Source organism: Diplotaxodon limnothrissa, linkage group LG4, assembly GCF_057381915.1.
Source record: "Diplotaxodon limnothrissa isolate DT_005_m linkage group LG4, D_limnothrissa_male_GT1.1, whole genome shotgun sequence".
Lineage (NCBI taxonomy): Eukaryota > Metazoa > Chordata > Actinopteri > Cichliformes > Cichlidae > Diplotaxodon > Diplotaxodon limnothrissa.
This window is the reverse complement of record NC_140599.1, coordinates 929278-1001366: the sequence shown is the minus strand read 5'-3', so window position 1 is coordinate 1001366 and position 72089 is coordinate 929278. Positions and strand designations below refer to the sequence as shown.

The window sequence follows — 72089 nt, the reverse complement described above, 5'->3', positions numbered from 1 at the left end:
TCTGACGCCTCAGGAAATCTAAATGTAGAACAGAATTAAACTCACGGCTTATTGCTGAGCTTGTGTGTAAACTAAGGAGGAACTAGAGCGTAAGGAACTGATCAAACACACAACACTGAGGGATCGCAACAAGTGATGGAATAAAACAGGCTTAAATACACACCAGGGTCCACAGGTGAGCAGAGCTAAGACGCAAATCTGAACATATCTCCAACTCACCATTAGAAACATTACTTCTGTTTAGAAGGGTGAGCAAACACACTCTTAAATGTATTTATGGACTTTATCAGGAGTATGAACTTCTCTGATGAGGACGTGGCCAAAAACGAGGCAGCTGATGAAGATGCTGCTGGAGAAATGAGGAAGAAAATATTAACCTGGATATGACGTGTAATTGATTTTGCTGTTTTTTGTGTGTGTTATGATCACAACTATCAGTTTCTGTTAATTGTTCTTTTTGATCAATGAAAAGATGATTAACATATAATTAATTAAAAAATGCAAACCCTACACACAGATGTTTCAGGCTTTATTTGGAAAATATATCATGAGAGCGATACAGCACTGAATAGGCAGGACCCTGCTTTGTACTCAGATTAAAAAAATGACCTAAACAGAAGAAAGGTAAAAAATAGATTCAATCAACATCCAAAACACTTTAAATAAAAAGGATACAGTGATTAAAGTATTCAAGTCAGGCTGCGATGGGTGTAGAGACAATGTGAGCCTGCACAACGAAGGGAGAGGCGCTTCAACGAACGTCTGTCTCCAATCAAATCTGTCAGTCACAGCTTTGCATACATACACTGTGCACTTTGCATTTCATCAACCGTGACACTGGCCAAAAACAAACAAAAAACACTGTAAACCTTCACTTCTGCTGTATCACCACTGGCCTCATGTGTAATTCTACAGTACATCAATAGGATCATAACATGATAATATAAGGACAACACGTTTACACAAAGCACAATTAGGGATGTGAAGTGGTGCTGATTCTCATCATAACTTAATCCCACAATCTGCAGCTTTTCCATCATTCAAGGCTCCAGATGCACAGACCAGCTGGTGCTTCAGTTCAGCCAACCTATCAGGGAACACTGCTGCTGTATTTGCAGTGTTGCTATGGATAACATCATGTGAGAAAGCAGTCGATTAAAAATAAGTTAAATGAATGTGCATAAAACCATCAGAGAGGAGCCGGGCGTTGTGTTGAGACTGCAGAACTGCATTTCTGGAAATCGTCCTTCATACAGACACATCAGTGATGTTTAAAGCCACGAGGAGCAAGTTCCAACTTTCTGAAGTGACCCTATCATGTGGGCATCAAGAATGAGTCCAAAAACCTGTGCTCAGCAGGAATGATCATGAGAACAGTTTGTGTGAACATGGGAAAGTTAACAACGCAGCTCCTTTCCCGAGACAGGCACATCGAGCCAACGTTAGCAGAAACGAATGCCCCCGTTATCCTCGCTGTGTCACGCACCAATTATGACATCACGTGTCACGTGACAGAATCTTTGCGGCACTTTGGCCAGCCGTGCACCTCTTGCTTTTTGTAACTTTGTGCACTGCGCCTGCTGCAGCTGGGATCGGGTCGCTTTGAACCGCCATTTGAATCATATTCCAGTACAGAAACTGAGATGTTGGATCAGGTAGAAAAAAAACAAGTGTGGAAAAAAACTTTGCAATAAAACACTCGATGAAGTCTTGGCTTCTGGTTTTGAAATACAACTGACTGTGAGACAAGGCTGTGGCGGCGAGTGAAGCGACCACTGCGGCGGATGTACTGGCCCTTAATACAGAGCTCAAGTAAGAAGGAGAACGTTTGGTCTGGTTCCAAACACTTCTAAGCTTTGGAACAACCACTGGTCATGTGGCTTGGAAAAAATTTTAAGTAGTAATTATTAAATGTAAGCTAATCTAGTGAGGTTTCGAAACACAGACAAAACCAATGATATGAGCTGTGTCCCAATTCCTAGGCTGCATCCTTCAAAGGACCCGTCCTTTGCAGTCTACGTGGGCCGGGTCCTCCAAAGACCGAGAAGGCCGTAAGTGCGAGGCTGTGAAATTGGACGGTCTAGCCTTTAGTTTTACGTCGCCGCGGTCTCGGTGGAGTTTAATAAACTCGGCCATCTGCTCCTTGCTATCTAAAATATGACAGGACACTGGAGTAAACTCTCGACTGTCTCACACTTTGACGTTTGACGTTTATTCAGCTGTGTGACAACTACAAATTTAATCTCAGCCAAACCGATTTACTCAGGAACAAATAAAACACAAAGCCAAACAATAACATTTTAAGTTATCTAAGCGACATATATATCATGTTTAACCTGAGTAGTCGGTTTTGAAAACAATGTGCCGGGAGTCCGGTGTTCTCACCGGCTCTAGTGACCCTTGACCTCCCGGTCAGCTATCGAGCTGGTGGGTAACAGACATCTCTGAAAACGTCGGAGCGCTTTTGCAAATATGTGGTGTCTTGATAAACCGAACTGATATTTGAAGTTTAAAAGGCTGCTTTCTCGCCTGAAAATATGCTAAAAGTTTATTTTGTGACCCAAAAAGAATAATAAGAGTAATATTAAAACTTAGTAGCGGCTGCCATTGTTGAAAACTGGAATTGGCTGGGCTATGAATTCTGGGATAGGTTGGGGCATGAAGGACACGCCCTTCAAATCCGGGGAAATGAAGGACCCATTTCCGGCTGCATTTGGACATATTCAGCCTTCAAATGCGGCCTCCGAAGGATGCGACATAGGTTTTGGGACACAGCTACAAAGATGTACCCAGGCTGGTTTTACCAAATGGAACCTGTAGTTTTTACTATATTCACAAAGTGATCAACATGAAGGTTTCTTGAAGTGTTAAGAATCGATGCGCTCTCTTTTCATGAAACGTTGCTGGATGGTTGCATTGCTAAAGCTCACAGAACAGAGGCTAAACCCGGAGTTACATCATGATAGCAGTTCTCTATACAAGTCACACATTGCAAAAGAAAGGTTTTACCCTAAACAGACAGAAAAGTGTGGACATGTGCTCACGGATGTTTCATTGGTCTCATGTAAGATTGTTTTCTTCACTGGAAGAAGTGAATTTCAAGTTTGCTGAAAAGTGGAAATGCGACACCTGAGATTTTCCAGCCGTCACTGGTGTTTGTGGCAATGACGCCTCCTGCAGTACATCTGCACTTGTTTGGTTGACACTTCTGTCCATTGTGATGCCACGCTGTGGTTGGGCTCAAATAACGCAGCTGTCCTGATCCTCACCCTGTCCAACTGGACTGTCTTCTGGGGCCAAGTCCACCTCCAAAAAGTCGGCTTGGTCACTATTCTGAGATATTTTCACCTCTTCTGCATTCTCTTGGACTCTGCTCCCTCTTTGGCACGTTCTAGACTTGGCAGGGCCAACCAGAGCCAGACAGATGGCACTAAGACCTGTGCCTGCTGCACAGGAGTAGAAAGCAGCACCATAGTTGTCAGTGATGTCCACCAGCATACCTGGGGAAAAATTAGACAGCTGTTAAGACTTTATACCCAGAGATGTGTTAAATCAAACCGAAGAAGTAGGCGCTCATACCTCCCAGCGGTGGTCCAGCAAGTGCAGCAAAGCTCTGAATGAAAACATACACGCCCACAGATGACGGCATCTTCTCGATGCCCACGACATCTTCTTCAGCCAGCATGGGAATGTGCGTGGAGCCCACAGTGCCCATGATGAAGCCAAAGAAGCCGGAGCAGATTGCCAAACCCCAGAACTCCCACACGATAGTGAAGGCCACCAGAACCAAGCTCATCAGAACCACACACCCCAACAACACCAAGGTCTTTCTGAATCGGACTTTGTTTAGCACCACTCCGATGAGCAAGCGGCCGAAGATGTCAGCCACAGCCATCACAGACAGCATATAGGAGGCCATGGTGGATTCCACACCCCTGCTTTTGCTCAGTTCAATGATGTAGAGCTGTGGCGCAAAGAAGCCAAGAGTGGCGAATAGACCGAAAAGGGAGTAACAGATGAAGCCAGGGTCTTTAAGGACTGAGAAGTCCAGAAGTTTGGAACCTGTGGAACTTACAGGGCCCCTATCTAGCTCTGCCAGTTCCCCCTTGTCCTCACTGACTTGAGCAGAAGGAATGGACAGTGATATGTCCTCACCGTCTTTGTCCGGCACTTTGTCCTTCCACTCCATCAGAGCTTTGGTTTCTCCTTCTGCATTTCTCAGGTCTACATTTGAGGCAGACAGGGAGGTGACACCAGAGTCCTGTGAACCTTGGGAGATGTCCGAACTGATGGAGGTTCTGGTTTGTTCATTTTCCAGCTCGTAAACAGCCTGCATCTCTTTCACGGAGAGCGTCTCGTCATCATGTTTCTTTAAAGGTTCTTCCTCGATGACGATTGGACGAAGGAGAACCCCACAGCCAATCACAGATGCTTGAATTATACCTAGAATCACTAGACAGAAGCGCCAGCCAATATGCTCCTTCAGTGTAGTGAAAGCTGTGGAAAAATGGGAGGTACGAGGAGAAGAACAATCAGAATATAGGTCACAAGCCATTTCTGATGTAAAGGCTCTTTTATCACTTACCTGGGGCAAATACAAACATAGCAACAGATTCTCCTGAAGAAGCCATCGAGGTGACGAGCGCTCGCCGTCCAGAAAAGTACTGGGCTAGGATGGTGATAGTGGGGAGGAAGCTGAGGCAGTAGCCAAGGCCTGTAAAGAAAGGAGAAGAGAAAAAGGGGACATGACAGCCACTGGTCCGCATGGTAGAACACTGCTAGGGGGGTGGGTCAAAGATTCAGGGTGTCAGGCCACTCCTTTGTCAAAGATGGTAGGCTGCTTGTGATGACTCGGGTTTGCTACAGCTGCTGCTGAAAGACAAAAGGCATGTAAAGACAAAAAAAGCTGGAGTCCACTTCACAGGCCGACATGGTCATTAGGGTGGGAGAGCTAGCAGTGCTTTCTGTCCAAGAAAAAAGCAAGTTAATGTGCCTTGATGACATTTCACTCCACCAACTGGTTCGTCATTCAATCTGTCACTTTGGTTAAGTCAATTTACTGCTCTGTCTTCAGCTGCTTCAGTTTTATTACACCTGATCCCAAAGTACAATTTGTGTTTTGGGAACTATTTTACTTTCCTGTTCTGCTCTGTTCTGTCAGTCCTGGACAGCTAAGACATCAGAGTAGACCTGACTGGATGGTGTTTGGGAGAGGCCGTTCACCTCTCACTCATTGCACAGTTGTGGAAGAAATACATTGTAGCAGATTTTGTTGCTCACACTGCTAGGAGTCCCTTTAGATCAAGTCAAAGAATTCACAGGGTGTTAAATAAGACAAACACATCTGCAAAAGTAAAGCTCAGTAAACGGCACACTGTGGTGACAAAAACAGACACAGAGGTGTGGAAAAGCTTGTGTCTTTTTAGTACCTGCTACAATCCCAGTGGTAATGTACATCTCAGTGACGGAGCTGGTAAAGGCAGAGGTGATAGTTCCCAGGCTAATAAGGAAGCCTCCCGTCATGACCACAGGTCGATAGCCAAAGCGGTTGCTCAGCATTGTCGACAGCGGAGCTGAGGATGAAAATCACAACAGCAATGTATTGTTATGTATTGTGATACGCATCATAGGCAAAGTCTAATACCAGGAGGGGGCCAAGAATTGATCCTTCCTGATATGGAGTCCATACAGGGCTGGACTGGGACAAAAAATCAGCCCGGGCATTTTGACTAATGACCGGCCCACCATGGTATTATAGGAAAAGCCATAAAGCCTTTATAATAAACTTAAACCTACACCATCCTCCTTATTCTGGTATTCTAAACAGTAGTTAGCAAAAATATAAAACAACCTAATTTATAATTACATATACCTGGATTGTGGTGAAATGGAAATGGAAAGAGTTTATATTAATCTTTGCTCGTAGTGCCCCATAGAAAGCTTTCCAAAGAGCTCTGGGCCTTTCTCAGAAATTATATCTACTGAAAGTCTGTTACTGAGAAAGACATGTTGGACCAATACATGAGCTCTGGCAACACTTTGCTAGACCCGCCCCTGCACAGTTACCAGCTGTCAGCTGCTTAGAAAAGGATCCTGGTGTTATTTGTCTCTCAGAAACTGTTCATAACTTTAACTCATCCATGTCACCTAAAAGGTAAACCTGTTTCTCCATCACAGCTCTGATGATTCAGTAAGGACATCTCCTGGTTTCATCTTCATGTTTCCCTCTCACCACATATCCAAACTGACATCATGACCAGCAGCTTTACAGCTGTGGCTCCAGCAAACATCAGCTGATACTAGAAATTAATATTAAATAAATTCTAACAACAGCTGATCAAACGTGCTGCTGTTGTTTAGCGCGACATCCGCTGGTTTCCTGTTTCTGGCGCAAAGTGAGCGATAAACAAACGAGAGAGACGATCAGCTGATCACTGATCAGCTTCATGATTGAATTAGCAACTTTCTAGCTGAAGTAGTACGGGACAAATCGCGTTCCTTTTCACCTCAACTTTAGTTCGACCTCCTCGGCTGTAATTGGTCCAGCCCAGAGTTGATCATGACCAACTGGCCAATCCACCACCGTTCATTTATACCGTAAAAAATGAGAAAAAGAAATAAAACCCCATCGGCCCATAAAAACGACAAATCAAGAGCGGCCCATCGGGCAAATGTATGCCCGATGGCCAGTCCAGCCCTGAGTCCATATCTCCATCATCTATAATCTGAACAACACAAGGGCCATTTTTCCAATCTATCTAGATATTATTTGTATAATAGTATTAAAGCATTCGTTAGTTCTGCAACTGGCTGGCCAGGGTGTGCCCTGCCTCTTGCCCTGTGTTTGCTGGGACACGCTTTGTAAAGGTTTAAGAAACAGGAAGGTTAGGAAATGGGCCCTGACACTACCTCCTGGCTTTGTCTTACATTCAATTTGTCTGCATGCACAAAGTCTCTTAAAAACTTAAAGAGTGCAGGAGAAGAGACTGACCAGAGAAGGCGAAAACGAAGACACAGATGGAAATGACCCACGACACACGGCTGTTGCTCTCCCCAAACTCTTCCATCAGATCCTGGAGGAAGACACCCAGGCTCTTGATGACCCCATAGGTGCAGACCTCCACTAGGAAAAAAGCCAGAGCCACAACCCAGCCCCAACCACCATCGGGGACCTCTGGGTAAATGTTTGGACCCAGACAACTTTGGACATTGGGTATCTTCATTGCTAAACCAAGTCACCTGCAGGAAGAGATGGAAAAAACAGTTATAATTGGAGGTCAAAGGTGAATTTGCTGATTTTGGGCCATTTGGCAGCAGCAGGACTTCAGCAGAAGCAGAGATGTTTTAAATAAAAACAGCCCTTTGCTGCTGCTGAGCACCAAGTCGGGCACATTTAACAGAAATAGCACTGGTTAATAAAGAAGAACCAATACTTTGACCGTAAAGTAACTAGTCCATTTAACATAAGCCCACTCCATATACCTCAGTGAAACCACTTCCTTTGTCAGATGTACTACACAAAGAGAATAAGAGATAACAAATTTAATTACTCACTACACACAAATCCAACCAATCTTACTGTACCCGCTTGATTTCACTGGAATAAAGAAATTTAAATATTAAACTACAATTTTGTAAAAATGCTGAATCTCTGCTTTTGCATTGTTTAGAAGACAAACTAAGGTGGTCACTTATTTTTAAATTGGCTCTTTACTGTAAAAGCCAGGGTAAGACTCGAGTGGGTTGAGTTTAGAACAGCCTGTGCGATGCATGTCTTTCATGTTGACACACTCTTATTCCATTCTTTGCACACTTAAAAATCAAACCAGGAGTGTTTTCAGGCAGCATTTTGTCTGCACAAGGTCTTTTACCCTGAAAGTTAACTCCCTCATCTGCTTTGTGCAACTCTGATGCACATCTAACAAACTCACACTGAAATCACAAGTTAAAAAGTTAAAATAAACATTTTTAACTAATAAAACTGATTTTTAATGTCACAAATTTAATACACCATTTTCTTATACAACTACAGATGTTTTGGTTCACGGGTATTAAAAATATAGTTATCTCTAATTAACTGCCAATTTAACAATGTTTGGTCTGTTTAACAGTGTGAATATATTAAGTCCTAGCATGAAAACTGCAACTCAAGTCTACACTACTCGATGCAGAAACTATCTGCATTTATTCTTTAACCTGAAAATCTTCAAGCAACAAACTTTGATTTAAAGTAAAGTCAACTTTTCCTTAAAAACACGAAGCTTTCCAGGTTTGAGAACAACTACACTTGTAATACCATTAACAATGTAACAAACAAACGAATGTGTCAGTCATGAAATTAACCCTTAGATGAGCCTGAAAATCCACCTTTCCCAAAACTGATGTAAAGATATTATTTATTAATATTCTTTCCCACAGCCTGAAATATACATAGCTAAAATGAATTATGATTCTTTATATTTGAACCCTTTCCAGTATATCTACGTAACACCACTGGTTTTTATGGAGAACAAAACTAAAAAGTTTTCTTCAATGATCGGTAGCAACATTGATTTTCAGGCATTATTATTTTTTCTGTAACGTCAGATTTAAAAAGAAAAAAGTCTCACTTGATGTCCTAAAAACAGAAATGGCAGCTTAGAAAATCATTCTGGTTCAACACTACTATGCTTAAGTACAACACTGAGGTGCATACACATCACAGATCTGCTGGAAACTGACAACAATGTAACATATTGTTTGTTTAAATAGTTTAACCTGTTACTGTGTTGGAGCAACTGTAACCCACATCATTTCCTTAGGGATTAATAAAGTATTGTGATGATATGGTAGTACTGTGGGAGCATGTGATCAGAATTTCTCACCATCTTTGAATCATTAATAAAATAATCAGAACACCGAGAATGACAGGATGGTTCCGACCTTAAACAAGTATTAGTGTACAGATTATTAGACACACACTAAATATGGACAGTAGAATAATGAAAGCTGCCTCTGCCAACTTTAAAAGTAAAATGCTACACAGTATGAAAAAGATACGGCCTAAATACTGACGCGGTATCCGTGAGGGCTGCCTGTGTTCGACATATCCGCAGTGCAGAGGAAGGATGATGTCAATATATCGCGTCCGTGGGCTTTCTTACCCACTAAAACACAGCGCAGAAGTTATTTCTTGACTCCTGCTGCTATTAACTGTGAAAGGTTTCTAATAATGTCGCTTCATTCGAGTCTTGAAGTGATTTCTGTGCGCCTTTGATAGAATAATAAATACGTCAGTAAAGTATAGTTCAGATAATAAACCTTAGAAAATGTTAACATTAGGCGCTACCGCTGTACCGCACCTCTCAGCACCCGAGGCTCGACAGCATCCTACCGCCGGACGGACCAACGTAGGTCGGACTTACCTCCAGAGCAGTGAGGGAGGACAGCCGTGTGATGGAGCAAAGTTCTCCTATCTCATGATCATTATAGTGGATCTGTGCGGTTCGGGGCTGTCTGGACGAACACTGGGCGGAACCTGTCTCAGACTGTAATATCTACGTATTGCAAACAATATGTGAAGAATGAAAGTGGTCCGGCTTAGACACAAAGGCGTCCAGGCTCAGGGAGCTGCACTTTTTGTCTTCAGCGGATGATTTCCTGCCTGCTTTGGCAGCTCTTTACCGGCTCAAGCCGGTATTCAAACGCGGGCGCGCAGGTCTGGACTTCGTGAACGCGCAAGGTTCCTCGTGCAACATAACTGACGACACAGAACGTCGCGTAGTGCCTGCAGACCGGCGCCGCGCCCGGTAGCGTGAAAAACAACGCTGCAGACTGAGCTAATTGTTCCTAGTGGATGAGGTGCGTTGGAGGGTACGTTTGAGATTCACAGCCATAAATAAATCACCACGAAACACGAGCCCACGGTCAGTGTTTATCGGTTTAACACTCCACATCTAGCAAGTCATCAACAGCGCTGCACATGAAGGGCTTTTAAATGGCGCGTACTCTCACATAAAGCTTCCCTCGTGTGACACACACGCTTTTTATCGCACATCCCTGCGAATCATGGCGCGCGCTACAAGCCCACGAAGCGCGCGGCTGCCACAAACAGGTTTATTCCAGTTGGGAGGAGGTTTGTACCAGTCGGGCTGGAGGTCCGTGTGTGTGTGTGTGTTGGTTTTCCGAATAAGACAGTCGTGTTATAATGTATATGGTCAACAAACTGAGGCAAATAGAAGAAATACGAGCATCAGAGGACCGAAAGGCTTCTTCCCACACGTGTTTGTTTCTTCACCATTAACTCAGCACCACGAGCTTAGAACATTTATAGATTACTACAATAACTACAAACCTGTTCGACTCTTAATCAGTAGAAGGGACGCAGCTTTCTAGTTCAGCAGATATTTGATAAATAGTCCTCATTTAGTTAGTAATGCATAAATGTTGCACGCCTCTGACCGACCCACAAACTGTGGTTGGTACTGGTGGAAGCATAAAAGACAAAGAGAACATCCTGATATTTTTAATCATTCGGTTTTTTCCACTACTCAAGTAAAACTTGAATAATGAAAAAGTAAAACTGCTGTGAAAAAACTGCCAAGCAGTTCCAAGATACACTAGATATTTTTAGTTATGATTTAACCACTCACATTTCAGGATGGTTGATGAGTATCAGCATTATTTTTGCCGGTTTTTTGTTATAAATAATGAACAACTCACCTTTCTTTTAGCTGTGACAAATCCTTTGACTTATTTGAAAGAGGTGCCCTGACCTGAAATACTTTTATGTGTGATACAGAGGTGTGGAAAGACAAGGTCCAGCCCTAAAATCTGATAGGACACCCCAGACAAAGCCAACCCTGCTCCAAGAAAAATAGATTCCCACAGAAGGATTTGAAGGAAACGTGTTGTCACCCAAAACTCTGTTACCACAAAGAGGACATTTGGAAAGAAGCAGATAATATTTGTCTTCACTGATAATGTATGTTACAGTGATAATGTTACAAATAATCATCTTTACTGGGGAAAAAACTGAAAAAAAAAATTAAAAAATGGGGAAATGACAGCTAAAGAAACCAGCAACATGCGCTTACAAAACTAAATAGAACAAATATCATTAGGAAATGTTTTTGTCTATGTCAGTTTGGTTGAATTTGTCAAAACAGCCTACCTGATGAGGCCTTGGTTGAGTATCTAGATGTCTACATGAGCAGGAGTTAACTGCCTTTTGTTTTACCTCATATTGTTGTGTTGTCCTTATTAAACATTTATCGAGGGCCACTACCGCTCACCATCAACAAAGCACCAAACAGAACGTTGGTGGCTTGATTGATCATTGATTTTCAGTAAATTCAGTTCTATTCCTAACACAGTTGCTTAAAGGCGCTTTATACTGTAAGGTAAAGCCCTGACAATAATACAGAAATGTCCTAGGACAATATACTGAAACCCAAAATGCACCTACTGTAGTGTGATAGTGACAGAAAGTGCTCAAAGGCACAGTGTATTTAGTCTGTTTTTCTCCAAAACACCGTCGTTGCCTTATTTCCTCTCTTGATTTCCACATCACTTACTGGCTCCTGAGTTTCTTTGTCCCTCCACTGTAAAATTTGTCCCTCATGAATACCCCGCCACAATAAAAGGATCTTCATGGAAGCAGTTCATTGCAAGATGACAATGTTCCATACATGAAGCACAAGCACTCAATGGATATTTTGATCAGGAGCCATGTGAATGAAATGATATGGACTTCAGTCACTTACAGGTTAGACAACTACTATCATTAAAACAGCAAACATGGGGATATCTTTTAGAAGAATGGTGGTCAAACTCAAGACCTGGGAAACTGATGCCAGGACATACTGAAGCTGCTCTTATGGCATTTTTTCCCCACACTCCTTACACTGAACATTGATTTTGCGGTCTATCACCTGTGGTGTGCAATGTGTAGTTTGTCACTACTGTAATTCTAATGTCACGTTGGAATTACTTTTCATGTCTATGCAGCAGTCCTGTGTGTGGTGTTCACTGTAGGTCTGTTAAAACGTCTAATTAGCTTAATAAACCAGTCAAATGTTAAATATCCTTCCAGGTATACAGAACTAGCTCTGCCTCCTTTGGTATTTTTCTACATTTATGTCTTTTTCTTTCTTCCACATGAACTGTCAAGACCAAACAGGGAATAATCTTTAATTCAAAACTGAGGATCATCTATACTGAAAACAACTGAAAGCTCTTAGTGCCCTCTGTATTTGTGACGTTATATTCAGAAAGGATTGTGCTGGTGTGCGTTTCACTTCCAAACGGGGCAATCACGTAACATAAGCCTGAAGTCCAACGTGATTATGTTTCTGATTAGAGAAGTTGCATAACTGTTCATGCGTCACTGATGTCAGTGATTAGAGATCATTTTATATTAGTATATTTCAAAGTGTGACTTTTTTAAAGATTCAAGTCAACTTGATTCATCCTGAGAAAATGTAAATTGGGTTGTACAGTTTCTACACACTGGGTCTAAAACATCAGCTAAAATCAAAATGAAGCAGCTTAGAAAGAAGGCAACTGGACTTTAAGTTCATGTCAACAAGCTTGAAGAAGTCCAGTCGCCTGGACATTACTTGGACTTGCCCACTGGTAACGGGTAGTTCGAATGGTTATCCTAAAGCTAGAGTTGCTTAAGGTTGAATAACTTCAAGGCTGTACTGAGAAAATATGTAGACTTGCTGTAGAACAATCCACACGGATGGACTGGTCTGGCACAGCTGGCGAGGGCCGATGGGGCAATACAACTCTTTTTTTTCAATATAATTGCACGGGCTGTGGGCCAGGTTGACTGGACGCTGCAGCACTGGCAGCAGTCCTTATTTTCATTACTGACACTCAAACACAACCAGCCCTTCCCCTACCTTCACTGTGTGCTCATGCAGTTTACTGTCGAAGAAGTGGTTGATAAAGATGGATAAACAACGAAAAGCTGACTAGACGCTAGAAAGACATGCAGCAAAATGTGTCAAATTAACCAACACGTTAGCCGTCGGCTGCTGCACCAGCACCAAGTAGTAAAATTAGGAGCATTATTCCTTCTAAAGCATCTTTTTTAAAGAGAAAATAATGTGATTATTTTACTTCCTGTTTTTTGAACTGGACCGTCTGCACTGTGTATGACTGATCACAGTGTGCTGTACAAAAAATGCAGAGGCTGATTTATTTTTTTGTCCCAGTCCAGACCTTTGCGTACAGAAATGTGAACAGGACAGTACACCTCTAATGTTATCAGGACATGATAAAAAAAATCCAGATATTAAAATTCAGACAAAACTAGAACATGGATAACCACCAAGTGCTAAGAAACAATACTATACTCAAAGGATGAAACACTAAATAAATCATGAACCCACAAAACTCAGAACACTCGGTAATCAATCCAGAAACTATAACATTGTCACGGCCTGGAGGTTCAGCTGGTCGCTGATCAGCTGTTTCTCTCTCTGGTTCGCTCGCTCTCTCTCTTGCCAGGGCAGAACTCATTACGGGTTCGCGCCCTCGGAGGAGGAAACACCTGTGCCTCATCAGTGTGGATGGCATTTAAGCCAGGAAGCAACGGCTGTTCTTCGCTGGATCGTTGCGAGAATCACGTCAGTGAAAGTCGAGCGTCCAGCAAGTGTTTTTCCATGTAGTTGTGTGTTTGGAATCGAACGAGCGTTTCTTGGTGTGCAGACCCTCTGGACTGTTTCCCCTGGTGTTCCCTGAGTGACGAGTGTTCGAGTGGATTCGTGTTTGGATTGTTTGAAGAGAGACGAGAGTGTTCACCTGGATTTCCCCCGGAGCCCTGCCCCTCTCACCTTTGTATATACACTCATGGGACATTGTTCATTAATAAATTCTCTTGTGTGCATCAATCCCCGGAGTCCAGCGTGAGTCCACCTTGAACACCGTGACAAACATGCTGCTATATGCTAAATAAATAAGCACAAATGTGTGTTAGGTTTTGTTTTATACATGCATGGATCTCCAAAAGGTAAACTGTCATGGATCACGGCATAGTTCATTTATCCATGCAGTGTGGCAAAGAACTCGTGGCACTGTGGGAGTGTTATTGATATTGATTACAGCCTTTGACTTGTCTGTATATCAAATTCAAATTTTATTTGTCACGTACACAGTCATACACAGTACGATATGTAATGAAATGCTTGGACAACTGCTCGTGACCTAAAGAAAACAAAAAAAGGAAAAGGCTATGAATAAGATAGGAAATAAATATGAAAAATTAAAAAGGGTAAATTTAACTAGGAAGGAATAAAATATAAATTAAGGTTAAAAATGAAATAACTGTACAACACAAATTAGAATGAAGGGTAAATTTAACTGGGAAGAATAAGATAAAATATATAAATTAAAGTTGAAAATAAAATAACTGTACAACAAAATACACAATACACAATATAGAACTATATAAGAATGTATGAAGAAATCTAAATATAAATAAATATATACACAATAACAGCAACTGTACAAGTATTAACTGGAAATGAAGAATATAGTGACCAGTGTTGTGCAAAAACAAAGTCCAGAAAGTCCAGTGTGTGTGTAAGAACCATATGTGTGGGTCAGTACTGTGTGGTGGTGTGATTGAGAGACCGTATCGCCTGCGGGAAGAAGCTCCTCCTCAGTCTCTCTGTGTTGGTCTTCAGGGAGCGGAATCGCTTTCCTGACCTCAGCAGAGAGAACAGTCTGTTGTTGGGATGGCTGAGGTCCTTCACGATCTTCCTGGCCTTGGTCCAGCACCGCCTGCTGTAGCTTGAGTGCAGGTCAGGGAGCTCGGAGCGGATGGTGCGCTCAGCTGACCGCACAACCCTCTGTAGAGCTCGTCTGTCCTGCATGGTGCTGTTCCCGAACCAGGTTAAGATGTTTCCCGCCAGGATGCTCTCTATGGTGCACGAGTAAAAGTTCCTGAGCACCTTGGAGGGCAGTTGGAAGTCTCTCAAGCGTCTGAGGTGGTAGAGACGCTGTCGGGCCTTTTTCACCACGGTGTTGATGTGACAGGACCATGACAGGTCCTGCGTGATGTGAACTCCGAGGTATTTGAAGCTGTCCACTCTCTCCACTGGGCACTCGTTGATGACGGGGGTCTGGTAGTTCCTCTCCTGCTTAGTGCTGAAGTCCACTATCAGCTCCTTTGTCTTACTGACGTTTAGAAGGAGGTTGTTCCTCTGGCACCAGTTCTCCAGATTCCTAATCTCCTTCAGGTAGGCCGTCTCGTTGTTATCAGAGATCAGGCCCACCACGACGGTGTCGTCAGCAAACTTGATGATGGTGGTGGAGCTGGTAGTGGCCACACAGTCATATGTGTACAAAGAGTACAGCAGGGGGCTCAGAACACACCCCTGGGGGGCTCCAGTGCTGAGAGTGGTGGAGGCTGAGACATGTCCGCCCATCCTTACTGCCTGTGGTCTGCCAGTTAGGAAGTTGGAGATCCACTGACACATAGATGAGCTGAGTCCCAGATGCTCCAGCTTGGTGGTGAGTGTGGAGGGAATTATGGTGTTAAATGCAGAGCTGTAGTCTATGAAGAGCATTTTAACATAATTCCCCCTTCTAGTGTCCAAGTGAGTGAGTGATGTGTGGAGGAGATGAGAGATGGCATCGTCTGTGGAACGATTTGGACGGTAAGCGAACTGTAGTGGGTCCAGTGTGTCTGGTAGTGAAGAAATGATGAAGTCTCTGACCAGGCGTTCAAAGCACTTCATCACTACTGAGGTGAGGGCTACAGGGCGATAGTCATTGAGAGAAGCAGGGTGGGGTTTCTTCGGGACAGGAACAATGATGGACTCTTTGAAGCATGTGGGGATCACCGACTGAGATAAAGAGATGTTGAATATCTCAGTGAACACAGGAGCTAGCTGGTATGCGCAGTCTCTTAGGATACGACCTGGGATGCCGTCTGGTCCTGCTGCTTTCCTGGTGTTCACTCTCTTGAAGGCTCTCCTTACTTCATGCTCGGAGATGACGAGCACGTTTCCGGTGCTGGCAGTATCTTCCTGTCTGCAGCCGTTAGCGCCGCTAACACTAGCATTGTTGGAGACCTTAGCTGCAGCCTCGAAGCGAGCATAGAAAGTGTTCAGCTCGTCTGCCAAAGTCACGGCCGCGTTCGTCATACCGGTTGTTGGTGTTTTATAGTCCGTTATTGTCCTTAGTCCCCGCCACAGGCTCCTAGAGTCACTCTGTTGGAGTTGTGACTCTAGTTTCCTCCCGTAGCGCTGCTTAGCCTCTTTCACCGCCCTCCGCACGTTATATGACGTTATATGACGCGGCTTTGTATATTGGCATTTGTGCTTCCCATCTTCCTCTTCACAATACCTCATAGGTCTTTGATGGCATTGAGGCCAGGTGAGTTGGCAGAACATTCATAAATACTTTTGGCACCATGGGCAGGTGCTAATCTTGCTGGCATCTCCATAAATCCTGTCAGCAGATGGAAGTGCTGACCAATCACTACTAACACAAGCAAATGACATAGGACTCCAAATCATCAGAAACGTCTCACTGGACTTCAAAGATCTTGGATTCCACTCTTTGTCCAGACTCTAAGGCATAGGTGTCAAACTCTGGCCCGCGGGCCAAATTTAGCCCGCGGCCTAATTACATTTGGCCCACGAAGCCATACCAAATTACTATTAGAGCTGGCCTACTGGTATTATACAGCTACTATTGTTTAGTATTAAGCTTTGCTTGTTCCATATTCAGTTTTTCAGCAAAACGTGTCCATAAGAAAAGATTCATTCTTATATCTGGAGGAATAAATATATTTAATAAATATTAATGTTAGCCCGCGACCTTGTTCCAGTTTTGAATTTTGGCCCACTGTGTATTTGAGTTTGACACCCCTGCTCTAAGGCCTTGATTTAAAAATGCACAGTAGTACAAAGTCTTGCTTATCTGTTTTTTCTGTTTGCTTTCATGTTCAGCTCTCTTCAAAACCATGAGTCCCATCGTGGCACCAATTAATCCACATAATACCATGTGAATACACATGGTAGTTTTCTAAACGAGACCTGTCCACCTTCACTAAAAATGTGCTCCCAAAAAGCAAACAGGCATTGGTTAATTCTCCACAGAGTAGCTCCACTGAGCTAATGAGTTTACCTTAGTGGGATAAGCCAGCTGTCAGATAAGCTTATCTGCTGATGCTTTAGGAGGTATGTTTTTAAATGTGTTTTTGATTTGACCCAGTCAGTTTTTGTGGTCTACTTTATACTCTATATTCTATATTTTCATTGTGTTCTTCATAAAAGGATAATTATTGCATGCTCTTTGGATTACACTGCTGCTGTTATCTAGAATAAAACTGACAAAGTGAATTTTATTGCTATCATTCATCATCCTCAGATGACAGTTAAGGCAAGTCTGAAGTCCGTGACTTGTCATCTAAAGAACATTTCAAGCTCAAGTGTCAGTCATTACATGATCACACAGCCATTTTCAGAGGAGGCAACAACTCACAGGAGAAAACTTTTTCTAGTCGTCCAAACTAACAACAGGCCCTGTGGCAAACTCATGGTCTGGAATAACTGTCTTTCCTCGTTTGTTGACTGTGACCATAAAGGTACCTGTTTCTTTATAATCTCTCTCTGTTTGCTGTCTTCATACAGCTCTCTCCATTTCTCTCACTCTCTATTGTCCCCTCTCAGTCTTTGTGCTGTCGAATTAAGTATGTCAAGACATAATTTCAGACACCATCCCAAATGTGTCCTCAATCTGCAAACATATTTTAAGATGAAATCTTTAGAGCACAGACTGTCTGCAGGCTGGATTTAAAACATTACTAACACATACATACATACATACATACATGCATACATACTGTTATGGCCCATCTAGGTGCGGCCAGACCACAACATAAAGGGTGATCCATCCCCGTCCAGCCCCAAGCAGCACGTCACACACTTAATATTTTGTGACAGTGATTTATTTACAATAAGTGCAGTTAAACAAAGGAAGGGAGCATCATAACTTCAGGGTGAACCCAAGGCCAAAACAACAAACAAAAGTAACCTATCTCAGGAATAAACACAACTTACCTTCTCAAAAGAACTAAACCAAACAACAATCACTTTCCTCCCTGCCTAACAAAAACAGGAGAAAACTGATCAAACAAAAAGGCGGCCCACCCCTACATGCTCTTACATTAACCAACATGGTAACATAGTGACACAGTGAAGGGTCTGCTGGTTGGGTTGGGCTGAGGATGAATGAAGTGGCAGTCCCCGGCGCTCTCTTCTTATCCGCTGCCTCCCGGTCCTCAGCCAATCGGTGCGAGCCATCCACCCTGGATGCACCAACCACGGAGGAGCACCTGCACACTCAAATTTACATATGATTATGATCACAGTCGTAACATGCCCTTTCCCAAGAATTAACATTACCCCCAAAATGTTTCATTCAAGGAGAAAGCCTCTAGACAGAGTATCAGCAACACATTCTCTTTCCCTTTCTTGTAATTGATCTCCAAGTTAAAATGTTGCAATAACAAGGACCAGCGCATAAGTCTTTGGTTGGAGTTGCACATTTGGGAAAGAAACACTAGTGGGTTGTGATCGATAAACACCTGCACAGGCAGCACACTTGACCCGACATAGACCTCAAAATGCAAGGAGTAAGGCAAGAGCCTCTTTTTCAATGGTGTTATAATGGGCCTGGTGTCTGTTAAATTTTTTTGAAAAGTAGCAGACGGGATGATCTACGCCGTGACCATCTTCCTGTAACAGAACAGCGCCTGCACCACACGAGCTGGCATCAACTTCTAGTTTAAAAGGGCGCTCAAAATTCGGCGCAGCTAGCACTGGTGCACTGCACAACAATGCTTTGGCAGATTCGAATGCCACCTGACACGCTGGAGACCAAATAAAAGGCTTTAAGGGGCTAACAAGATCAGTTAGGGGACTAACCACATCAGAAAAATTTCTGCAAAACCCTCAATAAAAACCGGCCATTCCTAAAAAACGACGCAGAGCTCTTTTTGTCTGCGGGACAGGAAAATCAACAATGGCCTGTACTTTCGCAGCAACAGGGCGCACTTGCCCCTGTCTGACCTGTTTCCCTAAATAAATAATGGTGGCTTTACCAAACTCACACTTAGAGAGGTTTAATATGAGAGAAGATTCACAAAAACATCTGAACACTTCAGAGAGCGTTTCCAGATGTTCTGACCATGTTGGAGAATAAATGACAATGTCATCCAAGTATGCCTCACAGTTCTTCACTCCAAACAATACCTTCTGCATCAGACGTTGAAATGTTGCAGGTGCGTTTCACAACCCGAAGGGCATTACAGTGTATTGGAGGAAATGATCTGGAGTTACAAACGCGGAGACTTCAGAAGCTCTGGGGGTTAACGGGACTTGCCAATACCCTTTTAACAGGTCTAATGTAGTGACGTATGTAGCTGAGCCGACACGATCAATGCAGTCCTCCATTCTGGGGAGAGGGAAAGAATCCGGTTTTGTGACTGCATTAACCTTTCTGAAATCGGTACAGAAACGTGGGGTGTCATCTGGTTTAGGCACCAAAATACAGGGTGAACTCCACACACTGTTACTGGGCTCAGCTAACCCATGTTTATCCAGGTATTCGACTTCCTGTTGCATTAAAATCTGCTTGGTTGGATTTACTCAATAAGCATGTTGCTTTATTGGCTTATCAACTTCCACAACGACATCATGAAAGAGCACAGATGATCTGCTGAGGATGGTCAGAGAAAAGCAGCAAATTAGCTTCAATCAGATCAAGGATATCTTTGCGGGCGGAATCTGACAGATGCGACAGAAACGATTCTAAGTTCTCTAACACTTCTGAGTTTCGCAAACGGGCCAACGGCATACAACTGCTCTTGTCAATCAAGTCATCATCTTGCAAAACATACAATGGTGGTGCCGAACACACAGAGACAGGCGCAATGGGAGAGGTTTTTTCAGCTGCCACATCCTCTCTGGAAACATAGCGTTTAAGCATGTTAACGTGGCAAACCCTCAGTTTTCTCTTTCATCAGGAGTTTTTATTGCATAGCTAGTGTCACTTGTCTTTTTGTCCACCTCATAAGGACCGGAAAACTGAGCATGGAGGTTAGACCCAACTAAAGGAAGAAACACCAGAACTTTTTCACCAGGAGCAAAATGTCGGACCACCATCTTTTTATCTTTTTGTCATACTGGGCTTTCATGTTGCCTTGAGTTTGTTCCAAATTGTCATGGGCCAACTGACATGCACGGAAAAGACGCTCTCTAAAACTGCAAACATAATCTAACACGTTATGTTCGGCTTGCTGCGACTCGGATAATCACTTTTCTTTAAGTAGTCGCAGGGGACCCCGCACAGTGTGTCCAAAAACTAAGTCAGCCGGACTAAATCCAAGGGATTCCTGAGTGGTTTCTCTAACAGCAAAAAGCAAAAGTGGAAGTCCCTCATCCCATTCTTTACCGGATTCAAGGCAGTATTTGCGCAACATGGTGTTTAGGGTTTGATGAAATCGTTCCAGTGCACCTTGACTCTCTGGGTGATAAAGGCTGGACGTTTGATGTTTAATTTTTAACTCCTTCAAAACCTGGGCAAACACCTTTGACATAAAGTTTGTTCCCTAATCAGTTTGAACAACTCTGGGTAACCAAAGGTTGAAAAGAATTTTGTGAGGGCTTTCACAACGTTCTTTGCCTTTAATGTACGTAATGGAATTGCCTCTGGAAAACGAGTGGAAGCGCACATTACCGTTAACATGTACTGGTGGCCTGATTTTGTTTTTGGCAACGGGCCCACACAGTCCAACAGAACTCTCTCAAACGGCTCACCCAGCGCTGGAATCGGGTGAAGAGGCGCATGCATGCATACATGCATACATGCATACATACATGCATACATACGTGCATACATGCATACATACATACATGCATACATACATACATGCATACATACATGCATACGTGCATACATGCATACATGCATACATGCATGCATGCATACATACATGTGTCAGGGTTCCTGGATCGGTGACCCAGTGTTTTCAGTTTTGTTCATGTTCAGTTTATTTTTCCACTTCCATGTTCTCACTTCCTGCTTTACCTGTGTCAGCTCGTCTTGTGTCATTAGCCAGATTATGTTCAGCTGTGTACTCACCGGTCTCTCCCACATCTCACGGTCAACAAATTTGGCGTTGTTAGCTAAACCTGCCTTCTGGGCCCTATTTCAGGAAGCCGGTTTAGAAAACTCAGAGTTAAAAACGATACTCAGGGTTGAGTAACCCCGAACTGTCCAACTCGGAATATTCGGTTTCAGAAAGGCTGATAACAATTAGTTCAGTCAACGCGGAGTTGCTTTAACCCCAAATTAAGCGCGCGCACGAGGATACATAAAGCCCTGATTAGTGGAGCACAGATTAAGCGAGTCACCATGGAGACGGAGGGAAAGAAGGCGCGGTCAATGTATCTTACAGCGCTTGAGGCCGAAATTCTGATGGCAGCATATGCTGATAACATGCAAATTTTGCAGAAAAAAAGTAACACAGCCTCAGCTGCAAAAGAAAGGGAGCATGCATGGCAAAACATAGCCGACAGAGTCAATGCGTGAGTGTTAATTTAAACATTGATCGAGGGATTTCCACCCATTTAACACGTTATTTTATCATATGTTATTTTATTTGTTATTTTATACATTTTATTTTGTGCTGTGATTTGAGCGCAGGTGCAACCCAACAGGCCCCAAACGTTCCTGGCAGCAAGTAAAAATGAAATATAAAAATATAGTCCAAACTAGAGATGGACCGATCCGATATTACGTATCGGTATCGGTCCGATACTGACCTAAATTACTGGATCGGATATCGGAGAAAAATAAAAAATGTAATCCGATCCATTAAATATCACGAAAGCACCTCACAAAACTTGCAACACGCCGTAACTCACCTCAGAACGTTAGCACGTCGGAGCAGTATGCGTCACGTGATAGAGCGGCTGTGGCATGCGGGACCTGTCGGTGGTCTGGATAGCATGTGGAGCTTCGCTAGCAACCTGGCATTTCATCTCCGACAAAGTTATCCCCGAGAGAAGTAAAGCAAGTGTGTAAGTCCATCTCTGAATGTTTGTAAAGCATTCCCACGTTAAGCTTAACGAGCGACTGCCTCTCGCTCTCCGGCTGCTACTTCAATCGTGAAACTGCTTAACGATCAGCTGATCGGCTTTTCCGTCTCTCGTTTGTTTTTGGTCCACTTTGCACCAGAAAGAGGAAACCAGCGGCTGAACAACAGCAGCACGTTTAAGCTTGATCAGCTGTTGTTAGAATGTATTTATTATTACTTTCTACTCGAGGATCTTTTTCTACGTAGCTGACGGCTGGTAACTGTGCAGGGGCGGATCTAGCAAAGTTTAGCCAGGGGGGCCGATAGGGCATTAACTGGGAAAAGGGGGCACAAAGACATACTTTTCTTTCTTATTCTCATTTAAAATGTCGAGCTTTTAATAAATAATTATCTGACACCCAAAGTTTTAATTTGATGTAAAATGAATAGAAGTCAATTACTGTATATAGTAACTGTTAAGTCTAATATATATACCCTAGTAAGCTATAGTACTTTTTCCTTTGGGAAGGTACCATCTGTGCAGTCTGCAATTTTGTTGAAGAAAGATGTTGAATCTATTTAATATTTCTTGAAAAATAATTGATTTCTGTGCATTTTTTTCACACTGCATCAAATTAAGGTTGATTACGTCGATTAAGCATCATGAGGTGGAGCGTGAGGGGTGGTTCCCTATTTTTTATTTATTTATTTTTGTTGTTGCTGGGAGTTGGAACCCTATTAGTTAGGTTGCTTAATATTTACGCTAAGTACTCTTTAAAATACCAGAATAGGGAGGATGGTGCAGGTTTAAGTTTATTAGATTGATCAGTATTGCTGAACTATGAAATATTTTTTTTGTATACAGGTATAACAGAATAGCTTTAGTGTAGTTGTTGTTTTAAACTTGAGTATGAACTTGCAGACTTGCAAAATGCAGCAAGATATTTAAAAAACAGTTTTGTTGATTAAAAAACACTATATCGGATTCATATCGGTATCGGCAGATATCCAAATTTATGATATCGGTATCGGTATCGGACATAAAAAAGTGGTATCGTGCCATCTCTAGTCCAAACAGGTAAGGTGTAATTGTATTATGAGCCATAGTGCTTGGTCTGTTTGTCCGATGTAAATCAATTGCAGTTAGAGGCTACATTAATTTTCTTTCTGTAAGCACTTATTGAAATTATCTGAGCACATTACAAGTACATATTTGCTTACTCTGTATGCTCAAATGTGACCCGTTATAGCCACTAGAAAAAAAGTGGAGGCCCGAAAAACAGGTGGGGGTCCTCCACCACCACCACTCACAGAGGCTGAGCAGTTGGCTTCCACATTTGTGATAATGTTGGCAGCATCACATATGATCTTCACAGTGCAGAGAACACAAATTAGCATCCATTACTATAATGAAATAATTTGTTAGTTTGAAATGCTACAGGGAGCTATGTACCTGTACATTAATGCTGTGGAAAGACTTCCTGTTCACATAGTCTCCTTCATTTACTGAAGGAGCAATGATTGGAATGTGAGTGCCATCTATACAGCCAATCACGCCTGGGAACCGTGAAAATAAATGTAAAATTTAAGTAGTAGTTCAAGTATCACCACATCATGAATTAAGTTCTGTTCATCCTGCTACCTGCAATTTTGTGGCATCCCTCTTTGATAAATCTTGTGGGTCTATGACCGGGGAACACCACAAACGAGTACAGGAGACGTTTCAGTGCAACTGTAACATTCCTGACTGCCCGACAGACGGTAGCCTTGGAAACGTGCTCAGCGTCACCAATATTATACAGAAAGCTCCCGTTTGCAAAAAACCGAAGTGCAATACAAATAATATGTAATGAACTGAGCGCATGTCCGCGATGTGTCACATGAGCAATATTAGGCCTGAGGATGTTATTCAAATAAATTATAGATTGTGCTGAAAAACGTTCCTCTAGCCCTCGTGTTATGTTATTAGGAGCTGGGGTGTGTATGTGTGGTGTTTTGTGTTTGCTTTCCTTTTTCGGCACAGTCCGGTGGGGTGATGATTCACAGGATCCCGGCACACCTGCGGTGAATCAGGTGTCATCATCAGGAGTGTTTAAGGAGCTGCGTGGCCGACGCCTGGCGTCAGAGTATTGTCACTTCCACGAGTGGTTAAGTGTTTGTAAACTCTCAAGCTTGGAGCCAACGACCTGCCCATTATTCATGATTCATTTCCTTGCCTGATTTCCTTTCCATCAACCTGCCATACTGCCCGCCCCCCTGTCTGAGCCCCTGGAGATTGTCCCCGTCCTCGGTCAGAACAGAGATCTGTCTCACCCACCTGTACCACACTCCGCCTTCGCGTTACGTGCCTCCACCTCCGATTACGGGAAACCTCCACCCGTATTTCAGTTTATGCCAAGTAAGCTTTCCAACTCTCATTTATGCAAATGTTTTCACTGTTCTGTCCTCCTCACTTAGATTGATCAAGTTCGCTGCCAGTCTTTCCAGCATGCCCCGGATCTATAAATACACTTCACTGCAACTCCCGTGCAGTGGTGCGTCTGTGTGTTCTGCTATCTGAGTCCACCTTTTTAGCTACCTAACATTTATTTGCTCAGTGTATTTCTTGAGGGGGGGTAGAGGCCCTGACATGCCGAGCCACAGTTTCCAAAACTGTCTGCCACCTTCTGGTGGTGACTTGGTTTAGATGGTAGGAGAAGATGTTGGGCAGAACGGGTGTACCCAAATGTATGTTTCCCTGTTGGTTTCAAGGGTGTGCTCCAACTATAGGCGGATCACACTTCCCAGCCTCCCCAGAAAAGTCTATGCCAGAATACTAGAGAGGAGAGAGAGTCCTTTAGTCGAACCTCAGATTTATGAGGAACATTGTGGTTTTCCAGCGTGGATTTGGAGAAGGCATGTAACTGTGTCCTGTGGGGAGGTGCTTAAGAAGTATGGGGTTCTTGCCCATTGTTATAGGCCATTCAGTCCCCACCCGTAGTACTGCCGGCAGTAACTCAGACTCATTTTATTTTTGGTTTGTAGTAAGTATGAAGTGTCAGGAAGTCTCCACGTCAGAGACCACAGTTCTCAGCCAGAAAAGGGAGGGGTGCCCATTCCAGGTCAGAGATAAGTAACCACTCCAAGCCTGGGACTTCAAGTGTCTCTGGGTCTTGTTCATGAGTGGGCGTAGAGTGAAATGTGAGATTGACTGATGGTGTGAAAAATGTAAGAAACTCCTAAATCCACAGTGATGTGGATCCTGCACCTAATTTTTGTGAGAGTGCTGAACATGGAAGTGGATTTACTCGTTCCTACCATCACCTACCATCACCTGTGGTTATGAGCTCTGGGTAGTGACTAGTAGAATAAGCTGCCTCCATTTCCTCCCAAAAGAGGAAGTGGAGATAGCAGGAAGTGCATTAGTGTTTCTAAGAAAATAAAAAGTAGAATAATTCAATATTCCTTTTATGAAGTGAGAAAATATTGTCATAACTGTCTTAAGTCAGATGTAGCAGTAATTTTAATCCAAAACACACCATGTTTCATATAACTGCAGAAAACAAATCCTGACATTTATTTCATTTATTTACATTCTGGATCTGACACGTACACACCGCCCTTCATACTTTTTACTATAAAGATCTGAGTACTTTCTCCAACATTGAAAAAGTCCCACTTTGCTGATCAAGTTGTTTTAGATGGAAAGAGAAAGGGAGATCAGCCCATTCTCCCCTGTTCTCCATGTCTCAGCTGCTGCTTGCTGTCTCTTTCTAGTCCTGTTCCTGTCCCAGCAGCCCTCCCACAGATGATTTACAGCAGGGGGTTTATCAGTCTGTCCTGGACACTTGCAGTTCTCAGACAAAGGAAATCAAATATGTGACGAGTTGCGGGCAAACACAATCAATGAACTTATAATTACATGTATGTACTTTGTATTAATTATTCATAAAATCGTAACAGGAAGGACTCATCCAGGCTGGAGAAACTAATCAGGAAGGCGGGCTCTGTGGTCGCCATGAAGCTGGACACTCTGGTGACAGTGGCAGAGAAAAGGACACTAAAGAAACTGCTGGACGTTATGGACGATGCTGGGAATCCTCTGCACACGGTCGTAAACAATCAGAGGAGCCTGTTCAGCTTCTACCAAAGTCAAGAACCAACAGACTTAAAAACTCCTTTGTCCCACACACCATCAGACTGTTTAACTCCTCACTGGAGGGGAGGGGGAGGGGAGACAGGAGGACAAGGGAGGGCGGGAACAACTGAGTTGTAGTGCTTTTTTACACTGTGCAAGATTAGTTTTTTCTTATATTCGACTGTGCAATAATCACTGTGCAATATACTCACTCGAATGTGCAATCCTATTTATCCATATTATATATTCTGTTTTTATATATGTGTATATGAATGAATGAATGCTTTATTGGCCATATGCAGGTTGTCCCACAGAGGAATAGGACCTCTGTGTGTATATATGGTGTATTTGTGCGCACATCCTTACTCTCATTCCCCTTATTGTATCTGTAACATGCAACTTCTGTCGGTGCTGTGCTACTGGGGGAAGCCACCCGAGGGATTAATAAAGTTTCATCCAATGCAACAATACTTGAAAACCTTCAGACCTCAGAATTAGGGAGACATTCAAAAGGACTGTTGGGGGGGGGGGGGGGGGGGGGGGGGGGGATATACATATACATACATATACAAAAAACTTGAGTTTTACAGTGTTTATTTATCGGATAAACACTTATCGGCCTCCACAATGTAGTGGGCCGGGTCCTCCGAAAGCCGGAAGTGAGCGACTGTAAAATTGGGCGGTCTAGCCTTAGGAATTACATCACGAGCTGTCTTTGGAGTGAAACTCTGCCGTCTGCTCCTGGCTATCTAAAATATGACCAGTTTATTCAGCTGTGTGAAAACCCCGGAGGAACCCTCCCGAGGGATTAATAAAGTTTTATTTAATCTAATCTAATAACTTTAACCTGCGCCAAACCGATTTATTCACAAACAAATAAAACACTGAAAAAAGCTAAAAAACAAAACAAACAAAACATTTTTATCTAAATGACTTATCATGTTTAACCTTGGGGGGTTTGAAAATGATGTGCCGGGAGTTCGCTGTTCTCACAGCTACATTCTCGCCTGAAAACATGTTAAAAGTTTATTTTGCGACCCAGAAAGAGAAATAAGACTAATGTTAAAACTAAGTAGCTGACGCCATTGTTGGAAACTGGAATTGGCTGAGCCGTGCTATGAATTCTGGGATATTGTGTTTCAATTTTGTTGTCCGGGTGGAAAATTGGGAGAAATTCAGGAGAATGGTGGCGCCGGGAGATTTTTGGGAGGGGCACTGAAATTGGGAGGGTTGGCATGTATGATCCTAACAGTCTCTGTTGGTGTACTCTTCCAGCCCTGTGCAGTCCCAGGTGTCAGAGCAGACCATACATGCCAACCCTCCCGAGAATTACGAATTTCAGTGCCCTGCCGAAAATCCCCTGTCTTGTTAATCCTGATTCGTCCCTGCTGTGTTCCCAGCTCTCTCATTATCTCAGTCTCTCTTTGTCACAGCGTTAAGTCACTTCTCCTGGTCCAGTGTTTCATACCCCTAGTTTATATACTATTGTTCTGGTTTTCAGTAAGTTGTGTTTTTCCTTTGCGTAAGCTTTTGTATTCTGCTCTTCAGCCTACATAAAAGACACCTTTCTTCCTGGTGTTTCCAAGCTTGGAATTATTTCTACAGAGACTGTTTATACCACGTTTAATGACATTATAGACTGTTTTCATCCTGCTCCTTCTTCTTTCTCTTTTCTTTTTCTTTTCCTGCCTGTCCCGTTTGGCTCTTTTGCATCAGAATTATTGTCTAAAGGCAAAGAAAGATGCCCAACGGATTTACTTTACCAAACGGACCATCCCAGCCTTGCCGCATTGGTCCATTTGATTGACCTTTGCTTTTATTGTTTATTTGATTTTATTTTCACTTGCTACACACGGGACAGACATGACAGGGGGAAAGAAAAACAGCGGGGAAGAGGAACGGTGATAAAGGGCAAAAAACAAAAACAGACAAAAAATACATCTATCAATCAGCTGGATCACCGGTTGAGAAAGAAAAAAGAGAAAACAAGCAGAAAATGAGAGCAATACAATAAACAACATAATCGCGATGATCTATGTGAATATAACAGTAAATACTAAATATTAAACATTATTGTGCAGCACGTAAGATCGACAGCGCACAGTGTGCTTTGAGGTAGGAGCCAAAAAGGGTGTGGGGGGGCCACAGCCCCGTCCTCCAGGGCATGAAGCTGGTATGGAGGAGAACAAGACTCCAGACATGCAGAGGCCCTCACAGCACAAGAGACCAAGGAAGACCAACAGAGGGGCAATCATCCTGCTCCTTCTGAGCGAGTTATCACTACAGGGACTGATTAGCAGCTCGGACGGTGTAAACAGTGTTTCGGAGAAGCAGCCTACCCAGAGGCTGAACCTGGGGCCTCTGGACCCCCGCAGGTTTTGCAGCCTGTCCAGTCATCATCTGCCACTGCTGAGAGCTCAGCAGAGCCGTCCCAGCCACCTGTCTCCACTGGGAGCTCAGGTGAGCCAACCTAGCCTCCTGCATCATCTGCTGGGAGCTCGGGCGAGCTTATCCAGCCAGCTACAGACTCCTCATTACTGTCAGTGCCTGAGAAGTATCCTGAGCCGGCTGTGCGTCCTGCACAGCTACAGCTAGCTCTGTCTGTGCCAGAGGTGTCCACATCGCGTGGTCCAGCTCCATCTCCACCAGAAGTCAGCGCACCCTGCTAGGTTCTTAGTTTGCCAGTTTCTAGCTGTTTAGGTTTTCTTTTCTTTTCCCCTGTTCGTATTATTTGAGTTTTGATATAGCATTAAAGCTGCCTCCCTGAGTTCATCCCTTTGTTGCTCGTGAGTCCTGTATTTGGGTCCTACTCCTGCCTGCCACAGCGTTATACAACAGCGAGAGCTGCCAGAGGACTGTCAGGAGCTGGGGTCACTGTCACAGTCATTTGAAATGACACAAGGAATATTCGATAAAAGTAGTGAATCTACATATTGACAATAGAAGATCATCCATGTTTCAAAGACCCCTTAAAAATATCTGCACTTTTTTTGTGCATTAAAATCTGAGTCATGAAATGCTGTTTAAATGAACTGGAACTGGCTGTACTGTAAGAAAATCCAGAGAAAGAGACCTTCTTTGTTTGAGTCCACATAATAGCGATCTCAGCTGACATACTATAGTTTCAACGAAGCCAGAGGCAGAGTTATAGCTACCAGAGGAAACCATAGAGTTCACTTCTGTGAGTGCACAGTGTACTCTGCAACAGTGGATTATTATCACAGTATCATGTGGCTTATCTTACAGTATCACAACTGCTTAGTCATACCTGTTAGAATACTATATACTACACTGTACCTAAGTTACAACACAATCTTTATTTTTATTAACAGTTCACCCTAGACCCATTAACAATGGCCTGTAATAGTATACTGTTATAATATATTTCAGGACACTCTGAGACCTCAGTCAGTATTATTTCTGAAAAGTGTCAGAAAAACAAACACAGAAAGAAGAAGGAGCAAATTCTCAGAACTTAGAGATTATTAGAGAAAACAATATTGATGCCTTTGCTCAGGTGGCCTTTGTTCTGGAAGCAAGTTCAGTTTAGGTGAATGTCCTACAAAATGCAGACAAGGACCACAGGATCACAGCATCCCCATATGACTCCTCTTACACTTAAGGACGTTGCATGAACGACATGTAATCTTTTTAAATTTAGAAATGTCAGGATTTTTTTTACAATGTATCCACATCAAAATAAAAACATATAATAGGACATTCTCTGTGAATTAAAAACAAACGTTCCACTTTATATTTATGGGGCAGTCTGGGTAATGAGCTACCAGAATTATCAGTGATTTTATATATTAATTTCTTATATTTTAAGTTCAAAGAGCAAACAGATTTCTTTCATTAACCACAGCAGCATTTCTTTATCATGCAGATAAACTGAGACATGGGGCGATCGTGGCTCAAGAGTTGGGAGTTCGCCTTGTAATCGGAAGGTTGCCGGTTTGAGCCCCGGCTCCGACAGTCTCGGTCGTTGTGTCCTTGGGCAAGATACTTCACCCGTTGCCTACTGGTGGTGGTCAGAGGGCCCGGTGGCGCCAGTGTCCGGCAGCCTCGCCTCTGTCAGTGCGCCCCAGGGTGGCTGTGGCTACAATGTAGCTGCCATCACCTGTGTGTGAATGGGTGGATGACTGGATATGTAAAGCGCTTTGGGGTCCTTAGGGACTAGTAAGGCGCTATACAAATACAGGCCATTTACATATAGTTTTGTCATTGCATTTCTTATTCTCATATTGAGCTATCTGGGGATTAAATGTGCAGTTAAGCTACTTTACTGGTGCTGGCTCATCAATAGAGGGCGCTACAGCACCACTCCCTTAAAAATGTTGTGAGAAAAAAATCTGTTGCAATCAATTAATTATGAAAATACAACATACATAACAAATAAGTACATTTTGCTTATACAGAATGTGTGGTTGCCTGATTTGTGTGGATTATTAATTTGCAAGAGTTTAAGACTTAAGCATTTAGATTAGATTAGATTAGATTAGATAGAACTTTATTAATCCCTCGGGTGGGTTCCTCTGGGAAATTTCGATTTCCAAAAAAGCACAGCACCGACAGAAGTTACAGAGTTATACACACACACATATATATAAATACAGAGACAAATATAAATAAAATATACAAAGGGGATAAATAGAATAAATAGGAATAAAAAATAAAAATACAAGTGAATTGCACATTTCAAGTATTGAGTCTGTTGACTATTTACAAAAAGTATTGCACAAAAGGTATTGCACAGTGAGGTGCAGAGGCACTACAGCTTAGTTGTTCCCCCCTCCTTTGTCCTCCTGTTTCCCCTCCCTCTCCCCTCCAGAGAGGAGTTAAACAGTTTGATGGCGTGTGGGACAAAGGAGTTTTTAAGTCTGTTAGTTCTTGTCTTGGGGAGAAGCAACCTGTCACTGAACAGACTCTTCTGATTGTTTATGGCCGTGTGCAGAGGATGCCCAGCATTGTCCATAATGTCCATCAGTTTCTTTAATGTCCTTTTCTCTGCCACTGTCACCAGAGTGTCCAGCTTCATGCCGACCACAGAGCTAGCCCTCCTTTGTTTCAATGTGTGTTTTTTTTCCTGACCTTTGAGATGCTTTACATTGTTTGACCTGTCAGCCTGAAGAGTAGACATGGTCCCGCCCTTCTGTAGGCCTACAGGTGCAGTAGGCCTACAGAAGGGCGGCCTACTGCTGTGTCTGGTGGCCGCCAAGGGTGGAGTCCCTGGCAGACCGATCCCCACACTTCTCTACATTTCCGGACATATCCCACTGAAAGGAGGCCCTGGGGCAGACCCAGGACATACTGGAGAGGTTATATCTCTCAGCTCATCTGTAAACGCCTTGTGTTCTCCCAGATAAGCTGGAGGAGATATCTAGGATAGAAGTTGGTTCATAGACCTAGGTTCTCTGGTTGGAGTGCAGGGTTGCAAAAATTCAGTAAAGTAAGGTGGAGCCTAAATTCAATTCAATTTAATTCAATTCAATTTTATGTAAACAACGCCAAATCACAACAACAGTCGCCTCAAGGCGCTTTATACTGTACAGTAGATCCTACAATAATAGATACAGAGCAAAACCCAACAATCATATGACCCCCTATGAGCAGCACTTTGGCGACAGTGGGAAGGAAAAACTCCCTTTTAACAGGAAGAAACCTCCAGCAGAACCAGGCTCAGGGAGGGGCGGGGCCATCTGCTGTGATTGGTTGGGGTGAGAGAAGGAAGACAGGATAAAGACATGCTGTGGAAGAGAGACAGAGATTAATAACAAGTGTGATTCAATGCAGAGAGGTCTGTTAAATCTCCTAAGCCTAAACCTCTCAGATTCTTAAAAACAAGGAATAAAATGTTAAACTGTGTGTTCACATACGTATAAATTTGACTTTTTACACTGGCTTCCAGTTCATTATAAGATACAGTTTAACATTTCCTTCCTGTGAAAAGTTGAGCTGCTTCTCTTTGTATGACCTGCATTCAACAAAGTAATGACTGAACAGAGCCAACATATAAAGAATTACAATAGTCTCTGCGAGCGGTAACAAAAGAATGAATTACCCCAATTACAACACATGATGTGATGTCAACATTGGTGTGAGACACCCACAACACAGCAAGCTTGATGGTCCCATGCAACGAGAGTCCAGCCAGTATTATGGGGCCTTAATAACCGTATTACCTATAACTCAACAGCTTATTCACTCTCCCTGTCTGGAAACCTGTGGGCTCTCCTCAGATCCCTCCGAAGTTTCTGTTCTGGAACTCCCTCGAGTGAGATAACCAGATGTACCCAAAACAGTTTAGCAAGTCTTCCACACTTTTCCCAGTCCCAGCTACCATTGTTTCTCCTCACTCAAATGAGCTTCTGCTTTAGTTCCCACAGTCAGTTTTGCCATACCAGTCTCCTGTTTGTTCTCAGTAAGTTACACTTAGTCTGTAAATAAAGCTTTTAAACTTCTGGTGTGCTGGGTCTGAATTTAAAGTCCAGTTTGCGCCAAATACATGACCGCAGGTCTAAAACCCTAAAGTCAAGGAAACCAGCCGTAACACAGGATTAGCTACACTGGCCTCCATATGTACTGGCAGAGTAAGTTATGTAAAGCACAGTGGATCCACAACAGGCAATACATTACCCATTTATTTTAGTAAACAATTAGTTTTTTGTCAAATATCACAAATCACATGTGCTAACAGCATTTCCCAGTTATTGGAAAACACAGATGAATGAATGAACCAAGGATGTGTTTGATCTCTGACTCAGCTCAAGGACAAATGTGGAGTCAGGGCTGCAAAGGAGAGCAAAAACAAAAGCATATTAGAACATATGAGCCTTTAAGATGTGAATGACACACAAGGATCATCAAATTATGTGTTTCTTGTTCCATTATAGCTGATGGCTAACACTGAGCACAGAGATCCAATACACCTGAGTGTATTATCAGTGTGGATCTCCATTAATACTCTCAGGCATGAAATTCATATTTCCCAGCCTTCTAAGGTTTATATAACTCTTAGTAACAAATTTAACAATTCAAATTTACATTCAAGTGCAGCGACAAATCACTTTGAGTGTTTTGGAGATCTGAAATCAGAAAACTGGTCTGAGCCTGTAATGTGAGATATTTAAGAAACATTGGTAAATTTGCACTAAATGTGTGCATCCTACTTTTACTTCATCGAGAAGCCCGACTTCAGTGAGCTGAGCTTGCTCAGTTTCTCATCATCAGAGCGATTCAAAAAAGATTGTTTCAAAAATAATTACTACATCCACTTCATCTTTTTGTATTTTTACTGAAGACAGTACCTTAAAATCCCAGATCACCATAGCTCCATCCAGACCCACACTGCTGTACTGCACAACTTTGGCTTTGTCCAGTGATACAATACGCAGCTGCCTGCAGAGCACAAAGTAACAGCTAAGAAAGGAAATGACAACATAGGTGAAAATATTTGGACAGACAAAATGTCTGACGCGTACTAACAGATGCTCTTCTGTGAGCAAAGTGAGATCAACGGGTATTAATGATGGTTTTAAAATCAGTTTCCATTTTAATTTGTCAGTTCACTTGAATTGTATTTACATAGCACCAAATCACAACAACAGTCACCTCAGCACACTTTACTTTGTAAATAATAGAGAGAAACCACAACAATCATATGACCCCCTATGAGCAGCACTTTGGCGACAGTGGGAAGGAAAAACTCCCTTTTAACAGGAAGAAACCTCCAGCAGAACCAGGCTCAGGGAGGGGCGGGGCCATCTGCTGTGATTGGTTGGGGTGAGAGAAGGAAGACAGGATAAAGACATGCTGTGGAAGAGAGACAGAGGTTAATAACAGATATGATTCAATGCAGAGAGGTCTGTTAAATCTCCTAAGCCTAAACCTCTCAGATTCTTAAAAACAAGGAATAAAATGTTAAACTGTGTGTTCACATACGTATAAATTTGACTTTTTACACTGGCTTCCAGTTCATTATAAGATACAGTTTAACATTTCCTTCCTGTGAAAAGTTGAGCTGCTTCTCTTTGTATGACCTGCATTCAACAAAGTAATGACTGAACAGAGCCAACATATAAAGAATTACAATAGTCTCTGCGAGCGGTAACAAAAGAATGAATTACCCCAATTACAACAAAGTTTCCTTGCAACCGGGTGACAGTAAGTAACTGAAGACCAATGGTCACTGAAGAAAGGAAGAAGGAAAATAAATGTTTAAATTCAGTTCAGTTTTATTTATATACCACCAAATCACATCAAGAGGCTGTAAGGGAAAGGTGTGGAGAGAAATAGGACCCAAGTGCAGACACTGACAACAAACTTAACTGTGAATAAGCTTTCATCTGCGGTGGGGACAGAAAACAAAAACAGAACATGGCAAAAACTAAACTAAACCTAAACTGGGAGCACCTACAAATAGACACAGAGGGATAATGGGGGAATGGGAAACAATAGGGGAACATAGCAGGGAGTAATCAAACATGACGAGACCAAGACTGAAACTCTTCAAATAAACCTCTGCAGATGATCTGTTAGCTGTTTGACAACTACTCTTTCAAGGATGTTTGATATAAAGGAAGGTTGGAGATTGGCCTATAATTAGCTAAGACTGCTGGGTCTAGAGATGCTTTTTGAGTAAAGGTTTAACTACAGCCAGCTTGAAGGCCTGTGGTACATAGCCGATCATTAGAGATAGGTTGATCATATTTAAGATCGAAGCATTAATTAATGGCAGGACTTCTTTGAGCAGTTTTGTAGGAATGGGGTCTAAAAGACACGTTGATGGTTTGGAGGAAGTAATTATTGAAGTTAACTCAGAAAGATCAATTGGAGATAAAGAGTCTAACTTAACATCAATGGTACTAAGAGTAGCTGTAGATAATATTACATCTGTGGGATGATTACTGGTAATTTTTTCTCTAATGATAAAAATTTTATTTGTGAAGAAGTTCATGAAGTCATTACTAGTTAACGTTAAAGGGATTGTTGGCTCAAAAGAGCAACCAGAGAAACCTGGGGTTGTTCTTATTTTCTTCAATCAGTGATGAATAGTAAGATGTTCTGGCTTTGTGGAGGGCTTTCTTAGAAAGCTCTCCTGAGCCCAGACTTCTTGTTGAGAAAAGGGTGTCAATAGCATTCAGAGACCAGCTGATCAAATCCATAATTCTCTTTTAGGTTTTAGAGACCGACTGTGAGAGATTGTTCCAGGGAAAGTAAAAACACAAGACAAGACAAGGACACAAGAGGCTAAGCAGGGAAGCTAAGGGGAAGGAGGAGAGGAGAAAAGTGCGACCGCCTTCGCCGAGAGCCAAACGTGTTTCAGGGCTATTGCTGTTGCATCATCCACTGATCGATGGGGACAGTATGCAAACTGGAGGGGGTGTATAGTGTCTGGGACCATGTGATTGATGTGACGACTGGTGTGAGTGCCACTGGCCTGAAGTCATTCAGAGTGGAGGTGTCTGGTCTTTTGGGAACTGGTATGATGATAGAGGATTTAAAAATACGTGGGAAAGTGACAGGTTGAAGATGTCAGAGTACACACCAGCTAGTTGTTCCCCACAGGCCTTCAGTACTCTGGGAGGAACTCCCAGGGTCCCACAGCCTTGCAGGGATTCCCCTTATTCAGAGCTTTCAGGACCTGTGTGTGTGTCACCTGAAAGACGCTATCTGTGGGGTCACAGGAGGTCTTTGATGGAGCGTCTGTGTTCACTCTGTCAAACCTGGCACAGAAGGTGTTGAGGCTGTCTGGAAGGGTGGTGTCTCGGGGGTCTGTGGTTGTTGTGGTTCCCCTGTAGGTTGTGACAGCTTGAATTCCCTGCCACATGCTGCGTATGTTGTTGTTGAGGTATTAGCCTTTAAGCTTTTCTGAGTGGGCCTCTTTGCTGCTCTGATGGTTTTTGCAGTTAGTAGCAGGCTCTCTTTTACTCCACCTGATTTCCTGCCTTGAAGCCCTCCCTCCTCTCCCTGATTTTCAGTTTAATGTCTCCATTAAACCAGGGTTTTGGTTGGGGACCCTACGCACAGTCCTGGGAGGGGCACAAACAGACGTACACCAGTTTGTGTAGTCGCTCACAGTCTCTGTGTACTCGTGGATGTCGTTAGCTGTTCCTTTGAAGATGCTCCAGCCTGTAGCCTCTAAGCAGCCCCGCAGGCTGGCTTTTGCACTGTCAGTCCAGTTGTTAATAGTCCTGACTGTGACGGGCTTCGTCTTGAGCTTTTCGTTGTAGATGTGATTTATTTCCCCTGGTGGAAAGGTTACAAACTGATGCAGTTCAGGCATATTTTTCTGGAAATGACAACGATAAAAGTCTCCCAGAACAATTCAGCCAGGGCCAAGTCAACATGTTAATTTTCATGCTCATTTATCATGTCGTGCAGCCCCCTCATCTCAGCCTCCTTATATCCAACACTCACAATGATGCACTCCAGTTCTCCAGGCAAGTAAAAAGGCCTTAACCTCACAGTCAGAAATTCCACATTTTCAGGGCAGGATTTTGAAGTTATCTTACAGTCAGTACACCATGATTGCTTGACGAGGGCGGCAATTCCTCCGCTGCGGCTCTTGCCGGTGCCCGTACAGCTTTGGTCCGCTCTGAACACCATATAGCCATCTGGTGATATTGCCGTATCAGGTGTCCTCTCCCCCGGCCAGGTTTCACAGAAACACAGTATGGAGCACTCCTGAATGTCTTTTAGCTTGGATATCCGAGCATGGAGTTTGTTCATTTTCAAGACTTAATTTTTGCAAGCAGCATGATTGATTGATTAAACCCTTTATTTGTCACTTGCAGTTGCCTGCCACAGTGAGATGATCATGGTGGTCATGTTGTTTAGGACGAACAGAATATCCATCACTGGTTCGCAGGTGTATCAATTTCCTGTTGAAGAGCCGTGAGCTACGCCAGGATCTTTCCCACATTGCGTTGCATAAGAACGGTGTTAGTACTCACAGCTCGTCCCAGCCCTTCGATCATTGCAGCTAGCCTTGTGGGGTTTTGAACAGCTGTAACTGCTTTCTTCAATTTCCGATTAGCCAGGGCCAAGCCAGTTCCAATCAGCACGAACCCAGTTATCATGGTTCAGAATAGGTAGATGTCTTTGATGTCCTCAATAGACAGTCCCGCTAGGGACACTTCTGCCACCATCCATCTGGTTAAGACATTTAATTTTTTGATCTACGCTTGTGCTTTTTGATTTCCTCACCATTTTCATAAATTCACACCTGTTGCATTTGATTTCAAGAACGGCTAACATGTATGATTCAATAGAAGAAAATGGATTCGGTATATTGTAAATGACAAAACACAGAGTGTTGAACAAAAATGTGAGATGAAGTATTTCACTGTTTTAAAAAGAGGTTATGCTGAAATGGTCATGTGAGCTAATAATAAATCTAATTGAAGTGAAATTGCATAAACTGAATGAAACACACGATATACTCATATGTACTGGAATTATTGACATGTCATTGTAACAAACCACGGCAGACCCGGTGACATTTTTATGCTTTTATGCATCGTTTATTAAATCTCACACAGTTGCTGTTCACACCACAGCTGCAGCCAACCCCCTGCCAGCTCAACATACCAACAACAACCACGACAGACAAAAAGCAAAACTTTTTATGCCGGTGAGGCGTGACTGTAGATGCCATGCAGTGGCGCCGCAGACCACGCCCTGCCAGTCATATTTAAGTACAGCATAGAAAAGACGGAAATGGAATGATATGTTAAAACTTTTCTTAAAGTGTTTATGTGAAAAAGTGGGAGAAGGAGAAGGTGATAAGGTGTGGCTGGACCAGTGGCGTGTCTAGAAAATTTTTGTTGGGGGGGCCAGGTAGGGGCACAGATTTGGAGAAGGGTGGCAGATTTAATTGGCAGATAATGTTTTAAAAAAAAATTCTACCAACCCTTAACCATAATTCAATAACCCTATAAACCTAATAACCAAATGCACTTTTAACTCTTATTAGAATGAGATTTTAACCACTACGGTGCAAAGTTTTTAGATACTGCGTTGATAAAGTACAAGAGATACAATCAGTGCTTTGTCAGTGTTTACTCAGCATTCAAGGACATCAATATTTGCATAGTATTTTTACTGACATATAGTGCACATATGTTTTGGGCAAAAACATTTTTGAAAATTAAAATACGAACATTTGTAACAAACAATTGACAAATTAGCCAATGCAAAACTTTCTCTGCCTGTTAAAAAAAGAAGATAATCTTCTCACAAACTGGTGTTTGATTTTGAAACAGGAAAAAAGTGGGGAAACAACTGAAAAGACTAACATTTGAATAAAACCTGAAAGCAAGTAAATACTTTCTATGCTGCCTTATGCATCCAGAAATGCATACACTATTATATATTGTACATATATTTATTAGTTTCAGGTTGGCCATTCTTGTATTTTGCTCGTTTGTGTTGTTGTGTTTGCACATCTCTGTTGCTTGTGGGGCTCGCACACAAGAATTTCACTCGCATGTGCTGTGCCAGTGTGCCTGCACATGTGATGTGACAATAAAAGTGATTTGATTTGATTTGATTTGATTTGATTTTGATATGGTAAACTTTGGTAATATTGATAAAGAACAACACTGGCTGATGATGAAATACAGTCAGCTGGCATGGTGACACTGCCAGTATTAACCTGCAGGACTGGACTGGGACAAAAAATTGGGCATTTTTACTACAGACCGGCCCACCAGGTATTAAAGCCATAAAGACTTTGAATGAAAACAAATGCTGTTGTGACAGTGATGTACAGTCTTGTTGGTATATGTATGATTTCTATACATTTTACGTCAGATAAAAACTTTGGTTGTAAGATTTAGATAATTATTTAATAAAAACTAGGTATTTTAAATGAGAATAAGAAAGAAAAGTATTTCTTTGTGCCCCCCTCTCCCTGTTAATGCCCTACCTGGCCCCCTGGCAACACTTTGCTAGACCCGCCCCTGCACAGTTACCAGCTGTCAGCTACTTAGAAAAAGATCCTGGTGTTATTTGTCTCTCAGAAACAGTTCATAACTTCAACTCATTCATGTCACCTAAAAGGTAAACCTGTTTCTCCATCACCTGTTCAGCTCTGATGGTTCAGTAAGGACATCTCCTGGTTTCATCTTCATGTTTCCCTCTCACCACATATCCAAACCGACATCATGACCAGCAGCTTTACAGCTGTGGCTCCAGCAAACATCAGCTGATACTAGAAATTAATATTAAATAAATTCTAACAACAGCTGATCAAGCTTAAACGTGCTGCTGTTGTTTAGCGCGACATCCGCTGGTTTCCTCTTTCTGGCGCAAAGTGGGCGATAAACAAACAAGAGAGAAAAGCCGATCAGCTGATCATTGATCAGTTTCATGATTGAAGTAGCAACAGGAGATGGAGGGGAGAGAATGAGAGGAGAAGAGGCAGCTGTGCAGCATAAAGACAGAATAAATCCAGCTTTGTGTCTTTTTCCATTATAGCGAAAGTTCGGGACAAACTGCGTCTCTTCTCAGCTCAATATGAAACGCGTAATATTTTCTCTGAATGACGGACCATTCCATTTTTTTAAGGAGCCGTTGGCAACTCTACTAACTAACCTTATGAATAAAATAAAGTTCACTATCAGTAACATCATAGCACCCACCCAGCTGTATAAAAACTCCGTCAAACTGGCTAGAACGCAGTATGAGTTATTGCAACTGACAGTAAAAAGTCAGCAACATGAAAATAAACTCCACCTAAACTTGGTTTATATCTGACCCAGACAGACTGCAGGTCATAACTTCTTACCTGAAGTTCAGTTCACCTGACACTCGGACTGGTGGCTGCCTCGGGTCTCTCCTCCTGCCTCCCCTTCCCTCATCCACCTGCTGGCCTCTGTGGAAGCCCCGCCATAGCCACCACCAAACAACGGAGTTATTTCTACACATCGACCTGCATCTGGCCGATCCACCACCTCTCATTGTTCATGCCGTTACAAAAAAAATAAAAAATAAGTCAAATAAGCCCGATGGCCAGTCCAGCTATGTTAACCTGCAACCAAATCTGCAGCTCCATACAGCAATGTTACGACTTAGATTATATCTTATAACTCATAACTCTTATGTTAGCTGCCCTCAGTAGCATACTGTCTGAAATATTCCACAGCTGCAATAATTCTTTAAGTGTTATTTTTTTCCTTGGGATTCTAATTTCACCGAAGTTTACTAAACTCAACAAACTTAATATTACTTACCGGGACATTTATTCTGTCCTCATTTTCTTTCACCGAAAAATTGTTTCCTGCAGTGCCATCTTTCGCGCTTGGCTCTCCTACCTTTGCTAACGTGATGCGCATAGCGCAGAAGCGATGCTGCATTCACTTACACTCGGATATCTGAGCGTCACCGTGAAAACATAATCGGACATTTGATATTTGATTGAATTTTATTGTTTTGCCTTTGGGGTGGCACCTGGGGTGGCCAGTCTGGTTTGGGGGGTGGCCTGTGCCCCCCCAGGCCACCCCGCTGGACACGCCATTGGGCTGGACATCAAGTGATTGTATGTCCAGAGAGGAGGGGGGGGGGGACATTCTTGTTTTTGCGATGAAGCAGAAGATTTGGCTCTGTGGTGACTGTAGCTCAGATGGTAGAGCAGGTGGTTCGATTTGCCTGCGTGCACCAGTCTCAGTGGGCAAGATACTAACCCCAACATGCTCTCTGATGCTTCTATCGGAGTATGCATGTGTGTGAATGGTACATAGAAGCACCTACATAGAAAGAGCATAGAAAAAAAAGTGCTTGAGGGAATAGGCGACTGAGGGATTGTGTAAAATGTAAAGCTCAGAGTAGAAAAGAGTTCTATAAGAACCAGTCCATTTAGCATGGACACACTTTCCTGTAGCGTCCTCTCTTGCTGCAGTTATATCTTGTCACCTCATTACTTGATTTCCAATAGTTGGGGAAGCTGGCACATCTGTAGCATGCCGTCATTCAGCAGGTGTTTGATGTAGGGTTTTGTGTGGTGATTGCTTTTACATCTTCTGCGTAATGGTCACTGGATCAGTGTCCCAGTTATTATCCACCGTCAGGTCAGTTTGCTGACTTTTAATGGCTTCAGACTGCCTTGCTGTGTTGACAGCTTTGGACTGCAGAGTTAAGTCTTTATCCAGCAGCTCAGATAGGCAGGTTTACTTCAGTCCTACCACTGTATGATGTCTGATAAATTTGTCATGCAAAGCACTATAGTTGCTGTTTTCAGCCAAGGCATACAGTCCAATAATAAAGGTGTCTAATGTCTCCATAGCTTGTTGAACTCTGTTGAATTTACAGTAGCTCTCTTATACATCACATTCTTTCAAGGTACAAATTACAACTCATATGTCTCTTTTACTGCGTTGTACTGTTGTTATTCTGCCTTTTAGAGAATTTGACCACCTAACATCATAAAATACAACAAGGTGACCTGTTTAACATTACATTACAATGACTCGTCAAGAATGTCTCATTTCTTTTAAATACCTGTTGCATTAACTCCTCTCACCTGGAGTGTCCTCATGCTTCTCCTCACACCACTGCAGGGAAGGACTAAGACTCTAAGACAGTGCATGGAAAAGACTTCTGTCTTTTTTCCATGCACTGTAAATGGTCCTCAAAGTGTGACTCAGGTAACACAGCCTTATGACATGTTAAGAAGTGTTGGAAAAGCTGGTTTGTCCTTTGGTTATAAGAATTTGAAGAACTCCAGGGGAACAGTGGTCTCCATCCTGATGTCCAGAGGCCTCCTTCTCTTCCTTGGACTTGGACTGGAGGCCTGGTCATTTGTCACCAGATGTTGGTAGGGTAGAAGAATGCTCCAATTTGGAAGAAATATGGAGCTGTTAATGTGTGGATGAGTACCCAAATCAAAGGCGATGGCTTTCTCCATTAGAAATAACTTTAATTTCAGTTTTATTGCAGGTATTTCAGAGGTCGGTCATCCAGACCATGGAGAAGAAAAACCCTCCCACAAAGACGTAAAATAAGAACAGTTCGGGGCTAAGGTCAAAGGTTTATCTGCCTCTTACTATTGGCTGATAGTGAGACTAAGATCATTGTTTGTTTTTTGACCAAGTGGACATCTAAACCAATGAAATCAACCATATATAGATAAGACACGGAAGGGGCCTGTTTGGAGGTGTGGTCCCACTCCTGAAATTCAGATAATTTATCTCCAATTAAACAGTTCTCAAATTTAACTTCATATCTGAGTGTCTCTTAGTTATAGACCTGGGCGATCGTGGCTCAAGAGTTGGGAGCTCGCCTTGTAATCGGAAGGTTGCTGGTTCGAGCCCCGGCTTGGACAGTCTCTGTCGTTGTGTCCTTGGGCAAGACACTTCACCCGTTGCCTACTGGTGGTGGTCAGAGGGCCCGGTGGCGCCAGTGTCCGGCAGCCTTGCCTCTGTCAGTGCGCCCCAGGGTGTCTGTGGCTACAGTGTAGCTGCCATCACCAGTGTGTGAATGGGAATGACTGGATATGTAAAGCGCTTTGGGGTCCTTAGGGACTAGTAAAGCGCTATATAAATACAGGCCGTTTACCAAAGACCTGTCATTTAGTCTCATTCTTTTCCATGGTTAGAAATTAGTCACCAGAACATCCCCACTTGAAGGTATCCAACTAGAGTGAAGGTAATTTTCTAATCACGCGACACATGATGTGATGTCAACATTGGTGTGAGACACCCACAACACAGCAAGCTTGATGGTCCCATGCAACGAGAGTCCAGCCAGTATTATGGGGCCTTAATAACCGTATTACCTATAACTCAACAGCTTATTCACTCTCCCTGTCTGGAAACCTGTGGGCTCTCCTCAGATCCCTCCGAAGTTTCTGTTCTGGAACTCCCTCGAGTGAGATAACCAGATGTACCCAAAACAGTTTAGCAAGTCTTCCACACTTTTCCCAGTCCCAGCTACCATTGTTTCTCCTCACTCAAATGAGCTTCTGCTTTAGTTCCCACAGTCAGTTTTGCCATACCAGTCTCCTGTTTGTTCTCAGTAAGTTACACTTAGTCTGTAAATAAAGCTTTTAAACTTCTGGTGTGCTGGGTCTGAATTTAAAGTCCAGTTTGCGCCAAATACATGACCGCAGGTCTAAAACCCTAAAGTCAAGGAAACCAGCCGTAACACAGGATTAGCTACACTGGCCTCCATATGTACTGGCAGAGTAAGTTATGTAAAGCACAGTGGATCCACAACAGGCAATACATTACCCATTTATTTTAGTAAACAATTAGTTTTTTGTCAAATATCACAAATCACATGTGCTAACAGCATTTCCCAGTTACTGGAAAACACAGATGAATGAATGAACCAAGGATGTGTTTGATCTCTGACTCAGCTCAAGGACAAATGTGGAGTCAGGGCTGCAAAGGAGAGCAAAAACAAAAGCATATTAGAACATATGAGCCTTTAAGATGTGAATGACACACAAGGATCATCAAATTATGTGTTTCTTGTTCCATTATAGCTGATGGCTAACACTGAGCACAGAGATCCAATACACCTGAGTGTATTATCAGTGTGGATCTCCATTAATACTCTCAGGCATGAAATTCATATTTCCCAGCCTTCTAAGGTTTATATAACTCTTAGTAACAAATTTAACAATTCAAATTTACATTCAAGTGCAGCGACAAATCACTTTGAGTGTTTTGGAGATCTGAAATCAGAAAACTGGTCTGAGCCTGTAATGTGAGATATTTAAGAAACATTGGTAAATTTGCACTAAATGTGTGCATCCTACTTTTACTTCATCGAGAAGCCCGACTTCAGTGAGCTGAGCTTGCTCAGTTTCTCATCATCAGAGCGATTCAAAAAAGATTGTTTCAAAAATAATTACTACATCCACTTCATCTTTTTGTATTTTTACTGAAGACAGTACCTTAAAATCCCAGATCACCATAGCTCCATCCAGACCCACACTGCTGTACTGCACAACTTTGGCTTTGTCCAGTGATACAATACGCAGCTGCCTGCAGAGCACAAAGTAACAGCTAAGAAAGGAAATGACAACATAGGTGAAAATATTTGGACAGACAAAATGTCTGACGCGTACTAACAGATGCTCTTCTGTGAGCAAAGTGAGATCAACGGGTATTAATGATGGTTTTAAAATCAGTTTCCATTTTAATTTGTCAGTTCACTTGAATTGTATTTACATAGCACCAAATCACAACAACAGTCACCTCAGCACACTTTACTTTGTAAATAATAGAGAGAAACCACAACAATCATATGACCCCCTATGAGCAAGCACTTTGGCGACAGTGGGAAGGAAAAACTCCCTTTTAACAGGAAGAAACCTCCAGCAGAACCAGGCTCAGGGAGGGCCTGTGATTGGTTTGGGAGCCAGAGATTAATAATAACTAATGATTAAACAGAGAGAGGTCTATCAACACATAGTGAGTGAAGAAGAAACACTCAGCTTTGGAAATGTTGGCAGAAAATAAAGTGGGTGAGAGCTGTAGGATGACAAATAGTATAAAATATTTAAAACATGCTTCCTTCACTCAGTTGTTTAAGAACAGAACCTCCTCAGCAAAGGTTATTGTGCCTTTTCAAATTAAAAAGCAGTATTCCTCACGTGATGCTGTTTTGATGAAGTGCGTCCAGGTCACCGGTTTCCTCGTCAGTGGCCTTTTTGTCCAGGTTGCGAAAGTGTTGCATTGCTGACATATTCCCTTTGGAGGTCTGCTTTGGGATATCAAGCTTCTTCACAAACTCCAGAGAGCGTGGGCCCTTATACGTGTACTGGTAGGGGCAACAGTCATGTCCCTGGGTGCAGAAAAAGCACAAAATAATATCTGATCATTTTAGATATTCGGTTTTTCAATGTGATATTGTGTGACCAATGGCCATGGAGCAGCAAAGCTCAGACACAATTTAGTATAATTTTTTTTGTTTTATTTGTCAAGGCTTCAGTTTTGTCTTTCTGTCTTGAACATGCCTTTCACATGACTCACAGTCATTTAATCTATTGATAATATGGAGATTTTACATCTTTACACAGTTGAATAATTTTGATTTACACAGACAAACACATGGAGCGGGGCATAGTTACCGCAGCAACAATCTCAGTAGGGCTGATATAGAGGACGCTCAGCAGTGGCAGGCTGTCACTGGTCAGCTGGATTACCCTAACAGGCGAACAGGTGAAATGATATAAGGTCATGCACCTGTGGCACTCCTATATACAAGGAAAGGTTTACAGTAATGGCTATATGTTTAAGTGAATAAAATAATACTCCTCATATTAATGAAGTAAGTGGTTCGGTAGCAATACTTACTCCTTCCCCTGTGTGGCATCAGCGACACTGATGCTGCTGTTGTGGGCCACCCAGGCCAACTGGTCTCCACTGGGAGAGAAAGAAACACTGTGTACCCACCCACCACAGTCTTTATGCTCCAGCATCATCTCCCCAAAAGGCATCTTGGCCCCCCAGGCAGTGGGCCCGGGCTTTTCCTCAATGTCCTTGATGTAGGTTGAGAAAATCCTGGGAAACACAAATATCTCTTTGTTAGTTCTTAAATAGTGAATCAGTGTGTTTTGTCTACTTTTTCATTACCCATAAAGCCTGTATGGCCCATAACCAAAATGAATAAGACATCTTTGGTTCAAGTGTACTGACATTATTTTATAACATAAAACCTTGTGGTTGCCTTTCATGCTTGACATATCTGACTTTTTACTTTTGTTATTTAAACATTTTTACACAAAACAATATTAGGTTAAAGCAAATATAGTATAAAATTAAACTTAGCACAAAAACCAGATTGATGCTTGATGGCAGTTATTTATTTCTCCTTAAATGGTGCTACATCTTTAAGGAGAATGTGTGACTTATGCAGCAGAGTTGAGTATTTGGGCTGTGCCATTGAAAACTTATTCTGCTACTGACTTTTGTTTTGAGCTTCTGGTGACAATAAGGTGATTAATCGACACCAGACTAGCAACACTGGCTACAACAGTCAGTTTGCTTCTCATCCAAGTATGCCATGTTTGACTGATCAGGCAAATTCAAGCTGGTGTTCTGCAAAACCGAGCTGCAACATTATTTCGCGTGATCCCTAGTACCATCTATAAACTGATGGTCAAGCTCCATGTAATGCAGGATGTCGAAGATAGGCTGTGAAGTGGGCATGCCAAGAAGATGACACGACAAGAAGACCATTTCCTCACCCTGTCAGCCAGGCGAGCCAGGAGGTCTGCTATGGCTGCCCTTCACTGTCAGGACCAGTTGCAGTGGTGCTGGCGACACATGCACTGGACTTGAACATGTGGAGGAACATTAGCGATGAGTCCAGATTCTGCCTACAGCAGTTGGATTGTATGGTAGTGTGAAGACGCAAAGAACACTGAGCTGATTTCTTCACCAGCCAGAGATTTTGGTTGAGGCAGTGCGATGGTGGTGGCGAGGCTTCTCCTCACTGGAGGCAGTTTCAATGCTGAGAGGTATCGAGATGAGGTTGTGCCACCAGGCAATCCCATATCTCCACAGTCCGGGACCAAACTCTATTCTCCAAGATGACAGTGCTCGTCCCCACAGAGCGCAGTTTACCAGAAACCTCCAGAACTCGGGAGGAGAGTGGGTCGATTGGCCTACCTGCAGTCCTGACCACAACCACATTGAACATTTGCGGGATCAGTTTGGATGCGATGTTTGCGCAAGAGAGACAAATGCTGGTTGAAGAATGGGACGCCGATCCACAGCAGTGTGTGACCAAGCCAGTGACCAGCATTAGGAGGAGGTAACAGGCTGTTGTGGCTATGTATGGTAATTCAGACTTCAATGATCCAGTTCAATGAATGACACCAAACAACAGTCAAACTGGCACTGCCAGAGATGATTTGGCACACTTTCTTATGAAAGTAATGTGTCTTCTTTATCCTGATCATGGCTTTAAACTGAAATTCCCAACACCTGCTAACTCTAGACTTAGTCAAACTTTGTGTAAATGGACTGATTCTTATATAGCGCTTTTCTACTGTCCTGGAGTACTCAAAGCGCTCTATACAACACGCCGCATTCACCCATACTCACCCATTCACACAAGCACTCTATGCCTCTCACACTCATGCACATTCATACTCCAATGGTTGCATGGGGGTTAGTATCTTGCCCAAGGATATTTGGCATGCAGACTGGGGGAGCCAGTAATTGACCCACCAACCTTCCGATTGGCAGATGACGTGCACTACCTCCTGAGCTACAGCCACCCCTTAAGATTTACACAAAGGAAATCCTAACCCTCACTGATGAGGGCAACAGAAGACTGTAAGTGTGATTAAGTCAAAATAAATTCCACTGTATTAGTATGTGTTAATCAAGGAGCAAGATCCAGTGCAACAGTGTGGCTTGAAGATTTGTCTAAAACAAATTTATACTGAAATAAGAAGTGCAAATATGTGAGAAAGATGCAGTCATTGTGTGTCTTCATCATGCAAAGATCGACCACAGGTTTCGTTGTAGTTTCACCTGCAGTGAAGGTCTGCAGACCCTGCTGCCAGGAGAATGTTGTTGGGATGCCAGTCCAGACTCAGCACTGTAGAGCAAATTGACTTCTTGATGTGCTTACTCAGCCACCTAAAGTGGAGGAGGAATGTTAGAACCATTCCTATCATACTAACAAAAATCAACATCATCACGTCTTATGTACCAAACACAAGTCTTTTAAATGAGATCTTATATTGCTCACCAGTCATTTTCCTGCTCGAAGTAGCAGATAGAGATAAGACGGGCTCCACTGCCCAGGGCAAACTTGTTCTCCAGTGGGGACCACTTCACACATGTGGCTGCACGGTTGATGCGTACCAAGACTAAGGTAGGTTTCCAGACACCATCCTTCAGGGTCCACACATAGGCATTGCGGTCGGAGGCACATGTCACTATGCGATTAGACTGCGGGGCCCAGTCTATGCCTATGGATGACAGATATGGACACTATATATCTGAGAAACAGCTGCAAGAAGGTATAACACAGAAATATGTGCATGGAATCTTATAGTTGATAGGTATCCTCACCCATCACACACAAAACAGATTTATTGAATTGATTTATAGATAATGGTAGAAATAATTTCCTGAAGCATTCTTTATGGCAGAGGAGTTCAGTAAGTCTGAGGAAGACGGCTCTCTACTATGTCAGTAGTGTGGAATGGATCAGGTGAGATGGGCTGTACATGATAGGAAGCAGTTTGTCCATCACTGACTAAAATGATTCTGGCCAGTGATGGTTCCAGCATTGTGAATTGATCAGAAAAGTAAATGGCATTTGCGACAGACTGCTAAAAGATCTCCAAGATGTTGCTGCAGGATCTGAGCTTCCTGAGAAAATAAAATGAGGTGTACCTCAGGTACCTGTAGCTGTCCACCTCCTCACCTATGATTCTAATGGGCCTAGTCACATTCTTTTCCCCTCTCTTTACCATCTCTTTTATGTTGCTGACATTCAGAAGGAGGTGATTTCTGACTTATTGCTTCACAGACCTCCTCACCAGCTCCCTGGACTCCATCTCCTTACTCCTCCCTTAATACTCCACCTTCATTTTTTGCAACTCCCCTTTGTTCCCTGACCTAATGACCCTCTTCTTATCATTCAGTACGCCTTCAGGTCATTGCTTGATATGATGGTATACTTGCAGATATTTATATAGTCGGTGACGCCGTCTGTAATGGTATTCATGTGTTGGAATTTATGGTCTAGCAGAGGTACCAGATACTTGAACTTAGCTACTCACTGACAGTCAGTTATACTTGGCCAAAATACAGACATTTAAACCTCCCAAAAGGTGCTACATCTGTTGCAAACACATGAAACTAACATACCATGACTGGATAAGAGCTTTAAAATGTGCATTAGAATTTATCCAATTACTTTCATAAGGATTTTTTGATTTATTTAAAAACACAAATTATACCTTTGCAGTCAACTCCATTTAAAGCTCTAATATAAAATAGAAATCATACATCTCATGAAGCACATACTTTTGGTGTAATTCATCTGCAGTCAATTAGATTTTGTTTCATTGGTCTATAAACCCTTCTTATGGACTTATTAGAGGTCTTATAGGTCTTATAGGTATTCTTTAGTCCACTGGCCTTGGTTCATGGCCCAAACAATCCCCCTTTCTGACATCTTAGCAATTCACCGTGTCAGACCTACATGTTGCAGTCTTCTCTGTATAACTGAAGCAAAGACTTGCACCCTTTAACTACTATTGAGCTGCAATCTCCAGCTATCACACCTGCTGTTGACTCTCACAAACCTGTATTCTGATTCTGTTGTTGCTTTGGGTCTGCCAGACCACTTCCTGTGTGAGTTTCCCCAGTTTCTGAGTGCGTATTGGTGGAGACTGTACTCACTGACACTTTGATTTTCAGTAAACACACTTAGAATTCTAACAAAATGTTTCAGCTTTAATTTGGTAAATAAATGTTGTCTTCAACGTTATGTCCTACACAAAGAAGTTCACTGCTGTTAAAGGGTCTATGTACTGAGAGAAGTATGTCATCTGGGGAAGAAGGATTTCTTTTCTAGTGTTGCATGCTTTGTTGTGTTTTAATGTTGAGTGTATTTTAGTGTTGCGTGCTTTTATTGTATTAATTGGATCTTCTTTCAGAGAGACTCCGCCCCCTGCTTTCCCTAATTAGACACACCTGGAGGGCACAGGGGACAGAAATCAATCAGGCCTCCCTTGTTGGCAGCAGCCAATAGGAGGGCCTGGCAGGTCAGAGAAGAGAGGTGTGGCCGGACGCAGAGGAGAAGGAGAGAGCCATGGAGGAGCGTGGCGGGAGGTGCAGCCACAGGAGGTGACTGTGCGAAAGGACGCAGCCGTAGGCAGCACGAGCCGTGGAACAGTAACTGGCGGCAGGGTGGGGCCGCAGTCGCAGGAGAAGGAGAGAGGGCCTTCGGTTCATCAATGGCAGACTTTGTCCAAGTGGCAGCAAGACGCCAGCTAAAACGCTTTAGGCACAGAGCAGCGGCAGGCGGGGTTTAGAGCTCTGCACTTGTGGGGTAAGTCCCATTGTAAAAATGTATAGAGACATCCCTGGTACATTAGGATGGGTGCTCCTGCTTCACTGTGTTTAGCGGAAGCAGAGCGGAGTGGCGGAGGACACTACTGGAGGACGCTGACGGCCTGGCCCCATTGGTGGAGTTCAGTGGACTGAGACTGATTGGGACCTGTAACAGCGGATATGTAAAGCTAATTCATATACACGTAATATAATGCTTGTTCTTTTATTTTGGTAACTTCCCGTGTAACCGGAAGTGAATGATGTAACGGTAACCAACTTGATGTACAAAAAATGGCCTGCATTTTTTGTATAGCGCTTTTCTAGTCCATAGGACCCCAAAGCGCTTTACACTACATTCAGTCATTCACCCATTCACACACACATTCACACACTGGCGATGGCAAGCTACATTGTAGCCACAGCTGCCCTGGGGCGCACTGACAGAGGCGAGGCTGCCGGACACTGGCGCCACCGGGCCCTCTGACCACCACCAGTAGGCAAACATGGGGTTAGTATCTTGCCCAAGGATATTTGACATGCAGCTAGGAGGCAGCCTGGGATCGAACCACCGACCTTCTGATTAGTGGCTGACCTGCTCTGCCACCTGAGCTACAGCCACCCCAAAAAAGACGGAAGAAAACGGAAAACTAATGCTAACGGAGAAAAGGGAGAGAAAAACATGGTTAAATTGTACAAAAACGAATGGTTCTAGCTACAGTCGACAGGGGAACAAGGTTTGTAATGTACATGATTTAATTTGAGCAATCTGAAATGCATAATATGTATTATATAGTTTAATAGAAAACGGTTAGACCAGCGTAATGGCGGTTAAAATGGTGTTACATAAATAACATGGTAATTGTTTTATTTGTTTGTCTAGCTCTTACGTTGGTTCGTTGTCTGATACACGGCAAGGAATAATAAAGGTCATTCAACAACCATCAGTTCTGGCCTTCTCAGTTCGACTGGATGCTACAGGACTCTTAGGGGGGCTTCAGCTCCCAGACTGCAGATCTTTATTGTCTTTAGTTTTATGTTCTTTTAATGATTCTTTCCAACTCCGCCATTGCCTGGTGTCAAGTCCAGGATGAGAAAGGAGGAGGGTTGGGCGTGGGTCTAGCAACCCCATCCTCTTAAAAAAAAAAGTCATGCTACAGAAACTGCAACAACAAATACATCCCTACAACTGCCTGGACAGGTAGACTCCTCTTCAGTGGGGCCCATGACGCGTGCCAGTGAAAGCCATTGGGAAGCCAGCTCGCTGGCAAGTCTGCAAGGGCAGTTGAACCCACTATCATCCAATGTTATGCATCCACTAATGCAGCGCGTTAGTGGGTGCATCGTCATGAGTGACTTGAACGCCAAGGTGGGAGGCGACAACACAGACAGAGAACTCATCATGGGTAGACACGGCATAGGCATCTGCAACAAGAATGGAGAGCTGTTCACTGACTTCTGTTCCTTTTATGACCTATCCATGGGTGGCACCATCTACCCACACAGGAAGATCCAAAAGACCACTCCGACTTCACCAAATGGGAAGACTGACAACCAGATCGACCACTTCACCATCGACCAGAAGTGGAGACGAAGTATGCTGGACGTCAGAGCAAGGCGCGGTGCTGATGCAGCCTCAGACCATCAGTTGCTAGTGGCAACACTGAAGACCAAATTGAGATCCTTATGCAACTCTTCAGGAAGACCACCCCACAAATTATATATATAATATAAATAAAATTGAATTGAATTGAACTGAAATTCAACATACAGTTTTTGAAAGAGGGCAAGCAAGAAAAAGAGTTCAACTGTGAAGTCAGGAACAGGTTTGAAGCCCTTGGGGATCTGGTCGAAGAGACAATAGAGAACTCCTGGACAGAAATACAGAAGACCTGGAAGGCCGTTTGCACCAAAGTCCGGGGGAAGAAGGAGAAGGGGCAGAAAGAGTGGATGGCAAAAGAGACATGGGAGAAGGTAGGGAAGAGGAAGGAGGTGAGGCAGAAAATTAACAGATGTCAGGGATCAACATGAGAAAACAGACCTCAGAGCACAATATTGGGAGGTGAACCGAGAAGTGAAGAAGAGTGCCAGACGGGACAAAGGACAATTTGTGCACAGTATGACAGAAGAGGCAGAAACAGCAGCCAAGCAGAACAACATGAAGAGAGTGTCCTTGTCAGGAAAGATAGGTGGAACATTTTGAAGAGATCCTGAATCCACCACCACCGCAAACAGTTCCCGACACAGGGCCTGATGGCATCCCTCCAGAAGCTTTCAAGCCAGACGCGGCAGCAGCAGGGGAGATGCTACATCCTCTCCTAGTGAAGATATGTGAACAGGAGCAAGTGCCTGCGAACTGGAAGCATGGGTACCTGATGAAGCTCCATAAGAAAGGCGACCTATCCCAGTGCAGCAACTGGTGAGGAATTATGCTGCTGTCATTCCCCAGCAAGGTGTTGACCAGAATGATCTTGCAGAGACTGACGAAGGCACTGGACAAGAGACTGAGATCAGAGCAGGCAGGATTTAGACAAGACAGATCATGTACAGACCACATCATCAAGCAGTCTATTGAATGGCAGTCTCCCTTGTACACAATCTTTGTTGACTTTGAAAAAGCCTTCGACAGCGTTGACAGGGAGACCATGTGGAAACTGACGCAGCACTATGGAATCCCGCAGAAGCTCATCAACATCATCCAACAGCTATACGAAGACTCATCCTGCCAGATCATCCTGACTCTTGGTGGCGCTGTCACTTGGTGTTCACTCGCTCTGTGGTAGAGTATCACTTCCTGTTCCTGCTCAAACACATTGTTGTTTCTGAGTAGCTTATCTGCTTAGCAATTTAATTAAAAACTTTAAATACATTCTTTTTTCATAGTATAATCTTCACATGCTTCATCCGAAGCACAATTTCTGTGTACTCACTACCTAATTTATAGCCAAAGTATTCACTCACTGTCTCTGTACTGTTTCTGTAGCTTAGCTTAGCTCGTAGCCGACTCGTTAGCACCATGGCTACTTCACCTGTCCCTCCTGCACTTTCTTGCTCATTGTGTCAGATGTTTAGTTACTCCTCGGCCTCCTTTAGCAGTAATGATATCTGTAACAAATGTAGCATATTTGCAGCTCTGGAGGCCAGGATTACTGAATTGGAGACTCTGCTTCGCACCCTTCATTCACCCATAGCTAGCCAGGCCCCTGTAGCTGGTGCAGCCGAAGATAGCGTAGGCCCCGTTAGCTGTTCCCTGGCAGACCCCAAGCAGCAGGGGAAAGAGGGCGGCTGGGTGACAGTGAGGAGGAAGCATAGTCCTAAACAGAAGCCCCAGGTACACCACCAACCCGTTCATGTGTCTAACCGTTTTTCCCCACTCGGCGACACACCCGCCGGGGGTCAAACTCTGGTAATTGGTGATTCTGTTCTCAGACATGTGAAGCTAGAGACACCGGCAACCATAGTCAATTGTCTTCCAGGGGCCAGAGCAGGCGACATTTAAGGAAATTTAAAACTGCTGGCTAAGGGTAAACGTAAATTCAGTAAAATCATAATTCACGTCGGCAGTAATGACACCCGGTTACGCCAATCGGAGGTCACTAAAATCAATATTGAATCGATGTGTAACTTTGCCAAAACAATGTCGGACTCTGTAGTTTTCTCTGGTCCCCTCCCCAATCAGACCAGGAGTAACATGTTTAGCCGCATGTTCTCCTTAAATTGCTGGCTGTCTGAGTGGTGTCCCAGAAACGATGTGGGCTTCATAGATAATTGGCAAACCTTCTGGAGGAAACCTGGTCTTGTTAGCAGAGACGGCATCCATCCCACTTTGGATGGAGCAGCTCTCATTTCTAGAAATATGGACAAATTTATTAAACCCCCCAAAATATGACTATCCAGAGTTGGGACCAGGAAGCAGAGTTGCAGTCTTACACGCCTCTCTGCAGCTTCTCTCCTCCTGCTACCGCCCCCCAAAAACCCATCTCCACAGAGACCGTGTCAGCTTCCAAAAAGACAAAAAACAAACTAAAAACCAGCAACAAACAACTTAAACATAAACAATCACAAAGAAAGAACAATACAGTATCGAGGATGCCAGTGTTCACATTTTGGACAGAGACGACAGATGGTTTGAAAGAGGAGTGAAAGAAGCATCTATGTCCACTGTGAGTGACCATCTTTGAACAGAGGCGGGGGTTTACGACACCAACTCTCTGCCATCTATAATCCAGTTTTGAGTTCCCTTCCCAGACGCCTTAACGCCCACTCACATCCTGGGCCATCTGACCTCAGGAATTCGCATGTTAGGGTGGGGCCAGGTTTCACAATGAACACACCCGAAACCCTGGCTGATTGGGACCCACACCCAGTTTCACACCTTGGCTCAGGCGATTAGAGGATCATCAGGGGGTCCTTTTGTCTCTCTGTGGGGGGTCACTCCCACTAGGTTTATATCTGGGACTCTCCACCATTTGACCTTAGAACTGAAGAAGCTTCTCGGATGAGAGGTGAAATGTCTTCAAGTAACTTAAAGAAGTCCAGATGCTTTTCTTTGCAAGCTCCTTTGACAACAATACAGTATCCACATCAGAACCAAAGAGTAAAACAGTGAAATGTGGATTATTAAATATTAGGTCTCTCTCCTCCAAGTCTCTGTTAGTACATGAATTGATCAACAAATCGATTTACTCTGCCTTACAGAAACCTGGTTGCAGCAGGATGATTATGTTAGTTTAAATGAATCAACACCCCCGAGTCATTCTAACTACCAGAAACCTCGAAGCACAGGCCGAGGGGGAGGTGTGGCAGCAATTTTTCACACCAGCCTATTAATCAACCAAAGACCCAGACAGACTTTTAATTCATTTGAAAGCCTGATGCTTAGCCTCATCCACCCCAGCTGTAAAACTCAGAAACCAGTCTTACTTGTTATCACCTATCGTCCACCTGGGCCTTACACAGAGTTTCTGTCTGATTTCTAAGACTCAGAAATGTAAAAGAACCCACCCACCACTTTAATCACACTCTAGATCTTGTTTTAACATATGGCATAGAAACTGAACATTTAACAGTGTTTCCTGAAAACCCTCTCCTGTCTGATCATTTCCTGATAACATTTACAATAATTGATTACACAGCGGTGGAGAGTAGACTTTATCACAGTAGATGTCTTTCTGAAAGCGCTGTAACTAAGTTTAAGAATATAATCCACCCACTGTTATCATCTTCAATGCCCTGTACCAACACAGAGCAAAGCAGCTATCTGAACGCTACCCCAACAGAGGTCGATTATCTTGTTAATAATTTCACCTCCTCACTACGTACGACTCTGGATAATGTAGCTCCTTGAAAACTAAGGTCTCAAATCAGAAGTACCTGACTCCGTGGTATAATTCTCAAACACGTACCCTAAAGCAGATGACTCGTAAGCTGGAGAGGAAATGGCGTGTCACAAATTTACAGGATCATCATTTAGCCTGGAGAAATAGTTTGCTGCTTTATAAGAAAGCCCTCCGCAAAGCCAGAACATCTTACTATTCATCACTGATTGAAGAAAATAAGAACAACCCCAGGTTTCTCTTCAGCTCTGTAGCCAGGCTGACAAACGGTCAGAGCTCTGTTGAGCCAACCATCCCTTTAACATTAACTAGTAATGACTTCATGAACTTCTTCACGAATAACATTAGAGAAAAAATTACCAATAATCATCCCACAGATGTACAATGGGGCAAAAAAGTATTTAGTCAGCCACCGATTGTGCAAGTTCCCCCACCTAAAATGATGACAGAGGTCAGTAATTTGCACCAGAGGTACACTTCAACTGTGAGAGACAGAATGTGAAAAAAAAATCCATGAATCCACATGGTAGGATTTGTAAAGAATTTATTGGTAAATCAGGGTGGAAAATAAGTATTTGGTCAATAACAAAAATACAACTCAATACTTTGTAACATAACCTCTGTTGGCAATAACAGAGGTCAAACGTTTACTATAGGTCTTTACCAGGTTTGCACACACAGTAGCTGGTATTTTGGCCCATTCCTCCATGCAGATCTTCTCGAGAGCAGTGATGTTTTGGGGCTGTCGCCGAGCAACACGGACTTTCAACTCCCGCCACAGATTTTCTATGGGGTTGAGGTCTGGAGACTGGCTAGGCCACTCCAGGACTTTCAAATGCTTCTTACGGAGCCACTCCTTTGTTGCCCGGGCGGTGTGTTTTGGATCATTGTCATGTTGGAAGACCCAGCCTCGTTTCATCTTCAAAGTTCTCACTGATGGAAGGAGGTTTTGGCTCAAAATCTCACGATACATGGCCCCATTCATTCTGTCCTTAACACGGATCAGTCGTCCTGTCCCCTTGGCAGAAAAACAGCCCCATAGCATGATGTTTCCACCCCCATGCTTCACAGTAGGTATGGTGTTCTTGGGATGCAACTCAGTATTCTTCTTCCTCCAAACACGACGAGTTGAGTTTATACCAAAAAGTTCTACTTTGGTTTCATCTGACCACATGACATTCTCCCAATCCTCTGCTGTATCATCCATGTGCTCTCTGGCAAACTTCAGACGGGCCTGGACATGCGCTGGCTTCAGCAGCGGAACACGTCTGGCACTGCGGGATTTGATTCCCTGCCGTTGTAGTGTGTTACTGATGGTGACCTTTGTTACTTTGGTCCCAGCTCTCTGCAGGTCATTCACCAGGTCCCCCCGTGTGGTTCTGGGATCTTTGCTCACCGTTCTCATGATCATTTTGACCCCACGGGATGAGATCTTGCGTGGAGCCCCAGATCGAGGGAGATTATCAGTGGTCTTGTATGTCTTCCATTTTCTGATGATTGCTCCCACAGTTGATTTTTTCACACCAAGCTGCTTGCCTATTGTAGATTCACTCTTCCCAGTCTGGTGCAGGTCTACAATACTTTTCCTGGTGTCCTTCGGAAGCTCTTTGGTCTTGGCCATGGCGGAGTTTGGAGTCTGACTGTTTGAGGCTGTGGACAGGTGTCTTTTATACATATGATGAGTTCAAACAGGTGCCATTCATACAGGTAACGAGTGGGGGACAGAAAAGCTTCTTACAGAAGACGTTACAGGTCTGTGAGAGCCAGAGATTTTCCTTGTTTGAGGTGACCAAATACTTATTTTCCACCCTAATTTACGAATAAATTCTTTACAAATCCTACCATGTGGATTCATGGATTTTTTTTTTCACATTCTGTCTCTCACAGTTGAAGTGTACCTCTGGTGCAAATTACTGACCTCTGTCATCATTTTAAGTGGGGGAACTTGCACAATCGGTGGCTGACTAAATACTTTTTTGCCCCACTGTAATATTATCTACAGCTACTTTCAGTACCATTGATGTTAAGTTAGACTCTTTTTCTCCAATTGATCTTTCTGAGTTAACTTCAATAATTACTTCCTCCAAACCATCAACGTGTCTTTTAGACCCCATTCCTACAAAACTGCTCAAAGAAGTCCTGCCATTAATTAATTCTTCGATCTTAAATATGATCAACCTATCTCTAATGATCGGCTATGTACCACAGGCCTTCAAGCTGGCTGTAGTTAAACCTTTACTCAAAAAGCATCTCTAGACCCAGCAGTCTTAGCTAATCATAGGCCAATCTCCAACCTTCCTTTCATATCAAACATCCTTGAAAGAGTAGCTGTCAAACAGCTAACAGATCATCTGCAGAGGAATGGCTTATTTGAAGAGTTTCAGTCAGGTTTCAGAGCTCATCACAGCACAGAAACAGCTTTAGTGAAGGTTACAAATGATCTTCTTATGGCCTCTGACAGTGGACTCATCTCTGTGCTTGTCCTGCTAGACCTCAGTGCAGCGTTCGATACTGTCGACCATAATATCCTATTAGAGCGATTAGAACATGCTGTAGGTATTACAGGTACTGCACTGCAGTGGTTTGTATCATATCTATCTAATAGACTCCAGTTTGCGCATGTAAATGGAGAGTCCTCTTCACACACTGAGGTTAATTATGGAGTTCCACAGGGTTCAGTGCTAGGACCAATTCTGTTTACATTATACATGCTTCCCTTAGGCAGCATCATTAGAAGACATAGCATACATTTACACTGCTATGCAGATGACACCCAGCTCTATCTGTCCATGAAGCCAGATAACACACACCAATGAGTTAAACTGCAGGAATGTCTTAAAGACATAAAGACCTGGATGGCCGCTAACTTTCTGCTTCTTCATTCAGATCAAAATGAGGTTATTGGACTCGGCCCTGAAAATCTTAGAAATATGGTATCTAAGCAGATCCTTACTCTGGATGGCATTACCTTGGCCTCCAGTAACGCTGTGAGGAACCTTGGAGTCATTTTTGACCAGGACATGTCCTTCAACGCACATATTAAACAAATATGTAAGACTGCTTTCTTCCATTTGTGCAACATCTCTAAAATTAGAAATATCCTGTCTCAGAGTGACGTTGAAAAACTAGTTCATGCATTTATTACTTCCAGGCTGGACTACTGTAATTCATTATTATCAGGATGTCCTAAAAACTTCCCGAAAAGCCTTCAGCTGATCCAAAATGCTGCAGCAAGAGTCCTGACAGGGACTAGAAAGAGAGAGCAGATTTCTCCTGTATTGGCTTCCTGTTAAATCCAGAATTCAAAATCCTGCTCCTCACATACAAGGTCTTAAATAATCAGGCCCCATCTTATCTTAATGTATAAAAAATAAATAAATAAATAAATAAATAAAAAAAATAAAATGACCTTGTAGTACCATATCACCCTATTAGAGCACTTCGCTCTCGCTCTGCAGGCCTACTTGTTGTTCCTAGAGTATTTAAAAGTAGAATGGGAGGCAGAGCCTTCAGTTTTCAGGCCCCTCTTCTGTGGAACCAGCTTCCAGTTTGGATTCAGGAGACAGACACTATCTCTACTTTCAAGATTAGGCTTCAAACTTTCCTTTTTGCTAAAGCATATAGTTAGGGCTGGACCAGGTGACCCTGAATCCTCCCTTAGTTATGCTGCAATAGACGTAGGCTGCCGGGGGATTCCCATGATGCATTGAGTTTTTCCTTTCCAGTCACCTTTCTCACTCACTATGTGTTAACAGACCTCTCTGCATTGAATCATATCTGTTATTAATCTCTGTCTCTCTTCCACAGCATGTCTTTATCCTGTCTTCCTTCTCTCACCCCAACCAATCACAGCAGATGGCCCCGCCCCTCCCTGAGCCTGGTTCTGCTGGAGGTTTCTTCCTGTTAAAAGGGAGTTTTTCCTTCCCATTGTCGCCAAAGTGCTTGCTCATAGGGGGTCATATGATTGTTGGGTTTTTCTCTGTATCTATGAAGCGCCGTGAGGTGACTTTTGTTGTGATTTGGCGCTATATAAATAAAATTGAATTGAATAAAATTGAATTTAATTGATTTGAACAATGGAAAACTGACCAACTCCTTCGCAGTGAAAACTGCAATGAGGCAAGGCTCATTGCTGTCAGCAATCTTCCTGATCATCATGGACTGGATCATGAGAAGAACCACAGAGCAACACCGGTATCCAGTGGACCTTCACCAAACAGCTGGAGGACCTGGATTTTGCAGAAGGCATCAGCCTTCTGTCCCACAAGCAGCAACATGCACAGTCCAAGCTCACCCGGCTCGCTGAGGAGGCAGAAAAGACCGGCCTGAAGATCAACGTCAGAAAAACAGAGGTGATGCAGCTGAACAACCGACAAGAACATCCACTGCAGCTACTTGGTGGAAACCGACCTCTTCGTCTACCTAGGAAGCATAGTCAACAGAGATGGCGGCGCAGATGAAGACATTAGGAGCCGGATCAACAAAGCAAGGCTTGCATTCAACTCCCTGCAACCAATCTGGAACTCCAAACCCCTATCCCAGCGCAGCAAGATCCGCATCTTCAACACCAATATGAAAGCAGTCCTCCTGTATGGGTCCGAGACGTGGCAGGTGACCAACACCATTACCAGCAAGATGCAGATTTTCATCAACAAGTGCTTGCGACACAGCCTTAACATCAAATGGCCTGAGAAGATCTCGAATACAGACCTGTGGAAGAGAACCAGCCAGAACCCGGTTGGTCAAAGCATCAAGAGGAGAAAATCAGGCTGGATAGGCCACACACTCCGAAAACCATCCAACAATGTCACAAGGCAAGCACTGAACTGGAACCCACAAGGAAAAAGGAAAGTGGGGAGACCCAAACAGACATGGAGAAGATCTGTCGAGAGCGAAGTGACGGCCGCCGGAATGACGTGGACCCAGCTGAAGAGAACAGCCCAGAACAGAGTCTGTTGGCGTGGTGATGTTGCGGACCTATGCTCCACCAGGAGTCTACAGGAAAATTGATTGATCGAATGATTCCGGATACATTTTTATGCTGTAAATAAAGTATATATTTTACCAGATTTTACATTTCTTTCTGTTCCCGTGATCATCCCCTGCTGCTGTTGCCGTTTTAGAAGGGGTTCCCTTCTAACTCAATTCAATTCAATTCAATTTTATTTATATAGCGCCAAATCACAACATAAGTCGCCTCAAGGCTTACTAACTAACTTACACAAGTGACAAGTACATGACCTAATTATAATAATACACTTCACAGCACCCAAACATTTGTGCGTGTACAACATTTTTAGAGGAAGATTATTAAACCTGTAACCCCATAATTAACCCTTTGGGTTTGTTCAAAATCACCACACTTTCAGCTTGTTCGTGGCCAAAAGTGACCACCAATTGATTAGGTCTGTAATTTTTATTATTTTTATGGGGTTTTTTGCCATTTTTTCTGCATAAAGGTTTTAACTAACTTCAGGTCTTTTCATAAATGTAAAATAGTTATTACTGTTTTAAAATTTTAACCCTTTAAACATCAGTTTGTTTGTCCACTCTGCTAGGTGAAAGACACTGCGCTAGAGCTGTTGGTGGCTGTAGCTCAGGTGGTAGAGCAGATCTACTGATTGGAAGGTTGGTGGTTCGATTCCTGGCTTCCCCTAGACTGCATGACAAATATCCTTGGGCAAGATACTAACCCTAAATTGCTTTTCGATGCCTCCATCGGAGTATGAATCTGTGTGAATGTTAGTTAGAAAGCACTTAGAAAATGTGCTTAAAGAAAGAAGCACATTCCTCTGTTGCTTTGGCATGTGGGATATTGCCATGGTAGTTTTGGTGAAGCCAAAGACAGACAACAAAATCTTCCTCTGTTGCAACTGGAGGAGCTGGGGGGGAAGCTCTGGGTTGTTTCCCCTGTGCATGTTTTCATCTGAGGAGTTCCTCTGCCAAGGTGCCCGAAGGAAAGACGTTGTCCTCGGAGCTCCTCCGTCAGTTGGAGTCTGAACCCCTTTCCCTTTTTAACTTCCTGAGAACTTCCAGTGTTGTCATCCAACATGCTATGCATTGCTTTATTCTGGTTTAGGCTCACATCTTCACTTCATCTATAATCCTCCAATCCTCACACCTTGGCTTCACGTGCAGCTTTGTAAGGGTGCACAGCAGCTAAAAGATCTCCTTTGTTATAAAAAAGTCAAAAGTAGATCTCAGGCTGCTAATGCAGGAAACTGCATACAGGCTGAGCCCTGGTTTGATACCAGTGGGTACTGGATTGTAGAGCAGTCTCTCTTCAGTGGTGGGACCCACATGGTTTTCCTTTCATGAGGGATCCACTCAGTCACCGGCTCCTCGGTTTCAGAAAATGCTCCTATGTTCTTTTCCATCAGCTGCTCGGCCTCCACCTCCATGCCCCCCAACCCCAATCTTCCCCCAAAGAAGAGGATTCAGGCACTGGCTAGTACTCTTCATCAGTGGTGATGCAGTCAGCCTCTTTGGAGATTGGCCCCTCATCTTCTGGAGAGGAAGTTTCTTCATCTTGGGCAGATGACTTTTCTTCAAGGGCAGAGGACTGCTGCTGTACTTGCTCTCTGACCAGATCATACAGACAGTGCTTGAAGCAGTGATGACCTTCTTGCCATATAGCCAGAATAAATGATCTGGAAGCTGTTAGGCTTACTTACAGCAGTAGCTCTGTCTGCACCTGCAGAAACTCCAGGACACGTTTACAGTGTTTGTTGTTGTTTGTGCTGCAGCTGCAGCTGCAGGTTTGAACTCTGCAAAATGTCCTGTGATTGGGTTTGTTTTTGTTTCTAGAGTTAATATTTTGGGTATGGTATCTTTTGATGAAAAATACAAGAGTAAAAGTGCTTTTAACATGTGCTTCAAAGCTGAGTTTGACTGGGAAACTCAAAGCTCAACAGCCTGCATCCACAGAAACTCACTGCAGCCTATGTAATGTTTGATGCATCATTATTTATTCCAGTCTATCTTGCAAATACATGTTTGTGCTGCAATGTCATGCACAAACACAAACTATTAGATCCTTAAGATCAAACCTGTGTCAAAATTGTGTCATTATTTTGGTCCATTGGAGTGAGGTAGGCCATCAAAGGCCGCTACTAGAAACTCAGAATATTACATGAAATTGCTTGTTTGGCCAAAAATGGGTAAATGATGTAATTTGGTAAAAAACATTAAAAACTACAATTTTCATGTGTTGACTTCAGAATGAAAGCAATTCTACCTAAATCGCACGATATAGTACTGTCAATAACAAGGAATCAAAAAAGGTGGTTATAATGGATTTCAATTGGCCAAAAATGGCCACGATAGAGTCAAGAGGAACAATTTGGTGTATAGTGAATATTATTGATCTTATTAAGGAGCTGATGTTGAAAATTAAAAAAATATAGACCTTTGGGAAGTTTCATTCCATTTGCATTAACAGAGCGAAAATGGTTGAAAAAAGAAAAGTGAACAAATAGCCAGGATAGAGCCCAGAGGGTTAAAGCTAAAACAATGAATATCTTTTTAATTGGGAAAAAAAATAACAACATTATGGAATAAAAATAACAAAAATAAAACTCATTAACTAAAAACACAAAAACGGGATAGAAATATTATACATATCAAATATTTATGAAAGGCTATCAAGGATGATCATTTTATAAGAAGATATTTTAAAAATGATCTAATTTCAATGGGCAGACTTTTCCACTTTTGTTTGCTAACCTTGAAATAAAGAGCAAAGCAAATGCTTAGGCACACGAGGGGTTAGGCATTAATAATTAACTGATGTACTTCTGAGCCAGCCTCTTTAATACTTTGAAAATGGGAACGTTTTGAAAGTCATAATGGATTTTAACAGATTAAATCTTTCCATTACAGATATGGTACCTGTGATTCGTCCGCTGTGCTCAGTCAGCTCATGGATCTTGACCCAGTCTTTGCCATTCTTTTCATAGATGTTCACCGCATTGTTGTTAGGACTCACAGCAATCTCTGGAAGCAAATATGTCATCACTTTGTTTCAGTAGTCAAACAATAATGAAGAAATATGAACCACAGAAAGGCATTTATGTAAGAAACATCTAAGAGAGATATAAAGAGATATATATAAATTCCTCTCTCTTGCTTCACATACATACATTGTCATATATATATATATATATATATATATATATATATATATATATATATATATATATATATATATACACATATATATATACTTTTTTTTTTATTTTATTCCCTCTCGCCCCTGCGGGCGGTTTATCCTTCAAGCTCGGGTCCTCTACCAGAGGCCTGGGAGCTTGAGGGTCCCGCACAGTATCTTAGCTGTTCCTAGGACTGCGCTCTTCTGGACAGAGATCTCCGATGTTGTTCCTGGGATCTGCTGGAGCCACTCGCTTGGGAGTCACTGCACTGAGTGCTCCGATTACCCTGGGACCACTGTTACCTTCACCCTCCACATGTTCTCCAGGCCTTGGGACCTCTCCAGCTTCTCGTGTTCCTTCTTCCTGTGCTCTTCCATGTGCTGGATTGTCTCTGGGGCATCTTTACACAGCCTGCACCTGGGGTCTTGCCTGGTGTGATAGACCCCAGCCTCTATGGATCTTGTGCTCAGAGCTTGTTCTTGTGCTGCCATGATTAGTGCCTCTGTGCTGTCTTTCAGTCCAGCTTTGTCCAGCCACTGGTAGGATTTCTGGATATCAGCCACCTCCTCTATCTGCCGGTGGTACATACCGTGCAGGGGCCTGTCCTTCCATGATGGTTCCTCGTCTCCCTCCTCTTTCTTGGGTTTCTGCTGCCTGAGGTATTCACTGAGCACTCGGTCAGTTGGGGCCATCTTCCCAATGTATTCTTGGATGTTCGTTGTCTCATCCTGGACTGTGGTGCTGACACTCACCAGTCCCCGGCCCCCTTCCTTCTGTTTAGCGTACAGCCTCAGGGTGATGGACTTGGGGTGAAACCCTCCATGCATGGTCAGGAGCTTCCTGGTCTTGATGTCAGTGGCTTCTGTCTCCCCCTTTGGCCAGCCTATTACCCCAGCAGGCTACCCGATCACGGGCAGGGCGTAGGTGTTGATAGCCTGGATCTTGTACTTGCCGTTCAGCTGACTCTTCAGGACTTGCCTGACCCTCTGCAGGTACTTGATCGTTGTATAACATGCCTCATTCACCTGTTCACACCCATTCATACAAGCAATTTCTTCTACACCCAAGTGCTTTCTATATAACATTAAAAAAAAGGTAGTGAAGTGCAATGTTATTCAAAGGCCCAGATCACCTCCAGGTGTATACATACATGTATGCATTAAAGCTCTCTGAGTCAATTTCCTGTACTGATAATAAGATTGCCAACGTTTCTCTGAACCACATTAATGCAATCCATATATGTGCATTTATGTGTGAGCTACTCTATATATGGAAATGGAGCATGACTATTTTTTCTGGTATTTCACCTACGGGTCCTATCTTTGTTCCAGGTATGGCAGGACAGCGGCTCCAGTCCAAAACTGTACAGCGACATGTCTGAACAGAGGCAAGACAGACTGCTGGAATGCTGCTGCTGTCACAGTTGTTGTAAAGATGGGCTGCTGCATGTTCCAGGATGAAAGGGAGAGAAAAAACAGGGTACACTTTGTTTGAGAAACAGTTTTCTTAAATAAAGCAGAAATGGTTCGTTGTTTATACTTTTCTCTGTTTGAGGGTTTTATTAGAAATCAGGTTTCAAGAAGGGACTCTGGAATAGCTTTAGTGTAATTAATAGTTAGTTGAATGAATAACGACTGGGAGATAACAACTTTATCAGATCTAATGCAGACAAATCTGGAGGTGAACGACAGACTTGTCAGCGTTTGTTTCTGAATACACAACAACAGACTACACTGAAAAAGTTTTAAGCCCAATAACATATCACCTAAATTCCAGCTTCTACTTTTGTTCTGTTTAAACAATCTGAAACTTAACAAGTTGCTCAGATTTGATACAAAATAATTAGGGCTGATATTATTACTTACCCTGTGTCTGTGTGGTCAGGTAGTAGAAGAGCGTTCAGAGTTGTACTCATGAGACTGTCTGCACGACAGGAGCTGTGCACTGTGTCCTGGTGAAGAATATGACTGTGTTATTGTTGAAGGGAGTGAAAGAACAGTAGGTGTGTCTACTGATAGCTGTTGAGCAAGCTTGCCTGCTCAGAAGTTTGCTGGGAGCAAATGTCTCCAATTCGCTCTCAGCACAGGCTGGTGATCAGCAGTTTGACTAAATGCTTCATACAAAAACATCTACTTCATTCATTCTTTGGGACTTACTTTGATTTTTGGGGGATGAAACTGAATGAAAACTTTCAATGTTATTTTTATATCCTGCCATTATTATAAATCTGACCACGAGTAAAGCTATTTTAAATCCATATGTCCAAATATGAATAATGGGGATCATTTACGTACACATTCATCGATTTCAGCTTTAAAAGCTCCCCTCAGCTCTTAGATCATAACCTTGTGTTTTGGCTGCAGGTCCAGGTCCATATGGGACAGCTTGTGGGTCTGGATCCAGACCGCAGTCCGCCTGTTAGTGACCTCTGGTGTATCAAATAACTGTAACTTTTTATCCCCTGTTTTGTTTGGACTTTTGATTAAGGTAAATATGTTTAACAAATAAATGAGCTAAAGTGTAAACCTCTTTGTTAGGTCCTTTGTGGTCTTTACATGTAATGCTTTATTGAGCACTTCTAAATTTGTTTATATAGTACAGAATGAATGGATGAATTACAAATATGTGCATTGACCCTCTGGGGTCCAGGGTTTCATTGACTGTTTTTCACTACTTTATATTTCACCCGATTTATCCGACTCCTGAATTAGATTCATCTTCAAAGTGAAAGAAAGCAAAGTGCCCCAGAGTCATACTTCAATGAACATACCTAAGTGGGCATGCAACCCGGAGACTGGAGCAGCCGGGGATTGGATCTCCAACCTCCTGATTAGTAGATGACTTACTCTAGTAAGTCGTGTTCTTCTTTTCAGCTCGGGATGGTAATTGGGCGATGTGTCATTTACCTATACCCTAACCCTATATTATCTAACCATATGTTACTCTGATGTATATCATTTGGTGCAACCATCAATTCAAATCTGATGTTGTTTGGGACTCCAAGATCAGGCAGACCATCCTCAGAAACCCACTATGACCGAATGTCCCTGACACAGATAGTGGAGTGCTTGTCCACTGTACACGGCTAAAAGCATGTTAATAGCATTTATCAGGAACTCAAAGGGACTGTGGATTACAACAATGGAGGCCAACTCCAAGCCAATCACACAAGTCACCATCAAGTATGTACCAAGGTGATGCACTGTGTCCATTGCTGCTCTGTATAGGCCCCTAAGCCAGCTCATAACTAAGACTGGGACCACATTTTCATTTTAGGTTTGACAGCATTTCTAGTAAATAATGTCAGGTGGCTTGAGCATGAATTGAGACTGCGGTGTGGGGAAGGCTTCAGATGGGACTGGTGGCAGCTCTCGGGCAGATAAACAAAGAAGGCACCCCTTAGAAGAAGTAATAACTGTTAAAGATTGTTGTAAATATATAACCGGTAGGCAGGTGTGCAATGATGCGATCACTTTGAATTGTCTTTGTGCTGGTTTTCATCTTTGTTTTGTGCAGTTGACTTCATGTTCATACTTAAATACTAAGAGAAAATGTTAGGTTTTGTATTGTTGATTGTCATTTATGCTTAGAAATATTGAACCATATATGCTTAGAGGTGTATAATCAATTGTGTAGTGATAGGACTGTGATCTTTAGCAGGCTGCAAAGGCTTGGTGTGTATTCCACACTAGAATGCACACCCACAGTCTAGGAACATCAGAGAGGTCCTATCTTCTCTTTGTTGATATATGGTATAGCAAACACACGTATATCTCTTTAAGTATAAGAGCCTTTTGTTTAGATAGATCTGCTAGACGCCTGGCACCAGCTTTGGGGAGTCTTCACAGGGTCACATCTTGACCTCACACAAATCACACCACACACAGACACACACACACACACACACACACACGCAAGGTACTCTTTGTTTGTATGTAGATGTCATATGTTAATGAACCGATGCATATTCATGTGACCTCAATAAAAGGGCAGTGTTACGGGGGAACGGACGAGAGCAACTGGGGTCAAGCGAAAGAACGGCATTTGTCCGGTCTCTCCCGTGCACGAGAAACATGAAGAACTTTGCCTACTCGTGTCTTGCTTTGCTGTGTAATTATATTGTCTTCAACGTTCCAGCGGATAGGTTCAAGCTACAAACCTATCATTAATTGGTCCTTCGATGTCGGATCCCTGGAGTCAACATTCACCGAGAACGGGCACGCTGAAAGACTGACGTCAGCCAGGAAGTTCCTGTGGATTAACTGTCTATCTTTTCTCCTCGATGAATGACGATCGGCGGGATTCGAGGCTATATTACACGCTAAGCAACGCCGAGTAAGTTGAGAGAGCGACTCTATAACCGCAGAACTGGGTTAGTGTCCCGAAAAAGAGGTTTTGAAATTTGAAAATGGGTGAGCGTCCCACAACTGGGTCAGGGTCCCGAGAGGTCCGGTGTGAGTCCGGAGTAGGCCTATTTTGTGTTGTTGTCGTTGTTGTCATCGTCGTTGTTGTTGTGTGAGTGTGTGCGGAGCAGAACACGTGGTCTGTGACACCGACTGTTGTTGTTATCATGGGTTTCTAAGCAACCAAGAGTGAGTCGGAGGGAGACAGACGTTTGTGCTGGACTTTGCTCCTGGCAGCACAAAGTATTTAAATAAAAATGTGAGAGAGCGGCGGCTCAAAAGCTGCGCGCGTTCACGCGAGCACGGTCGCGCGGGTTTCACGCGGACCTGAGCCGTGCGGTCAATCGCAGGCTTATAAATGGAAGAGATTCAAATGTTAGAAGTTTTCAGAAAACACACCAGCCTTGAAGACCGTGTGGAGAAGGCCTGCCACATCAGCAGCACTTGAGATGTGCTGTGGTGAATGGCTTTCCCCCACCCCTTGCTGACACAAAATGTTTATTCTTTAACTTGCCCTGATCGACAGCAGCCTGTGTGCCAGACCATAGATTTAATTGAGGTGGATAGTTGTTAAAAGTAATCTACATTAAGCTTGTGGTTGCTCAAATTCAGTACAATGACATATGAGGAGAAGTGATATAGGCAAATATTTAAACTAATGAAGTGCATAGAGGCACTTGACCTGTGTGAAAGACTGTCGTCTTATTATGAGCCATTGTTGAGATATACAGCACACCTGTGAAAACAACTAATATGCTGAACCCTGTATGACACATCTAAAAGTACATGATGGAGAAGCTGAATTGAATATGAAAGTGTAAGACTTTGCCACTGTGGGCAGAGCATGCGACTACTGTGTGATGTTGCGTTGCAGTCTCTTCTGGGCTGATGAGCAAGCTACACATTATCAGATCGAGAGCTGTCTGAGAACTACTCAAAGAGCGGGAAACAGAGCTATGATAACTGTGATAACTGGAATGTGCAGCGTTTCCGTGAGCAGTTTTCCTGCATCTTGACTCATGTGTGTAGAGTGTTCATAGCATCAGCATCATGTTTTTGTTATTTGTTTTGTTGGGTCGAAAATAATTAAATAAACTTGTGGTCATGCCTATGGTGTCACGGCTGCCGAGGCGAGCCGTGTGGAGTTGGAAGAAGGAGGACCCAAGATGCAGCAAACTGATGACAGAGTGATGTTTATTTACAAGGTGGTGGTGGCAAAAACAGGCAACTCAGCATGAACAATTACAAACGGAAACCTAAACTGGGAGAAACTAAAAAGCAAACCTGAGACCATACAAAAGGGGTGCGGGGCAGAGAGACGCAGAGACAGGACACCATGGAACGCAGATGAATGCAGAGACACACGGAGGAACGCAGACGAGCCGACAACGAACACAGACCGACACCCACTAAATATATACACACACACACACGGTAATCGGGTGATCGCACACAGGAGGGAAGAACAGCTGATCTGAATACACGTAATGACTGGAGGACACAAGCTGAACACAATGACACAGACACAGACCTTCAGAATGGAACAGGAAATCCAGAACACGAGCCTTCAAAGTAAAACAGGAAACACAGACTGATTTACAACACTACACGGGGACATGAACAGAGCACCAAGGACAGACACAGGTAGGGCTGACAATACACCAAACTTCAGGTTAACCCCTAAACTAATACAAATCAGAATAAACACAAAACGCTGGGTCAACGACCCAGGACCATGACATATGGATTACTATGGCACATATCACCAGCCACATGATTTATTTATGCAGATGAAAAAGTGAGTGTGAATGTGTTTGACGTCACAGTGTTTTTGTGCGCTGTGTAAAAGTAATTGCCTCAGATTGTGAGAGCGGTAATTCTGCAGGTCACCAGCTATTGTAAAGAAAAGAAAAAAAAGAGTGAAAAAGAGACAAAATTTACATTGTAGATGGAAAATAATTATAGGAAAAAGGTTTTGTGTTGATCAGCCAAGAACAACTACAATCTTATTTTCTGCTTTTAAGAAAGGATTGTTCACAAAAACACACACAGAGAGAGAGAGAGATGTGTGTTGATTAAGCAGTGATGATAATAATGAACATGTCTTAGTTTGTCACTTTCAGGTGAAAAGCAGACCTGAATCAATTCTCCACGGGCAGCAGTCGGAAGAAAATTATAGGTTGAAATCATTAGAAAAAATAGAAACACCCAGCCAGAATTTTTTTGGCTGAATTGTTTTGCAGCTTCCCGTCCTCATCCTGAACAAGCAAGCTCCAAGGAAACTAATCTCTCCCTGAAGACACCGAGTGCAGTTTCAGAAGCACGAGCATGAACATCAACAGTGGACAGGAGTCCAAGAGACAATACCAGAGTCCTGAGCAGAGAGGTCCAGCAGCGCTGTGGGCAAACGGCATCAGAAAGAGAAGAACCACCATCTAGATTGGATGGATGGAGATGGGTTTCCAGCCAGCTGCAACCTCACTGTGTGTGAAGGACTTTTGAGAAGACTGTCTGAGTTTGATATTTGCCATGTTTGGAGCGAGATGGCAATAAAAGAGACAGTGGGACAAAGCTGAAGGAGAACTGCCGGCTATTGGACTGTTGAAGTGGGAGAGGACAACAGAGTGAGAGGACAACAGACAACAGAGAGGAGTGGTGAGAACACAGAGGAATGCTGTTATTTAAATGTGGGAAATCAAAATTTGGGTTAGCAAACCTGGGGAAAAGAAAACTGACTGCTTAAGTTGGAAAATTGTGAAGGAGTCTGAAACACTGCGAAAATAGAAACATATACAAAATCACACACACAAGCACAACATGCATTAACCCTACTAACACAAACACAAGAGCTTATGAAGATTAGACAACATCTTAAGCGTGTGAGTCTGTTTATCATCTTATCCAAGTCACTTAGTGTGATGCAAAGACCAGTGGACTCATAGCACATTAGTTAAGAAATGATCAAACAATAGTAGAGAAGTGTGTAGGAAAGGCAGCTTTAAGAACATGCTCTGCTGGAGATGCAGCTCCACAGACATGCATTAAATCTGCCTAATAACACAAACACCCATGCAATGAAAATCAGCTTGTTATCTTTCATCAGTGTTAAAATAGTGTCAATTTAGCAGACACTTGTTATCAAATACTGAATTTATCCAATGCAAAAAATTGATTCTCTAGGTTGCAGGACAACAATTTAAACTTTTGTGGGAAAAAAGATTCTGGTTTGACCAACCAGTGATCAGACAATAAATTTAGTTGTTGATATAGTAAATTGAGAGATGCTTCCTGCTTGATTGATGCAGCAAGTAATTTACTGTATGAGGGAAATTCTATTTTTGTGATAACATTTTGAACATGCATTTCTGTCGTCCTGTCATCCTAGTGGGTTAATAGCTGATATGCAAATTAGTTGATCGTTGATCGTTCTTAGATTAAGGAAAGGTGACTGAATTCTAGCACGAGTGAATGGGATGTGTTGGAGTTTGTTGTGTGTTAAGTGGAAACTCTAAAACACTGAGTTTCCTGTTTTGATGTGCGAGTGAATCCTGTACCTAGATACACAACTCTGAATACGTCAGAACAAACTTCTTTTGTGAAGTGCATGACAACATGTCACATGTTTTATGATGAAGGGAAATTGATTTGTCAAAAGCATTTGACACTGTTGATCATTGTATTTTAAAACTTAGACTCTTCCAGTCAGGACTCTCTGAGAGAGCAGTGGCATGGTTCTCAAACTACCTCAGTAACAGGACTCAGTGCATTAAATCTGACGGTCTATGTTCTGACTTTGTTACAGTGCACAGCGGAGTGCCACAGGGTTCTGTATTAGGTCCCCTTCTATTTATCATTTACGTAAACAATCTTAGTCTACATGTGCCAGATGCAAACTTGCACTTCTATGCTGATGATACAGTTATTTACAGCTGTGGTTCAACTCTTGTCCAAGCCATCGACTCCT

The 72089-nt window shown here is 43.0% G+C and overlaps 2 protein-coding genes across 2 annotated transcripts; both read right to left on the bottom strand.

Annotated features, from left to right (window-relative positions):
* Positions 1–2370: 2370 nt before the first annotated feature.
* On the bottom strand, positions 2371–9634 carry slc16a6b (solute carrier family 16 member 6b). The gene is made up of 6 exons (XM_085351916.1): positions 9405–9634; positions 6992–7239; positions 5430–5573; positions 4586–4714; positions 3580–4497; positions 2371–3500 (listed from the first exon to the last, which is right to left on the bottom strand). Exons 2-6 carry the CDS (start codon positions 7221–7223, stop codon positions 3241–3243), a joined length of 1683 nt encoding a protein of 560 aa, XP_085208042.1. The 5' UTR covers positions 7224–7239; positions 9405–9634; the 3' UTR covers positions 2371–3240.
* Positions 9635–36127: 26493 nt separating this feature from the next.
* On the bottom strand, positions 36128–65115 carry LOC146632966 (actin-related protein 2/3 complex subunit 1A-A). Its single transcript, XM_085352887.1, has 10 exons — positions 65034–65115; positions 63463–63567; positions 47919–48141; positions 47699–47806; positions 45509–45715; positions 45283–45358; positions 44806–44996; positions 44104–44194; positions 36280–36492; positions 36128–36220 (listed from the first exon to the last, which is right to left on the bottom strand). The coding sequence occupies exons 1-10, from the start codon at positions 65095–65097 to the stop codon at positions 36128–36130; spliced, it is 1371 nt and encodes a 456-aa protein (XP_085209013.1). The 5' UTR covers positions 65098–65115.
* Between the last annotated feature and the right edge of the window lie 6974 nt (positions 65116–72089).

Excerpts from the sequence above, each read along its gene's own strand:
- slc16a6b (XM_085351916.1), bottom strand. The coding sequence starts at position 7,223 with ATGAAGATACCCAATGTCCAAAGTTGTCTGGGTCCAAACATTTACCCA. Across the intron at positions 4,715-5,429 it reads TACCACTGGGATTGTAGCAG|GCCTTGGCTACTGCCTCAGC; the intron begins GTACTAAAAAGA and ends CTTTCTTTACAG. Across the intron at positions 3,501-3,579 it reads TGCTGGACCACCGCTGGGAG|GTATGCTGGTGGACATCACT; the intron begins GTATGAGCGCCT and ends ATTTTTCCCCAG.
- LOC146632966 (XM_085352887.1), bottom strand. The coding sequence starts at position 65,097 with ATGTCGCTGTACAGTTTTGGACTGGAGCCGCTGTCCTGCCATACCTGG. Across the intron at positions 63,568-65,033 it reads CTGGAACAAAGATAGGACCC|AGATTGCTGTGAGTCCTAAC; the intron begins GTAGGTGAAATA and ends ATTTGCTTCCAG. Across the intron at positions 36,221-36,279 it reads TCCACGAGTACACAGAGACT|GGTCCCCAACCAAAACCCTG; the intron begins GTGAGCGACTAC and ends GACTGTGCGTAG.